Genomic DNA, 71,240 nt, shown 5'->3' with positions numbered 1-71,240 from the left:
CATATTAAACTCATTCTTAAAATGTGTGCATAACTCTAGAACGATAATTAAATAGAAATGGAGGGAGTATGTCAAAAGCAAACATGGATGGTAAGTGAATGTAGCTAATATGCAGCTAAATAAATGCAATGAAAGATTAAAGAAAACCGCTCATCAGTCGACAAAGAAATCTAAATTGGTTAACCTTAGAAGAGTAAACAGACTGGACAACACAAATCAGCTCAAACACTGAAAATTGACTCAAAATAATTAATCGACCTACTTTAATGTAATCTCAAGTCCAAACTCTAATATCAATTAGATTAATAAGTCTAAACAAGAGTATTAAATCATTAAAATAATAGTTGATTTATTTCAACACATTGGCTTCTATACATCTGTATTGAGATCCAAATCATAATTCATTACATTTCATTATTATGAAGGAAACCATTTTAATACATAAAAATACAGTAAACTTTCTAACGATTATGTTTTTATTGCAGTTCATGTTGTATGAGAATCATTCAAGCAGAAACTTGAATATTTAAGAACACACATCCTCAACCTTAAGCTTGTATAACTAGCTCAAAGGCACAATCTTGCATAACTCACACTTGACATTAACAAAAAATATGAAATTGCTACAACAATAGAAGTGAATCAGTGGACTGACAAAGAGCAGATCAATTACAGCTCGAAGCAGAGCAGCAAATTGAGCTCATATCCAGCTCGACTCGGCCAAATTAAATTTCCAGTAAAACATAATGGTATTAGCACGAGGCATGCACAACTATAAAATTGCTTAAAGATTCAACAAGCAATGACACCACCGCCACTCATCCAAACAAGTAGAAGAGAACATCAAAGCAAAAGCAGTGAAACAGAGTCGGAACAACAAATTGAACTCAATTCCAAAAATTAACAGTTAAACGATGAAATTCTTTAAATTAATTATAAAGTTCAATTCCAGACAAAAATACTCAGCTTGTAATAATTTCAACTAACAAAGACTAAGTAGAAAGAAAAAAAGATACAATCCAAGACCAGACTTAATCAAAGAGGCTGAAACCCATATCCTGCAGCAAAATGAAATTCAAGTAAGCAATCAAAACACCAAACCAATAATAAGACTTAACTAATTATAAATCGGAAAGAAACGCTTACATCGTCAGACTCTTCCTTCTCCTCAACCTTCTCCTCCTTTTTGGCCTCAGCAGCAGGGGCTGCAGCGCCACCTCCAGCAGCAGGGGCTGCGGATGTAGCCATAGCAACACCACCGCCAGACGGCACTGAAGCTAGTTTCTCCCTTCCAGAAGCAATCAACTCGGTTACGTCCTTTCCCTTGACTTGAGACAGCAACAACTCCATTCTGTCCTCATCAGCATCAATGCCAACTGCAGATCAAACACACTTAATTGACATAAAAAACAAACTTTCAAATATAAACAAAATGGCCCATCATCAGAATGCTCTTAAGCAAATCAAACACCCCCAACTATTTAATTTCCAGAATCGAAAAAAGCAAAACATTGAAATCTCAGAATGCTCGTAAGAAAAACAATAGCAAGTATTTCATTTATTTCAGAAATCTAAATGAAAATCTAAACCTAAAAACCTAATTAGATTTATCAATTAGGTAAACTGATAAAACAGTAGAAAAAAACAAAGTACCGGATCCTAGAATTTTCTTCAAATCATCGGCGGTGGGGCTGGTGTTGCCTCCCAAAACGGCAAGCAAAAAAGCGGCGACGATCTTCATCTTCTGCTGCAACAATTCCGATCAATATCATCAGCACATACAAAAATCAGAATCATGAAAAGTCAGTGAGAAATTAACCTACTTTTTTAATTTCTGGCTGCTGCTGCGTTGATTAGGGTTTTTTTAACAAGAATGGCAATTGGAACTGCTAAGTTGGGAATATATAGAGCTAGGGTTTTTGGTGAAAGATGGAACTTTGAGTCCAAAGTTATGGATCTAATGGGCTTTTTAGTTAGGCCTTTGTCAATCATCTGAACCAAAAATGGATCTCTAAAACATTGGTGGGCCAAAAACAAATCTAATTTCTCAATACTACAAATTTCAAGATTGGCAACAAGTTCATTCAGCTATCTATATTTCTGTAGTTACAGTCCAGATAATATATCATTTATTTGCTTTTGACGTCTAACTCCGAAATCTGCGAAATCTTTTAGCTTATTTTGACTTGAGATTATGGTTGATGTACTAATTTCTCTAGTGTTCCTCATATTAAAATAGTGCCGGGGAAGACGGAAAACTTCAATGTTAGTTGTTAGTTACCGAGGCGTGGTTCGAACCCACAATCTCTCGATGCAATGTTTTGTACTACTTAAATTACATTTCTAATATAGCTAACTCCATGAATATCACGCACTAACCATTGAATAAAACTATCTGGTGGCCTGTCGTGTAAAGTAAATCCAACACAATGGTCGTTACTGATAGCTGCAAGGTGATTGGGCCGCATGATTTTAATTTTACTAAGAGATTTTAGTTTTAAAATTCGCATGAATGATCTTCGTGTGTCGCACTATGTAATTCATCTCAATTTTAATGTGATGAACACAAAGATACAGTTTTCATTCTTACGAAAACTTTATAAATTATAGCTTAATATTTATAATTTTATTGTGTATGCCATAAAATATTTTACATTGACTTAATATATATTAAAATATTGTTATATTAGAGGTCCTCTAAATAGTGGCTATATATTATGGAGTAACTTATTTCCGTATAAATAATATAAAATGGTAATTTTTTATATAACTGATTAGATCATTTGATATTTTAAAATTAATTTTTTCATAAATTTGTTTAAGGCCCCTTTGGAATGAATGAATTCCTTAAAATTATGTGGAATTCATTTGTAATTCTAACTTTTTGTGTTTGGAATAAATGAACCTAATAAATACAAATCTTGGAATTAAAATTCTGGAATTGGTTTTAGTTATAATTTGAGGAATTGCAAATCCAATTAAAATAGGTGGAATTTGCAAATGCATTCCAAAAATTTAAAAGAACAATTTTATTTGACTAATTTGTCTTTACTTTATAAAGCTAATTTTTTTATTTCTCTCACTTTTTATTTTTATTACTATTTTTTTTCTTTCTATATTTTCTTCTAATTTTCATCTCCATCTTTTTTTATGTAGTATATTTTTATTTTCAATTTTCAAAAGTCATTATTAATTATTTTATACATTTTAAGCATAATACTAATGACTTTAATATTATTAATTTTAAATATGTATATATATACTCCCTCCGTCCCAAAACAATAGTACACTTTCCTCTTTTCACACAGTTTAAGAAATATAATTAATGATCTAACTTTTCACAAAATTATCTTTATTTTTCCTATCATCCCTTATTAAATGTTATGACTATGTCTAATAGCAATAAATGATACACTTTAAATAAGGGTAATATGAAAAATAAACACTCTAAATTATGATTTATAAGGAAAGTGTACTATTGTTTTGCGACAAAAAAATAAGAAAAGTGGACTATTGTCTTGGGGCGGAGGGAGTAATATTTAACAAGATAACATTATAAAAAAAATTAATGATTATTTCTATTTTTAAGATATTTTTAATAAAATGTTTATAAGGTTAATATGGAAACAAGATTACAAAAAATTTAACTTTAGAATTCATTTTAAATATAAATATATTGAATTCATTTTAATTTAATATTTTGTACTCTTTCATTCTAACTTAGATCAATTTTGGAATGTCCAAAAACGTTTTGTTAAAAGAAAAAGGAGATAAGAAACCTTGACATAATAATTAAGGCATTAAGCTACTCATTTTAAAGCAACCTTTTTGAAAATTTGTACTATATGAAATTGGGTCCTCCTTACATAATTTAATGTAAAGTGGAAATTTAATTGATGCAAAGATCTTCCAATTTAATGTAATTATTGTCAATTGATTAATCTATCTTGGTTATATGCCTTAAGTGAGCACCATGTAAAGGTGCTTCATATTTTTGTCTCATTGATTAGTTTGAATGTGTAATTGATTCTCAATTATTGATATGAAACAGTGAAAATAGTAATGGATTGTCTATAGATATGTTTTGTTTTATCAAAGATAGATCCATCCATGAAAATTTAAATATAAAAAATAAAAAATATATAATAAAAAGCAATTACCGAGCTTATTTGTGAGCTTGTCCGTTAAATCGTTTGTGAACTTGTTTGTTTTAATATTGCTATATAATATACAAAAACTATATAGTTTTAATAACAAACTAATATAGTTTTGTGCTCGCAAATTATATATTTTAGCTGTTAAACATACGGACTCGCGAATGGACTTGCAAAATTCGTTTGGTATTTATCGAACTTATTCGTGAGCTTGTATGCTAAATCGTTCATGAAATTGTTCGTTTAGTAGCTAAACAAACGAACACAGCCGAACACGAGCCGAATGTAAATACTATAGGATCTAAACAAAACAAACATGAACATCCGTTCAAAACTCAAACGAATATAAACCGAATATGAATACTTTATTTGCTAAACAATCTAACCATGAACATTGTAAAGCTCGGTTCGACTCAGTTCATTTACATCCTACTTCTAATGTTGTTTGTTTAGTCAAACTTTTTGTTCGATAAATTTTTGTTTGGTCAAATTATTAGTACATAGCCCACACGCCATTGAAAGTGTTTTTTATCTTCTGTAATCAATAAAATTCAATTGCATTTAGATTATTAATTTTTTTCCTATATAGAAAGATAATTGATTTCCACACTAAACTTTTGTATACCTTCTTCATTTAAAAATAAGTGAATTCTGTCTAAATATTATAAATAGGATTGAAATATCCTTTTAAATATTGTGTAATTTGTGAGAACTTTTTTATTTTATTATGTCTATATAATACTCGCTCAATTTCAAAATAATAATTTCATTAGTTATTTTCACTTATCCCAACATAATAGGTTTATTTTTTTTATTATTCTTATTCATGATATTATTACTGTTTGGATATTGTTAAATGAACTATTTAAAAGATTTATTTAATTAAATAAAATACTTGAAAACCTCGCCGATTTTTCGAATCATGAAAATGGCATCAAATTAATTAGGTTCGGTAATAATAAATATAATTTGTACTTTTCATTTTTATACATATATACATATTTATATATAAAAATAAATATAAAATTAATATCGGTAGCGAATTTTAAAAAACTAAATTTATATTGGTCACCTTTGAAAAAATAATAGATGTCACTAATTTGATAATCTGAAATATCATAGAGAGAATTAATTAGAAAATATATGAGAAAATTGTACAATTAATACCAATTAGGTCACTATTTTAAATATATCTCAAATTATATAAAAACGTTATATACACTAATAATCTGAAATATTTTATCCTTATTATCAAACAGTAAATGATTTGTATTTATTAAGTAGTAAATTTTCTTAATGTGATTATCCTTCTAAAAATAAAATTATCTGTAATTTTAATTATTATTATTATTGTTATTGAAATCTGTAATTTTAATTATTAATATAACATTCAAAATAATAATAAATAAATTAAAGTAAAATATTAATAGAAATATTCGTAATTTCACTAAAATCATAAAACTAACTATTTTAAAGAAAATAGTTAATTTTATTAAAAAGATATATTTTTAGACGCATAATATATCTCATATCTAAGAATTGATTTACAATAATTTTTAATGATAAGTTAATATCTCTAAAAACTCAATCTGTTAAGAGGGTTTTAGTAGAGAGTACAGACATGAAGACATTGTGCATAAAAAAAGAATATATTGAAAATAACAGTACGTATTATGTTGGTCCATTGGCCTGAAGACGACAACGCTAGTGGAGGCAATGTCCTTACTTTCTGCAAACAAATATTCTCATGCAATTTTATTATTATTTCTTGTGCAAAAGTTCTTCAAGTTGACGTTTTCTATAGTTCATAAAAATTAAAATTTCTGCGTCCATCCAAAAAAAGTAAAAACTAAATTCTTTTCGCAGAAAATAAAAAACTTCACTCTACGATTCCCTCAAGTTAAATGAACTTGAGAAGATCATGTTCACGATCTACACCGTTCATTATAAAATGAATGTTGTAGATTAATTTGATTAAAAATGTACTATTTTTATCTACACCATTCATTTTATAATGAACGGCGTAAATTGTGAATATATGACCCCCTCAAATTCATTTTTTTTTTTTTGAGAATAATGAAAATTTTATTAATAGAGAAATAAAAATACAACTTGATCAAATATTGAATATATATCAATACATTCAAGAGGTACAATAATAGAACATCAGTAAAATAACAGAAAATCATATCTAATTTCTTCAATCGCATTGACGGAGCTCTTTTAATGTGCAACTCGGCGATCCGTCCGCTCCACTCGAAGGTTATTTTAAACCACAAATCGACTCTTTGGTCTTTGAATGAGTCCGATTGGGAGAATATTAGAAATAAGATTTCTACTGATAGCACTTCAGATCTACGTTCCGTAGATAATTCCATCAAGGAAATAGCAAAACCCATAAAGGGTAAGAGACAGAACTCTACTAAGGAAGACAAAACATCCATAAAGAAAGAAAGAAAAAACCAACAGATCTCAGATCTGTGATTATTGACGTAAAATAAAATAAGTACGAGATTTCAAGAGAAAACGAGAAGGTAGGGAGGTGATTTTGAACCAAACAATGGCCAAAATCACCTCCCTCTTATTGCGGCTAGGGTTTCTACCGGTTTATTTTTTAAAATATTGTTTAAAACCAGCAAGAGTAATTCGGGAATTGTGTTAACCCCCTCAAGTTCAAAATGAACTTGAGGGAATCTCAATCCTAATTTATATGGAAGGTTGATTAGTGCAATTTAATATAGTAACTTTTAACTTGTAACATTTTAAAACAATTACTGTATAACCAATTAATTCTTCATTCATATTGGGGTAATTCTTTTAAGAGATGGAGGGAATATTAATTATATGAAAATTTTGAAAAATAAAGTGAGACAATTAGACAAAAGGTCATCCCCTTGACCCAATTTTTAATGATGTTAAAGGGTTTAGGAATCTGTATGTCATTAAAATATAATGACCTAGTTGATTAGATTTATTATAAAATTAATTTTCACAATTAAATTATATCAAAATGATGTCAAAAAACCGTCATTAACTAAAATTAATAATTGATGGTTATAAGGACAAGTGACTGTCTATGTTACTCTTAATACTTCTTTTACTTATACTTAGTGTTACTTTACGTGTTTCGCACGTGACTCGTAGTGTGACTCGTCAAATTATTAAATAAAATTAAAATAATAATTAATTTGAAATAATTTATCTTATTAAATATTTTAAATGATTGTTTTAATTCTTTAAAAAAATTAATTGGTACTCAAATTTTATAATAATAGAAAACTTTAATAGAAAATATAAAATTAAAAATTAAAATAGTAGTTCATTGGAATAGTTTACCTTATTTAGAATTCTATACGATTAAAAAAATAATTAAAATAGTAATCATTAAATAGTCAAAGTAGTATATTTTAATTAATACTCTAAACAATTATTTCAATATAGTAGTTTATTTTAGTTAGTATCTAACTTATCTTAACATAATAGTTTATTTTAAGTAGTACTCAAATTTTAATGATTATCTTAATACTTTTTAATTAATAATTAAATTTTATAAGTGAAAAGGACAATAACGTAAAAGTGCATGCCCCCCCATCCGTGCTTTTATATATAGTGTAGATAAAGCTTGTCGGTTACAAGATTATAAAAATTCAGTTAAACCGAATTACAATAACTAGTCAATCTATTTTTATCAATTTGATTAAAAGTTGATGGTTAATTTAGTTAGTTCGGCTAGTTTGTGTAATGCCTTAAAAAATTTAATTTTTAATTAAGTCATGCGTCCCGGTTTGGACAACCAAAATTATGAACAATTTTTTTAAAAATTTAAAATACGAGTTTAAATACATGGAGAAGCGAATAAAAATATGGAAAGTTTAAAAATATTATTTTTAATTTTTTTTGATATTTAGAGCGATTTTTAAAAAATTTCTTTATGGAAATTTTTTTATGAAAAAGGGTGTGCGGCAAGGTGATCCTCTTTCCTCGATACTTTTTGTTATTGCAGTAGAGGGGTTCAAAGTTATCATTGATAAGGCAAAAAATTTGGAGCTGATTGAAGGGATTTTAATTGAAGGCTGTCGTGAATCTCTATCCTTGCTGCAGTTTGCAGACGACACTCGCATGTTTCTTTCTAATAACTTGTCTATGGTTAGTAATCTTCTTCGTACCCTTCGATGCTTTGAGATTGTTTTTGGTTTGCGGATTAACTTCCAAAAAGCACTATTATAGGATTGAACATGTCTGATCAGGATATCGAATCTGCAGCTTTTATTGTTAATTGCAAGATTGAGAAATTACCCATTATTTATCTTGATTTACCTCTTTCTTGGAGAAATTTGGCTAAATTTTAGCTCAATCCTTCAAAACTTCTCTTTGCATTTGGCTCTTTGGAAGAGTAACTTTTTGTCCTCGGCCAGAAGATTAGTGTTGATAAAGTCAGTTCTTTGCAATCTGCCTGTCCACTCTACGTGTTGCTTTGTCATTGCTTTAGGAAACTTAGCATTAATGGATAGATATATGAGAAATTTTCTTTGGTCGGGTTCGGATTCTTCGAGAGGAATTTGTAAAGTCGCTTGGGAGGATATTTGTTTACCGTTATGTTCTGGCGGTCTTAATGTTCCCTCTTTACGGCTTAGGAATTAAAGTTTACTCCTGAAATGGGTTTGGAAGCTTTTATCTTGCGACAGGGGTTTGCTTTGGTTTATGGTCACTCGGTCATTGTTTGGTTTGATACATCCTAACAATAGACATTTGTCGCCTCTTTGAAAGGGTGTTCGAAAGCTTTATTTTGCTAACAATGAAATTTGAAATTTATTTACATCTAATGTCAGTTTCAAGGTGGGGAATCGCTCAGATATTATTTTTTGGAGAGACTTATGGCTTACTAATCAAGTTAATCCTCTGTCCATGGATTTCCAAATTTTATTTAAGCTTGCTACTCAACATACTGCCTCCGTTTTGAAGCTCTCTCTGTCGAGAAGTTCTTTCCTGCACATCTGGAATTTCAGCTGGAAAAGACGCCTGAGACTGGGGAAACAGTGTCCCTGCATTTCCTCACTCGGCAGCTGCAATCGATGGTTTTTTCTAGTAACCCTGATGCAGTTTTCTAGTGCGCAAATAACCTTACACAACAACGTCCTTCTATAAACTGCTCACTGATGTTGGCACTCGACAAGACTGGTTTTTATGGAGGTTTGGAAGCATAAAATCTCGCATAAACTGCATTTTTTTACTTGGCTTTTGCATCGAGGGCGTATATCATCGAAGAAATTTATGGTCCTGCGTAGAATCCTTGCACAGGACCGATAGTTTTGTTCGAATTGCTCAGAGATAGAAACAGCGATTCATGTCGCTAATTTATGTCCTTTAGCTTGGGATTTTGGTCGAATCTTTTATCCAAAATTGGTATTATCGCTTGGACGATATCGGGAGATATAGCAAGCTTTTATTCTCAATGGATGGGTTTGGCGAACTCAAAATATAAAGATATTTGGTCAACAATTTGGTTTTATGTTAATAGGGAGATATAAAAGGCAAGAAATGGGATGGTTTTTTGCAATGAAGCTTCGAGCTACGATGATTTGATTTTTTTGTATCAATAAGGGTGTGATTCATTATATATATACAACCTGCATTTTTTGTTTGGTGATAATAATGTATTCCGATGTCTAGACTTCTTCACAAGGATCTAGTGCTCATTTTATTTTTTGCCAATCACATGTGTTGGAGCTAATATAATCACCATTTATCTAAAAAAGTTTAAAACCGCTAAAATAATTAAAATAAACTAAAATAAAAAAACTCGGAATGTTAAATTTGAGTTTCATATTCATAAATTAATATTGAGAATCTTTTGGAAAAATTAGAAATTGAAAGTGGTAAAAAGTCAATTTTGGCCTAAATTTTTGTTTATAAACAAAATTGCTAGTCCTCTTCTTCAAGTTATTTTTTCCATTTTTGGTTGTCATTTCTGCAACTCCCAATTAAGCCTAAACTATAGGATTTCAAACGTTTTCATTAAACTTTCTTAACAAAAAATGATGATTGTATCAATAAGGAGGTGATTCATTACATATATCACAACCTGCATTTTTTGTTTGGGGGTAATAATGTATTCTGATGCCTAGATTTCTTCACAAAACTCTAGTGTTCGTTTTATTTTTAGCCTATCACATCTTGTGGTAGAGCTAATATAATCACCATTTGTTTAAAAAAAGTTTAAACCGCTAAAATAATTAAAATTAATTAAAATAAAAAAACCCGGAATGTTAAATTTGAATTTCATATTCATAAATTAATATTTGGAATTTTTTGGAAAAATTTAAAATCGAAAGCGGTAAAAAGTCAATTTTGGCCTAAACTTTTGTTTATTTACAAAATTGTCATTCATCTTCTTCAAGTAATTTTCTCCATTTTTGGTTATCCTTTCCAAAGCTCCCAAATAAGCCTAAAGTATAGGATTTTCAAACTTCTTTGTTAAACTTTCTTAACAAAAAATGCAACTAAATATTGTAGATTATTAATATATCATTTAATTTACGATCAAAGGTGTTTAAGGGATATTTGGAGGTGGTTTATGGGCTAGAATTTTTGAAGTTCAAAATAACTGTGATTTTGGTTGATTTTAGTAAACATACAATATAAATGTTAGTAATCATTATTTTGACGTTTATTATGAGTTTTGAAAAGTTTATCGACATGTTTGGGGTGGTTTACGGGCTAGAAAATTTTATTACTTAAAATAGCGTTATTTTGGTTAATTATATATAAAATCACCACCTTTACACAAAATCTCAAAAATAACACGACCTTTAAAATATGTCAATTGCACTAACCTATAAATTTTTAAGGTATTAGATCGTGTCACCTGTCCTAAATTACGAGATTTAGGTCAAGTAGGTCTGAAATGGAAATTGAGTTGAGAAGTATGGTCAGAATAAGTTTACTAAGTTAATCGCAGAATAATAATATTATTTGGTAATTATTATTCGTTAAAACGGGTATTAGCGGGACTAGAAAAAGCTAAGAAAATTAAAATAAATAAAGTGTAGGTCCCGAGCTAATAATTTTCATATAACAAGAAGTATATGAAAATTCGAGGACGAATTTTTATAAGGAGGGAAGAATGTAATACCACGTACGTTTGACGATTCCGGAATTGGCAACTTGACCTTTTTCCGATAACCCGATCTAGTAGGACAAAGAATATCAAAGTAATTGAATAGACAAGACCCGAGTAGGCCAGTCTTAAGAATTCTAATACGGAAAGTTTAAAATTAGAATTCAGTTAAAGGAAAAAAATTGGACAAAAAGGATGGTAAGAAACGTTATTAAAATAAAGTTTATTGGTCCCATATTATAAATTATTGGAAATAATTAATAATATAATTGATATTAATTGATAAAGATTATCGGTGAAAAATATTAGATCGGAAAGTCGTATTATTTATTTGGGTATAAATAATACGTAAGTATCGAAATTGAAAGCATTTAATTAATCGTTAGGAAAGATTGGTTGAGTTAAAGAGTTGAGGGAACAAAGAAGTACAATAGCCAACATATATAAGGTTAAGAAGATGATGAAAAATGAAGAACAGAAGAGAAAACATGTATCAGCTAAGGGTTAGGAACGATCAAACTCGCGATCGTCGCAGTTTCTTTGTTTCTCGACGGAATCGAGTGATTCTCGCGCCATTGGATCAAGAAATCAATTCTATATCATCTACATGGTTCAGATCAAGATAATATTACTTTTTTGGTTGCTTAAATTGAGAGTTATAGGGCTGTTAGTATGCGTTCGAATCGTATCAACCGTAATCACGTCGTTTTTGACGTTTTTGATGATTATTGAGTTGGATTTTGTGTTATATTGATGTAGAAGCATGTCAGAATGAATTTGGGGTGTCGGAAACAAGTCGAGACAATATTTGGAGCAGTTTGGGTGTGTTTCACGACGTGAGACATAGTCTCGCGACGCGAGCGAACTTGTAATCGGCATAATTTCTTCGTTCGGACTCGGAATTGAGCGATTCTCGTTGCATTGGAAAGAGTAAAGGATTTTATATTATCCCAGGGTATCATATTAATGTAAGAATCAATTTTTGGTTACTGTAAATAAGATTTTAGTTGCTGCCTAGTTTTTGAATCGAGCGGTTTTATTGAATTCGCGTATTCGATTCGTTTTAAGCATTTTTATCACGTTTTTGATTGTTTGGAGTATTGTTATGATGCTGGATATGTGTTTGGAGGTCGGAAACATGTCGAGAACACGTCGGTATCGCATGTGGAGTCGTAAAACACGTCCTCACGACGTGAGGAGCTCTCTCACGGCGTGAGGGCAAGCCTCACAACATGAGGAGACCCCTCACGACGTGAGAAAAGTTTGGCAAGGTATGCAAACCTGTTTTGAAGCGGGAATAGTGTCCCGAGGTCCAATGCAAAGTGTTTTAAGTTGATTTTGACCTACGGATTCCGAAAATGTGAAATTTGGACATAAAACACAAAGAATATGATTAGGATTTTGATATACGAAGTTAGACGTTTAGGTTTTAGAGTTAATTCGTGAACCTAAAGCCATATAGCGTAAGTATCGAAGATCGATAAGTTAAGATGGATCGATATGAGATTAGACGCGGTTAGAACTAGACGAGTTACGTTTAAGTTTATATCTCGAGTCTAGAACGTCTTTAGAATTAGATTCTTACTCGAGTTATGTTTGCTTGTTTCCTAAATCCGGCAAGGTAACTAGCTACCGGATCAAAACACGAGGACGTTTGAAAGATCTACTTATTTGGATCTTACGTATAGGAATATGGAAATAGCGGTCGCTGTGAGTTACACTTTACATTTGTGTATTATTACGCAATAACTAGTTTTGATATTATAAGTATGATATTAAACTATATCGCATGTAGTAGTATTTTATCAATTATATAGACTGTGAAAACCGGGGGAACGAGCTACCTATTGGGCGTCAATAGGCTGGGTGATCACCAGCTTTCGGGTAAGTCTTAACAAGTAGAATTAGACTAACTTATTGTGATTGTGATACGAGGTCAGCTTGGTTGAATTATCCCGCGAAGTGAGTCGCCATGGTTGAATTATCTCGGGACTCCGCTGTATTGTTGGAGTTGAGATGGTATGAGGCATAATGGTTGAACTATCTCGATGCCCGACCAGATGGTGGTTGACATGGTTGAACTATTCCGTAACCTCCATCCAAATTAAAAGGTTGTATTCATTATGAATACTAGAAATTGTCCAGTTTAATATTGTTTACGAGATTAGGTTTTCGACCAGATCAAGTACTCGAACTATAATATATGTTTTATTATGAATGCGATGTTAATTTATATAATATTTTAATAATGTGTAAACTCACTCAGTATATTTCCGTATACTGACCCCTTACAGTTTTCCCTCTCAGGTGAATAATCTTTTGACGTGACAAAATTCTACCCTTGCTTCAGAAGTCTGTGTAGAAGTATGTACAAGGGATGTTTTTATCGATAGAGCTCTAGTCCTGGATGTTTATGTGATTTTGTCAAACGGTTTTATGTATGGCTTGTGCTCTAATGTTTTAAAACTTGTATATATTTATCTGCTCTTAAACTGTTTGCTTTTGATGTGCGAAACAGGGCAATGCTTGATGCGGCATCGCAATGTACGACCCTAGTTTCTATAAATCGTTTTCAGAAGGTGAACAGATGTTTGTATGTGAATCGTTTTAAAATCTTTTCTGAAAACGCTGGCATGATTGCTATTTGATTTGTATCGCGAAGAGTTTATAATGGTTTTAGACTTGTTATAGGCTTCGGAGCTACCTCCCATTTTCTAGCGCCGGTCGCGGCTCGATATTTCGGGTCGTGACAGTTACCAACTAAGCCAACGCTCACTTGATATATATATATATATATATGAATAAACTGTTTGGGTTTCAAAAATTTAACAAAAATCATTAAGTATCCTTCAAACAAATAAGTGGAACTTTAAAATAAAAGGAGTTAATTGCTACATTGAGAAGTGAATCAATTTCTCACAATAAGTGATGGAGTCAAAATTTTAAAACTAAGAGGGGTAATTAAATTTATATTCCACGAAGATGGCAACTCTAAAAAGAAGAGAGGTTCAATCATAAAAATTAAAACATGTAAATACTAATTTTGCCACTTCTAGAATATTATGGCCAATTGCCCCCCCCCCCCCCCCCCCCCCACCCTCTCTCCTCCTCCTCCTCCTTAATTGCTCACAATATAGCAAAAACACTTCATATAAGATTAACCTGTTTTTTTTTCAATTTATGGGTATAATTTAGATACTAATTTTGCCATTTTTAGAATGCCCCTTCCTCCTTAATTGCTCACAATATAGCAAAAAACTTTATATAAGTTATTTTAACTTGTATCATATATTTTTTTGAATTTATGGGCATAATTTTCTTTTAAAAAATTAGTGTTCTAATTAATTTTTAGTGGTCAGTAATAACTATCGATCAATTTTAAAAATACTTTTTTAAAACAAAATCAACATTTTTTTGAAATCAAAATTATTTTTTTAGATTATTTATAGTGGGTTGTGGAAGCATTAACTGTATAGAAAAAGGACAAAGAAATAATCAAATGTGATATGAAATATTATTTCATGAGATAATGATACTTGAACGATCGCTATCTCCATTTAATTTGTAAAATTTGGTATAACAACTTGACTATCACTTAGACCATACTTCTTAAATATAATGTGATCTATGCCGTTAAATGCTCTTTTCACTTATTAATTTTCAAGCTTAAATGGCAATGAATCACAATAGAGTAAAGGACATGAATTGTTTAGTACTATTGCCTATATTGGATTGGCGCAACAACTATAATAATAATATTTTGTCGAGAATATCATATTCTTATATTTTCATTAACAAAATGAAAATAGGATCATTTTTTTTACAAAAAAAGGCTGAAAGACTTTTGGATTTTATTAGGATTAGAGATGTGTATTCGGTAATTTAGATCGATTTTATAATAATAATATAAATTGATATAATTTTAAATATAAATAAAATTAAATTGATTTCAATGAATAAATTTTAGTTCGCTTTTAATTTTGCACTTTTTTCAAAAATACTTCCTTTTCAAAAAATTTGTAAGAATACCCCTTTTGTAGTTTATTGGTAGATTATTGATAACTCATTGGTAGATTAGAGGTAAAAGGTGTATTTTTAAAAAATGAGATGTAGAGGATAATCTTCCTTTAATTTTACTAAAAATAACGTTTTAAAGATAAATAATAAAAATAAAATAAAATAATTAAAAGATATAAATATATGAATCAAAATATTAAGTCAAATTATATGAACTATATAATTAGCATTTAAACGCAAAAAAATAAACTATATTATGTATATTTTGATTTTTTGAGTTATTAAAATAGAATTTGAATTAAAGTAAAAGGTTTAAAATTTTATAAAAAATAAATCAAATAGACAGTTTTTGATTTATTTTGACTTAATTTGATATTTTGCTCTGTCGGTCACATGGATAGCTTAATTAGGGCCCATTGTAATAAGAGATAATTACTATTTACCACTTTACATTAGGTCATAATTATTATTTTTAGGACTTTTCAAAAGTCAATTGTTTATCTTTTGACATTTAATTAACTATTACCCCTTTCTGTTAGTTAAATGATTTTTTTAGTAATATCAAAATTCAATTTGGTCCATGAACTTATTTTTTTTTTAAAAAATTCATAAATTTTGAAAGTCATAAAAAATTCAAATCGATTTTTAATTTTTTTATCAATCGATTTGATAAAGCATCAAATATTTATTTAATTATTTTAAAGTATGTTCAATGAAAGTTCAAAATCAAATTTAATTAATTGTTAAAAAATAAATGAGACATAATGTATTTTGTTTTATTTCTTTTTATAAATTCTATAGTACAACATGTTATTAATATGACTTAATTTGGATCATACGAGTTTTAAATTTTAAACTAAATAAATTAAATTAAATTATAAACTTCTCAATGGATTAAATCACATTGCATTAATTATTTTTAATATTTTTAATTTATCTTGATAATATATGTAGGGGTGAGCAACGGTCGGTTCGGTCATCGAACCGCCCAAAAATTCAAAACCGTTCGGTTTTTTAAAAATTTCGGTCACCGAACCGTATTAACCAAATTATATCAAAACCGTATTAACCAAACCGAAATATTACGGTTCGGTTCGGTTCGGTTCGGTCGAAAACCGTAATATTTTTTGTATGGTTTTTAGAAAGAAAAAAACACAGTTTTTTGAAAAATAAATAAAAAAAATGGAAAAATTTAACCTAGAGAGTACATGTACTTTAAATTAAATCTATATTTATCGTTTTTTATTATAAAACTATAAAATTAGACAAGTTTAATATATAAATGTGAGTATATGAAAGTTTAAAACAACGTAATTTTTAAATACGGTCGGTTCGGTTATTACGGTTATTTTTTTGTAAAAACCGTAAACCGAACCGAATAGTCAAAATTTTAAAAATTCGGACCGTAACCGAACCATATTTTCAAATTATATTTCGGTTTGATTAATTCGGTTCGGTTCGGTTCGGTTATTCGGTTTTGACCGTTTAATGCTCACCCCTAAATATATGTGTGTGTGTATATATATATATATATATATATATATATATATATATTCAATTTTATGTTTAATTAATTAAAGTATTTATAAGAAATATATTAGTTTGATAAGTAATTTAAAATAATTTGAAATTTTGGTAATTTTATGGATTTTTTTAAGAAAAAAATCATTTTAAAAATTAAATTAAATTTTATTTTTAACCATCGAATTTTCTGAATGACATAAAATAAGGAAAGATAGTGGTAGCTAATTTTATCAAATGTTAGAAAAGCACCAGTCGATTTTTTAAAAATTTCGGAAGAAATAATATGAGGAGAGAATTAGTAATTGTCCTTTATAATAATGAGGAAATAGTGCAAAGGGATAAGTGATCCGGATCTTGGTAGAAAGAACAAATAGTATGAGAAAATTCCAAAAGTATTTATATGTACATGTCTTTTTCTTAAACAAATTTGGCTTAATACATCTGCGTGTCCCTGCACTTTTCTGTTTTTGTACATAAGGTCTCTGCACTAAAATATCCATCATTAAATCCATGCACTTTAACTTCCATCATCCCCAGGTCCCTCTATTAAGGCGAGTGTTGACGACGTTAACGCACTTTCAGTTTTCTTAATTTTAGATCCCTGCACTTTTAATTTTTTAATGTTACGTCCCTGCACTTTTAAATATTGAGATTATATATAAATATGCATTAATTGTTAGTTTAATAAAATTAAATTTAAGTATAAAATATTAAAACCAATAGGGTACGAATTTAACATATTTAAATAATAATAATGTCAAAAATTATATATTTTAGCTATTATTTTATTGAAAATTTCATTCATTCTTACTGAATGTTTAATGTATTATTATTCATCTATAAATAAAAAAAATATAATTTATTTATTTATTTTATTATGTTGAAAATAAAAGTGAATTTAATTTTTTTTAACAAATAAACATTAACTTAGAGAAATGAAACGAATTTTAATATTTTTTATTAATAATTAAAATAATATTCTATACCGATAAATTTTATTTTTTAAATAATATGATAACATCGCACTTAGAGGTGTAAACGGACGTTGATCTTGATATATGTCAATTTCGAAGTTGAGTATGTTATATAAACTTACAAGTTCGAGTTATCTACTTCCATTTTTAAAGGAGACATATCAAGCGGAAGTCTGAATGAATTTCTAATTTCTTAATAATTTTTATGTTACTTTTAATTTTTTTTTTTAAACTAATGTTGAATATTTCTTGAGTAAGGGCCTCATTCACGAAATGTACTCTAATACTTAAATCATATTTATTTTGATAAAATGATTGTTAATATAATTTTATTAAATTTTTAAATTATAAATTACTTAATTTTAAATAAAAAATAAAATTAATAAATTCTTTAATTATATTAAAAAATAAAAGTGAACTAGATTTTTTATTTTTTAAAAGTAAATATTAACTAACCTAAATAAAACTAATTTTAATAGTATTTATTAATTATTAAAATGATATTTTATACCAATGATTTTTTTTAAATAATATATAACAACGTCGCACTTACATAAGTAAACAGACGTATTCTCAAAAAAAAAGTAAACAGACGTCGATCCTCATATATGTCAATTTTAAATTTGAGTGTGTTATATAATCTTATAAAACAAAGCTGACTACTTCCATTTATAATAAAAAATAAAAAAAAATATTTTTATTGTTAATTTAAACATTATAAAAAGTTAATTAAATTGCATTATTATCTTATATTATTAATTAAAAATTATATATTTTTTAAAATAGATTTTTTAAAATAGATTTTTTAAAATAGATTTTTTAAAATAGATTTTTTAAAATAGATTTTTTAAAATAGATTTTTATATGAAAACAATTACAAGGACTTTGTTTACATAAATTAAAGTGTAGGGACTTTATTTATATAAATTAAAAATGTAGGGACCTTATTTGTATATATCAAACTACAATATTGAATACTAGTCTCATTAACGGCGCGTGTACTGCATGCGCTAACAGAACCTTAACAGAGGGACCTTGGGATGATGGAAGTTCAAGTGCAGGGATTTAATAATGGAGTACTTTAGTGCAGGGACCTTATGTGCAGAAATAGAAAAGTGCAGGGACACGCAGATGTATTAAGCCAACAAATTTATATGTACATGTTGGGTAATTAATTCTAAACATCATTGAACTTTTGAATTTTTTTATTTTAATCACTAAACTATTTTTTTTTTCATTTTGATCACTGAACTTTCATTTTTTTCATTTTGAAATTTCAGGCCAAAAATATTTAGGTGGCTGCCGAAGTTGACATGTGACAACCGAATTTACAAGTTTTACTTTGAAAATTTATCACACACATACTTTCAATTGAAAAATGAGTTTTTAGATCAAATAATACATATATGGCAAATTTTCAGGTTAAAAAAAATTAATTCTGGCTGCCACTTAAGCATTTTTGGCCGGAAAATACTAAAATGAAAAAAAAAATGAAAGTTCAAGGATCAAAATGAAAAAAAATAGTTTAGTGATTGAAATAAAAAAATTCGAAAGTTCAATGATCCGCGGATTCAATTATCCGTATATGTTTTTTTCCAAATACTAAAATGAAAAAAAAAAGAAGTTAAATGATCAAAATGAAAAAAAAATAGTTTAGTGATTGAAATAAAAAAATTTGAAAGTTCAATGATCCGCGGATTCAATTATCCGTACATGTTTTTTTTCTTTAATTTATATGTACATGTTTGTATGACTTGAAGAGAAGAATAAAAGTTCAAAAAGTGATGATTTGCTATTTTGTTTTGCTTTTTATATCATTCTCAATACTTTTAATTTATGACCCTCAAGTAACTATTAACATTTTTTTGAACAAGCCTCAATCAAATCCACGCACTTTAAGCAACATTTAGTGTGCATTGGACATCCACTTTTATATAAGATCCTTAAAATCTAAATATATATATAAAAAATACGTTTCCCATCTTTTTAGTAAATCAACCCCCCACCCCGCCATGTTTCTGATGTATCTTTGAATAATAGATATTAGAATTATCCAAACTATCGCTATATTTTATTTTAATTATTTAATTGTGATTACTAAATTTTAAAATTATTTCAACTGAGATTTTAGACAAAAATTGAATTGGATACTTAATTTTGTAACTAAACTGAAAGAAATGAAAGTTTGGTAATCAAATTGAAAGTAGATTAAACTTTGTAACTAAATTGAAAAATAAAATAGAATCTAGTAATAAAAATGAAAAAAAAATAAAGTTTAGCAATAAAAATGAAAAAAAATCAAAGTTTAGTAATCAAAATGAAATATAGTAGAAGTGTGAATATTTTCAATATTTTCAGTATCTATTGAAAATAAATTTATAAAAGGGATTAAAGCACAAAATAAAAATCAAGAACAAAGATAAAAAGATTATTTAAAAAAAAAATACAATAGTCGGGTTATTGATTTATTATTTAATTGGTCAAATTGGTTCAATAGATCTATTAACTCGGTTAATATAGGGAGTATTTTTGAAATATCTCATTTTAAAATATATTTACAATAAATTTATCCATTTTTTCATAATTTGTATTCTGCACTAATAATAAACATGTTTATAATTATCTCATTTTAAGTTAATTTTTTTTTTTATAATCATACTCGCTTTTCTCTCTAGATATAATCGACCTCTAATTTTAACTTCTTTTCAGTCAAATTAGTTAAGAGTTTTATATCAATACTGATGGACTAATCAATCCGTTTAATTTTTAAAACATCCTCCTATACCATCTGGTGCAAAAGCAAAAGAATTTGCTTTCTCTTACTTTTGGCAATATAAAGAAAGTAATACTAAAAAGAGACAAGGAAAATTACAAGTGTGCATGGTAGGTAGACCTGGCAATTTTAGACACGACACGATTAAATGATACGACACGACACGAAGTTAAACGGGTTTGGGTTTGATGTAAATGGGTTTGGGTCATAAACGGGTCAACCCGTTTATGACACGATTAATTTCGTGTCTAAATGGGTTATACACGCCTAACCCGTTTAAACACGTTTAAACACGGTTAACTAGTTTTAGTTAAAAAATATTTGTTTTTATAATTTAAATGTTATTGAATTCTTAATTTTTATTAATTTTTTATTTTAAATAAAATTATATTAGAATTTATCTCAAAATATAGTAATAATTCTTTTAGTATTATATTAAATAAATTTAAAAAGTATTTAAATAATTAAATGGGTTTAAACGTGTCACTTTAAACGGGTTGATTCGTTAACACTATTAGATAAACGTATTTATACGGGTCGTGTCGTGTAACCCGCGTAATAATCGTGTCGTGTTTGGGTTTTGCATATTAAACCCGTTTAATAATCGTGTCGTGTTCGTGTTTAGGCTAATCGTGTTCGTGTCTAAACGGGTCTGACCCGTTTCTGACCCGCAGACACGAATTGCCAGGTCTAATGGTAGGTACTAGTTTAAAATCTGGAATCTAAATATATTCTAACAAAAAGTTTGGATTCTAAAAGTGTACATGTGAAAAAGAACCATGCTCAATCTCATAAACAGCTTAGTTGATAGTCTAATTACTACTAACATTTTATTGGTTATTGATGAAATTGTGTTTAAATTTAAAAATTAAAATAAGAAGGGACCAGCTTTAATTAAATGGAAAAAAATAAATGAATAAAGAATTAATGCGGCTTTCGAACGTGTATTTCCAGATCAAATAAATTTATTTTAATGTTTTGAGTCAATTATATTCAAACTTGTGTTTTCGTAATACATAAGTCTATTTTAACTTTTTAGTTCAATGAGACTCTCTCTCTCTTAATTTAGTCAAATAAAAAATTGTACACCTCAAATATGGATTTATTTGATCTCGAAATGCAAATTTAAATATCGAATTAAATCAAGTGTTTTATTTGACCATAAAAATATAAATTTTAAATCTAATTGATCTATAAATTAAAATTGATTTATTTATCCCAAAACTTTAAACAACTTTAAAGTTAGATTTGAATTATGAAAGCCGCGCCAAATCATTTTTGTCATTTTTTATTATTAGGTAAATAACAATTTGAAAAAAATAAAAAAAAATAGAATTAATTATTATTAAAAAATTATTTTTTATGAAGTTTAAAAATGACTACTTTCTCTTTTAGTTTTATGTTTCAACTAACTAAAGAAAATAAAAAAAATAAAAAAGAGGATGGTCGGTAGTATTTTGAAATAAATCTCATAGAATAATAGTAGTAATTTTCCCTAAAAAAAGGCCAAATGTCGTAAAAAGACCAAACATTTCATAAAAGTTTCACAAAAGTCCTGACCTTTCAATTTTGTAGATTTTGGCCAAAAACAAATTATTTGGTTTTAATTGTGGCCAACTCTCAATTTGATTTCAATTTACCTATGTGACACCTATGTGGTGCCTATGTGGCATGCCAAATATTGTAAGGTCAGGATTTTTAAATAATTCATTTTTGGCCAAAATCGACAAAATTAAAAGTTCAGGATTTTTGTGAAACTCTTATAAAAGATTTGGCCTTTTTACAACATTCGGCCAAAAAAAAATAACTGAACCATATAATTTCACTAAGTAAAATTGGAACTCCTTATATACAATATCCAGCACCGCGTTAGAAGAATACTTTTGTGGTGAGCAAGCAATTGTGCGACTCTGACTGACTGGAGACGGTGAAGCGTGAGGCACGCGCCTCTAGAAATTGCGCGATTCACGAGTTTACTATTATTGTGTCATTCTCTCGTCCTCGCCTTTTTGTCCAAATTTTGACTCCAGCTGGTTTTTTACCGACGATTATACTGAGTTTTATCTGTTCAACAAAAAATATATAACCCGCTGAATTTCGGCTTTTTATTTGTGAATACTTTTGTATATTATTTTTTAATTTTATAAAAGTAATAGTATTATTTATTTTTAATCAATAAAGTATTTGTTTATCATTATAGTACAATTTTATTTTTAAAATTTAGAGAATATTAAAATTAAGTGATCAAAATAGCTGATAATGGATTGTTTATATAGTCAACAGTCGTATTGACCCTTTACTTGTAAATCAACAATCAATCTAACCTGGATCGCTCTGGGTTTGAAACTGTAACTAGAGCTACCTTTTAATTTACTCTTTCCGTTTTATTTAAAAAGTTTTATTATTATTTTTCACACATATCAGAAAAATATTTAACATTTTTTTCCCTTTTTAATCCTTTTTTTATTATTTGGAGAGGGAGGATTTGAAATTATGCATGTCATTAATGACTGATGGAGTCTGCCTTCTGAACCGGTGAGTGAACCTGCAAAACAGGGTAGAAGCTAACCGGACGGTGGTTGTCCGATTAACTCTCCGATGCTAAAGTCAGTTTAGAGCTTTGAGCAGCGTTTTGAGTATATGAATGTAATTGTGATTCTAGGCATACCTCGTGCTCCTTTTATAGTAGACGAATATACCTAGTAGAGTTGTATTAGGTAGGTGAATCCTACTTTGTAGGGATTCGGCCGTATCTTAAGGATTCTCCTGATTTGTCGAGATCTACCTTAATCTGATAAGAGTCCTATTTAGGAACGTCTTCCTAAATAGTCTTATCTTCCTAAAGTAGAGCTTATCCTTCCATATGTAGTGTTTGTGTCCAAATAGGACAAGGTTTCCATATTTAGTCGTTTATCCGAATCCCGGACCTGACGCGCTCTTGGCGGATCATGTGGGATTCGGTCTTTATTAGTGTATTACCGAATCTTAGAGATTCGGTATATCCTTCCGTCTTCAGGGGGAGTCCGGTGTCGCCTGAGAGTGGATCTCCTGCAACTCGGCTCCATTATACTTACAGTAGGATTCGGTATCCATCATTAGCCCCCCCGCAAGTGAGCTGAAGTAGTTTGGCATTTATGCCTTAGTGGATTTTAGCTCTTTTGGAGCTGAGTTCTTTTATGCGGGCGAGTCGCTTTGCATTCCGGGCGAGTCGTTTCATATGTTTGTGGGTGACGTTTCTTCTTTAGTAAGATTCTGTGTTGCCACGTGTCGGCATTTAATGATTTAAACGGTTAATGATTCAAAAGCGTTTTGTATTTAATCTCTTCGCATTTCTTCTTTTCCCTCTTACTTTGCTTTTCGAATTTACTCTCATTTCTTGTAGCTATTTCCTTTTCGTTCTTCGTTTGATTGTTTGATTCTTCGTGACTTGTTTTCTCCAGATTTTTCAGGTATGTTTTCTTTCGTCGTTTGGATGTTAATATGGCTTTCTTCTTTGTATATTCTCCATGCTTTATATTCTGGAAATTTCTTCTGTACTTGTTGTTCTTTGATGTGTTCTTCAACGTGTTCTTCAATATATTTTTTGTTTGATCCTTATTTTGTGTTTATGTTTGTGATTCCCTGTTCTAGGATGCCTCTTAGTCGAGTGGAAGATGCTTGCGCTGCTATGGCTTTTACCCGATCGAAGCTTCGTAGGGATGAAGTCTTAGATATCTATTTTAAGTATAGTTTTCCTTTTGATTATAGGGTAATATTACCCGGTGCCGATATGGCTGCGTCTGACTCTCCCGGATCTTCTTGTAGGGCGGTTCTTTTTGAAGAGCAATTTGCTGCTGGTCTTAGGTTTCCTTTGGACCCCTTTTTAGTAGAAGTGTGTAGGGATTTAAAGGTTGCTCTAGGGCAACTTTACCCTGGTACGATTAGAGTAGTGCTCGCCTTTTCGGAGGCATGTAGGCTCCGGGGCTGTGCCCCTTCTCTCAAAGTGTTATATCATTTTGTAGACTTTAGGAAGTGTGATGGCTGCTTCGTTTTCGCCCTTGGTAGAGAAGGGCGATCTCGTATTTATCTTCCTTGCCTAACCAGTCGCTGGCGAAGGCGCTTCTTTATTGTCTATCATAAATTTGCTTTTCTTCATTTTTCGGATGGTTTTTCTTCTCATCCAGTTCGGAGCTATTCTTCTCCTTTAAGTTTATCCGAGTCAAAGCTTGCTTTTGACATATCTTCCTGTAGTATTGTGTCGCGTCCCCTTTTAGATGTCTTGGTTAATAGTCATCTTCGGAGTCGATGGTTTCCTTTGGAGGATCCTCCTCGAGGCTTGGCGGATCTTTGCTACTCTTTTGTTCAAGGTATATTAATTTGCTTAAGTTCTTTTTAATGTTTCTTTTGTAGGATGTCTTCTTCTTCTGACGATTTCCTTTCCGGATTTCAAGTAGATTTGGACGTTCCGATGGGTGGTCCTGACGTTCCTATCGCCGACGTTATTCCTGGCGACATTGTCGTGGATGGGGCTCCTGTTGATATCCCCCTAGCTCCCGCCGAGGTAGCGTTGCCTGAGGTTATTGTTATAAATGATGATGATGGTGATGACTCGGCCGTTCCAGTCGGCGACGAGGCGATTCCGTCACTACTCCCCCCTCTAGCATCATCTATCGTTTCGGGGGGAGTTGGGGGTGTGGCCTCAGAGGGGCCTGTTGCTGCTGATTCGGGGGAGATTTCTCTAGGTCGAGACCCGGATTCTCCGTCTAGAAAAAGACGTCGAGTTGTCGATGATTCTCCTACGAGGGAGAGTTTTCCTGGAAGCTCTTCCTCTGCTCCAGACTTGGTTCAATGGGTCGAAGGTCAGGATCCTGCCAGTTTGCTGAATCCGAGAGTGCTAGCGGAATATATCCGGACTTTGGCGATTCCTGATGATGTCACGTGGTTCTGTGGTAGGCCGGGTCAGGAGCTTTCCGATCTGGCTTGTTTTCATGGTTTCTCTGTAAGTGCTTTCTTTCTTGAGTATAATATGTTTTTTGTATTCAGTTGCTTTCTTATTTGTTTATTTCTGGTGTGTAGGCCCTTCAATCTGTTCTGGTATTGAACGACCGCCGACAGTGTGCCGAGGAGGAGGTTGAGCGTCTGTCTGCTCTTTTGGCGACTTCCGAGTCTGAAAGGGCGAAATTGAAGGCCTCTTTGGAAGAGCATGATTCCCTTCTGGCGCAGCTCAAGGCGCAGGATGCGATTAATGATCGCCAAGTGAAAGTGATTGAGAAAAAGACCGATGACTTGACTCAAGAGATCGAGGAGCTCATTCGGATCAATTCCCTTGTTGGTGGGGAGAGGGATAGTCTTAGAACGGAGGTTGAAGGTCTTCACATCCGTCTGCTAGATACGAAGGCTTTTTACTCTGCTCTGATAAGCGAGTATCGCCTTGCGATTGGGAAGAAGCTTCTGGAGCAGAATCCCAATATTGATCTTTCTGGGGTTAACGGGTTGGATCCCCAGGCCATCGCCCGTGATCTCCTCGTCAAGATTTCTAAAGACCGTGTTTAGTAGTTTTCTTTTGATTGTATTTGCTGATGTATTAATTTTGCTTTTTGTAATTCGCAATTTATGAATATATTTTCTTCGTTTTTCTTCGAAATGTGCTTTTGCCTTATCTTTATGTACTTGTCTTGCCTCGAGGGTTACTCTAAACCCTGTTCTTGGCGTTTGCTTTTTGTAGAGTTAATCTAAACTCTTTTTATTTTTGTTTTTGTTTCGAGTTAATCTAAACTCTTTTTTGGCGATTCGCCTTTTCTGAGTTAATCTAAACTCATTTTTAGCCTTTCGTGGCGATCTGCCTGGTTCGGCTATTTTGCTTTGAGTTAATTTAAACTCGTTTTCTTGGTTTTTAGCCTTTCATGGCGATTTGCCTGGTTCGGCGATTTTGCTTTGAGTTAATTTAAACTCATTTTCTTGGCTTTTAGCTTTTCTTGAGTTTGATCTTTGATTTATTTTTTCTTCTTTCGTCTTTGATTTAATCATTCGTGGCTGTTCTTGATTTTTATTTCTTTATTGGTTCGTCTGGCTAATCAGATGGTAGCGAAATTGAATTTTTATTGATAAAAAGATGGCATACAAAGCATTAAAGATAGATTTGACGCCATCTGGTAAGACGGAGGGTCGTTACCGATGATGGGTCGTTTTTCATTCCTATTCTTCCTTCTTTTCGGTCTTGTTTTCTTGGAGATCCACCACTGATTCATCATAGCACTTCTTGGCTATTCCTTGGTCTCCTCTCAGCGTCACTACTCCCTTTTCAGTCGGTACCTTCATTGCCAGTGCTCTGATGCTGGTTACCGCTGCCGAGTCATGGAGGAAAGGTCTTCCTAGGATGGCATTATATGTCAATTCCATGTCCACTATGTTAAATAGTGACATGATTTTCTTGTTCATTCCTCTTTCTGGGCCGATTATTACTTCCAAGGTGACTGCTCCCAGCGGGGTGATGGAGGGTCCACCGAGTCCTGATAGCGGAATTGGGACTCGGCGTAACCTTGACGCTGTTCCTCCCAACATTTTGTATGCTGCATTCGTCATGAGGTTTACTGCACTTCCTTCGTCGATAAGGATCCGTTCCATGTTCCAATTTTCAATGATAGTAGTCACTACCAAAGCATCGTTGTGAGGTGCTTTGACGTGTTCATAGTCTTCTACATCGAAGATCACTGGCGGCATGTGAGTTTCTCGTATGTTCATTACTTCCTTCCTTTGCTTCCTCCTGATCGTGGAGCTACTATGCCCTCCACCATTAATCATGTGTATGGTTCCCAGAATTTTGGATGGGCGCTCGTCTTCCTTTTCTTTTGGCTTGTCTTCTCTGTTTCTTTTTTCTCCCTTGTCATTGCTCTTCTCTTTTCGGGCCACAAATTTCCTCAGTTCGCCTGTGTCGATCATTCTTTCGATCTCGACCTTTAAGTCTCTGCAGCTATCCGTTTCGTGTCCGTAATCGTCGTGAAATTTGCAGTACTTTCTGGTGTCTCTTGCTTCTGCTTTCATTTTGGGTGGCCATACCACGTTTTTGATGTTTTCTTTGATCCACATGAGGACATTAGTTCGGCTGGTGTTTAATGGAGTGAAGTTATTCTCGTCATCTCTGGGATCGTATCTCGATTCATATCTTGTCTGGGGGGCGAATCGTCTGCTTTCTTCGGGTCTTCCTCTTCTGTCATCAGGTTTGGACTTGGTTTTTTCTCTGGATCTCTCTTTTGATTCTTTTCCTTTTGCTTCCTTTCCGCGAATCGCCCTTCGCCCTTCGTCTAACTCGAAGTATTTCTGAGCTATGCCCATTAAGTTTGAGAAAGTTGTGGGTTTATTGACTAGCAGCTTGTCCACCAGCTTTCCGAATCGCGTCCCATCTCGCAATGCTTCTGTCGCCATGTCGACGTTCAGGTTGTCTATCTTCATAGCTTGCTTGTTGAATCGTTCGATGTAGCTTCGCAGGGTTTCTCCTTCTTCTTGGATACAGGCTCTTAGGATACTGGTAGTGGTTTTAGCTGGGATGTTTGTGAGATATCTGTTGAGGAATTCTGTTGAAAGCGAAGCGAAGCTTTTGATCGAGCCTGGTTTTAATTTGTTATACCATCTCTGGGCTGTGCCCGTGAGCGTGGTAGGGAAAACCCTGCAGAGGATGGCGTCTGATACGCTGAGTAGCCCCATGGTCGCTGTGAACCTAGAGGTATGGTCTCGGGGGTCTCCTTCCCCATTGAAAATTGGCAAAGTCGGCAGCTTCATGCTGTACGGGATGGTTTCCTCCATGATCTCGGGCGAGAGGGGTGATCCTTTCAGCCTGAGGTCCTCTATATCCAATTCTTCAGATTTTAGTTTTTTGAGCGCTTTGGCGATCTTCTCTTCTAGATCTTCTTCCACCACATATGTGGCTTTGCTTTTTTGGGGTGTCTCTGACGATTCGCCCTCTCCTTCTTGGTGTTTTTTCTTATTTTGTTCTTTCCCTGCATCTCTTTCTTGTCGCTTACTCCTTGGTGGGGCATCTTCTTTTTCCTTCTCCCTTCGTTCGTCTCGTTTCGTATTCAGACCGCTTCGGGCGTCCTCCTGGTTGTGCTCATTTCTGGGTGCCTCTGGTGATTCCCCGTTAGATTTTTCTCTGTCAGGACTTTCCTCTTTGCTGGTTTCCTTTTCTCGTTGGTTTCGTGCTTCGTTCCTCTCTTCGTTTCCTCTGGTCCGAGGTTCCTTGCTTTTGTTGTTTTCTGCCCTTGTCTCCCGTCGGCCTGGGTTTGCATCTCTTGTTCTTTCTCTTCTTCTGGGAGCTGTAGGGCTGAAGTTTTCCCTTAGCATTCTCATAGTTTCTTCGTGCCTGTCGTTTGTTCTTTTGGCCTCATTAGCCAATCTGTCAAGATTTGCCTGCACAGATTCTAGTATGTTTTTCAGCATTTCGCTGTGTGGATCTTGTGTCGCTGCATTTGGTGCTTGTTCTTCAGTGCTTAGGTTGAAAGCAATTGGGATGCTTCCTCTTATTGGATTAGTTTGGTACTGGGGTGTTGAGAAAGAGAGCCCTCCGGTGTTGCTTTTTTCCCCGGAGTTGAGAAGCCCATCTTCCGTCACGTTGATTATCTCCGGAGTGCTTTTTGGGTCCATTGGTTGTTTGTCTTTCAGGTTTACTCTTTCAGAAGTCATCTTCTTCAATGAGATTTGTTTTTGAGTTCAGAAAAGCTCCTTCTTTTGAAGTTTAGTTAAGCTTTTCCCACAGACGGCGCCAATTGATGGAGTCTGCCTTCTGAACCGGTGAGTGAACCTGCAAAACAGGGTAGAAGCTAACCGGACGGTGGTTGTCCGATTAACTCTCCGATGCTAAAGTCAGTTTAGAGCTTTGAGCAGCGTTTTGAGTATATGAATGTAATTGTGATTCTAGGCATACCTCGTGCTCCTTTTATAGTAGACGAATATACCTAGTAGAGTTGTATTAGGTAGGTGAATCCTACTTTGTAGGGATTCGGCCGTATCTTAAGGATTCTCCTGATTTGTCGAGATCTACCTTAATCTGATAAGAGTCCTATTTAGGAACGTCTTCCTAAATAGTCTTATCTTCCTAAAGTAGAGCTTATCCTTCCATATGTAGTGTTTGTGTCCAAATAGGACAAGGTTTCCATATTTAGTCGTTTATCCGAATCCCGGACCTGACGCGCTCTTGGCGGATCATGTGGGATTCGGTCTTTATTAGTGTATTACCGAATCTTAGAGATTCGGTATATCCTTCCGTCTTCAGGGGGAGTCCGGTGTCGCCTGAGAGTGGATCTCCTGCAACTCGGCTCCATTATACTTACAGTAGGATTCGGTATCCATCAATGACTTTATAAATGAGTTTTGTTATTAATATAAAAGATAAAATATGAAATTATATTACAAAAATATAATAAATTTTTTTAAGTGGAATATAAAAATAATAATAATTTTTTTAAAATAGAACAAATGGAATATCTATTTGGTTAAAAGGTAACATGAACTCTAAATGTTTTCTTATTTGTGATTAATGGTTGGAGTCTTGGAAAAACAATTGAATTGATTGGAAATGTTTGGATTGATATCATTTTCATTAATTTGCTTTGAGACCAAACCAACAACCCGCATCTATCTTTAAAATCGTTATGGGGGTTTAATCGCACAGCCATCATCTCACAATTGCATGTTGACTCTTTAGTCATCTTTGCACTTGCTTCTATTACCACATGTCCAATTATGAATACTAGACCTGGCGATTTATGTCTGCGAGTTATAAATAGGTCAAACCTGTTTAAACACGAACACGATTAAAATAAATAAGAACACGATACGATTATTAATTGGATTTGATTTACAAAACTCAAACACGACATAAATATTACACGGGTTATATGACACAACACGTATAAAAATATTTATCTAAACGTGTTAATGAATCAATCCGTTTAAAGTGACACGTTTGAATCCGTTAATTATTTAATTACTTTTTTGATTTATTTAATATAATACTAAAAAAATTAATACTATATTTTGAAATAAATACTATTTTAATTATATATAGTATAAAAAAATTAAAATTAAAAAATTAATAACATTTAAATTATAAAAATAACAATATTTAATTAAAACTAGTTAATCGTGTTTAAACGTATTAGGCGTATATAACTCATTTATAAACGAAATTAATCGTGTCATAAACGGGTTGACCCGTTTATGACTAAAACCCATTTACATTGAACCTAAACCTTTTTAACTTTGTGTCGCGTCGTATCATTTAATTGTGTCGTGTCTAAAATTGCTAGGTCTAATGACTACTTCATACTAAAGTCTAACTAATTGATAAGATTATATTTGATGTTTTACTGTTTACTCAATATTGACCAATAATCGATTATGAATTTTTTTTACTTTTTAATCAGTGATTAAAAAGTCGGCCGGTTTTGAAAATGGGTCAACTGTCCGGTCTAGTTAACTTCACCGATAATTTAGTCAAATTAAGATGGATAGACCGAAACTAGTTGATTCAGAGTGAGTCAATGACTAACTGATGATTGATCCGGTTAAATCAAACTGATGGTTCAATCAGCTACCATCAACCATTTCCAAAGTTTGTTGTTATGTATAATTTATTCATTTAACTCGGTTGAATTAAAAACTAATGACCTCAATTTATCTATCAGTTTATTTATTAAAATAATTAATTTAAAAATAACTAAACACTCCAGCATTTTCACCAATTTTTGGATATTAAATCATCCTTATAAATTACTGGTTATTTGAATGCCGAGAAATACTTGTGTGAACCAAATTCCCCATGTAAGATTATAAACCATGCACTCATCGTATGACACGGGCAATATTTAGAGTGATAACCAATCATTAAATACTACATTATGATTATAAAATTAATTTGAGAACCAATTATTAAATACTCCCTCCGTCCAAATAGAGTTGTCCACTTTGAGAATTTTTTTTGTCCCAAAACTCTTGTCCACTTTCAAAAAGTAACTAACTTTACACTTAATTTTCCTACATTACTCCTATTTAAAGTCCACTAATAAAAGTAAATTGCAAGTGGACCCTACATTAAATAGGGGTATGACAAGAAAAGTAAGGAAAATTTTACAAAAACTATAAACAATGATTGCTTTTCTTAAACTATGTGATAAAGGCAAAGTGAACAACTCTATTGGGACGAAGGGAATACTATATTAATTAATCATATTTTAATTATAATTGGTGTGATATCACACGTATGCCAATTTTGATTGGTTTTCTGATTACAGTTGAGTTAATAATGGAGTTGTAGTGATGCAACAGTCAATACATGCAAAATTTTAGATATTAGTTTACTTAAGGGTAAGATGCATAATGAAACAGTTAGAACTATAATATATGTTTAACATTTTTCTAAATGCACATGTCTGACATCTCAGTATATAAAATTACGAGTTTTATGGCTTATTTGGCGATGAAGTGAGATTGAATACTCCACTTATGATGTATGCTCATTGAATTGGTCGACTTATGAAAATTAATGGATATGCTACGACTTCAACATTTGTTATTTGATTTAATCATTATAAGTTGCTAATGACATTTGTTTCTATTATCAGTTTTAAGACCAACGAAATTCAAAATTTTGTGAATGGTGCATCCGAAGATAGTAAATCTTGAAGTCATTTCGGTTTCAGCAAATTCAAGACATTTTTGAAGCTTGTATGATCCTCCTCAAAGACCTCTTTTGAAATAAGTTTAGTTTAGAGTTAAAATGGAGAAGATGTAGCACAATAATAATTACAATTTATTAAAGAATTCAAGTTAAGATGAAAATTGTTGGAATATGTCTAAAATTTCTATTTGTATTAGAACTTTATTAGTGAAGTATTTGGGACAAAGATAATTTTATTATCATTGATTTTTAAAAAGTATAATCCAATTGGAATTAATACTTCCATATAAATTATTTGTTCTCTATAAATACACTAACTCATTCATCTTTTAGAATATCAAATACGACAAGAACCGAATATATAATGTAGATATTAATGTGAATAAGGAGAGAATGAGGTTGTGTGTGATGCGAGAAATATAAGTTAATCCTAACCTTTTTGGGTTAGTTCTTATAGAAAGTTAAACATTTTGTGCGTTTTTCTTTTAAGAGCATTATTTACTAGAGTTGTTCTCTATTTAGTGAATTTCCACTAATTTTATACTCTTTTTTATGATTAGTGGATAGATCGATTTTTTCGCATGTGAATGTACGTTTTAATATCGAAACATATAATTCTCTCGTGTTATTTATTAGTTTTGCTATATTATTATTTGTTGATCAAAATCCATAATTAAATATTTACTAAATAATTTTAATTCCTCTACACATACCAATCCGGTCGCGATAATTGGTACTAAAGATTTAATAATTGTACCAATATTATAACAATTACTATATCTTAAAAATTCTCGAGTTTTGTTACAATTTAAAAATTTGTGGATTTTTAAATTTGTTCAAACCGTGCAGATCCCTAATTAAAAAGTTTAAAACACATTCAAATACTTGATTCTTCACCATTTAATAGTGTAAACCAGTCCATAATTTTAATTCCTGTGCAGCATGAAGTAAAAATGTTTTGATCCATAGAAATAAAAAAAAGAATATCAAATCCCAATGATGAAATACAATTTTTGAGAAAGTGTCAGACATTTTTAACCTCTTGCTCCTCTTTATCTTCCACAACATCTCCTGTCCTCTTTGACCCTTTTCTTCTCCTAATCCTTCACTCCTATTCACACTCTCTACTCTACTTGTAATAACCTATGAATATCAACTTTTCTTTTTCTTTCATTTTCTTACTAACATTTTCTCGGGAAACAAACATCAGTTTTAATCATAACTCAAAGATACAAACTTTTTAGAGATAGAGAGAGTTTAAATGACGACCACCATTCTCCTCCTCTTTTTCTTGCTTACTGCTGTTTCCTCCTCCACTGTCTACCGCCACCGCCACCGCCACCTCCTCCACCAGCCTTTCTTTCCGCTTACCAACACTCTCCCGCCGAGCCAGCCACCGTCTTTTTCCCCACAACCACAGCCGCAAACTCAGCTACCTAAATATCCATTCTCAGCAACACCAAACATTCCTCAAAAACCATTCTTTCCCACGCTTCCATCTCCACCTCCGCCACCAACTGTAACCACATTAGCCACTTTTCCGGCCAACATTTCTTCTCTTCTCCTCCCACACCCCGCTTCCACCGCCACCTCCCACCGCCACCTCATCATCACCATTTCCGTTTCCCTCTCTCTTCTCTTCATCGCCATTCTCTCTGCCATCTCCGCCTTCTACCTCTACCACTCCCGCCGCCACAACACCACCACAACCACCGAAAAAACCCCTCGTTCCGACAGCCTCCGCCTCTTTCCTCCCAACACCGTTCATTCCGACGGCTCCCCAAAGCCGCCAAAGCTTCCCCCACGCCCGGATGTTCCTAACACCAGCTCAGAGTTTCTTTATCTGGGCACCTTAGTAAACTCAACAACCACCGGAATCAATGAGTATCACCGTCAAAAGGGTCCGAATTTGAGTAATCCCGGCGTGTCATCTTCACCTTATATAAAACTTGGTTCACCAGAGCTGAAACCATTGCCACCATTGCCTAAGCTTAACTATACACCACCTTATAGAAGTGGTGAAGTACTTATTCAAAATGTTGTTAATATTAATGAAGATGATGATGAAGAAGATGAGTTCTTTTCTCCGAGAAGCTCATCCGGCCGGAGAGAGACTGTTAATATTGTTCAAGAAAATATTAGTAGTCCGGTGCGTGTTGAGTCTAGTTCAAGAAATAATTTTGGTTCCACGAGTTTTAATTCAAGAACTGCTTCGTATCCTTATTCTAATTCTTGCTCTCCCAAAACTTCCACTAATGCTAGTCCTGAGAGTACAAAATCCAAGTCTCCGGTGGCCGGGGATCGGCCCGTTAAGCGATCACGGCTTTCCATGTCTTTATCTTCATCACCATCAGGAGGAGATTCAGGAAATACCCGGAACTCGCCGGAGCAAAATTTGGGCTTTCTTGGGCAGGATATGGCTTTTATGACAGGATTTGAGAGTGTTAACAGAGAATTTTTGGCTGAAAAGGTTCCACCACCTCCTCCTCCGCCTCCACCGCCGGGGTTTTGGGAGTTTCCTGAGGGAGTGGCTAGAGATGTGAATTTTGAGAGTTCGGGTCCTCCTGTTCATGTTACTCCCTCAAGGACAGTTTTGGTTACAAGTTCATTGCCAGGTTTGGTTAATGAGCAGTCTCAGATTAACTCAAGTATTGAGAGGAGTGAAGAGACTGTAAAACCAAAGTTGAAGGCTTTACATTGGGATAAAGTTAGAGCTAGCTCGGATCGCGCAATGGTGTGGGATCAGATTAAGACCAGCTCTTTTCAGTGAGATTCTGATATTCATATTTAGCTTATACTCCCTCCGTCCCATTTAAGAAGGGACATATCCCATTTTTATTTGTCCCACTTAAGAAGGCCATATCGTGTTTTTTGTGCCAATTTATATGAATATTCCTTTTCTACCCCCATTTCTCTTTCCATAATTAATGACTATTAGCCAATACACAAAATACAACACTATCATAAATAGGGGTAAAATAAGAAAACACTATAATAATTAATGCTTTCTTAATATATGTGAAAAAGTCATTTGTCCCTTCTTAAACAGGACGGAGGGAGTAGTTATTGTTGTTTCGGTCAAGTTTGTTTTGTACTTTTTGATTTGGGATTAATATTTCTTGATTGGAGTACTTTTGTGATGGTTTATGAGATTGTAGAATGTTGGTGTTGTTGCAGGTTAAATGAGGAAATGATCGAGACTTTGTTTATGGTAAACCATTCGAATTTGAATGGTAAGGATTACGATGGACGGCGGCAGTCTCTTACATTGCAGAACCAAGAGAATCGTGTGCTTGACCCGAAGAAATCTCAGAATATTGCAATATTATTGAGGGCACTTAATGTGACCATTGATGAAGTATGCGAGGGCCTCTTGGAAGGTAATGGGTGACCTTTATCTGATCTTTCTTTGAATATTTTTATTATTTTAGGCTTAAAAGCAAGTCAAATATGGACCACACTGTGTTTTGGCAATTTGAAACATTAACTGAAAATCCGATCAATCGAAGTTATGACTAGATGGATTCCAGCTTCCATGCAGCACCAATTGATCGAATTTTTAGCAAGTGATTTGAATTGTAAGAAGATAGAAGTTTTGTTTTGATTTGTAAAAATGAAAAGTTTGTTGAAAGTATTATGAAACATAAAAGTTTGTTGAAATTACTAAACACATAGTTCATGTATAGCATATGATCTTTAACTTAATGTATAGTAAAAATTTCAGATGCAATGTATATGATCTTAACTTAATGCTCATTCTTCTAGTTGTTTGATCATACGTATTATCTTATCTTGTACCTATGTGATTATGCGGATGACCAAAAGTTTGAAAGCACAAACCTTTTTCATTGTTGATCTTCTTTAGAAGAAAAATAACTGAAGCGGAAATAGTGTACTATGAAAAAAATGTGATCATAAGGGAATTCCTAATTCATGATTGAAAATTGATCTAAACTTGTAGCCTAATACTAGTCTTGGTTGATGGAATGCAAAAAACCTTCTCTGTTTAATCTATGCCACCCAAAATGAAAAAATATTCTTTGTTGCGACAGGCAATTCAGATACACTAGGGACAGAGCTCCTCGAGAGCTTATTGAAGATGGCTCCAACTAAAGAAGAAGAACACAAACTAAAGGAGTTCAAGGACGAATCACCATTTAAGCTAGGTCCTGCTGAGAGGTTTCTCAAGGCGGTGCTTGAAATTCCTTTTGCATTCAAGAGAGTTGATGCAATGCTTTATATTGCTAATTTTGATTCAGAAGTTGAATACCTGAAAAGGTCTTTTGAGCATTTGGAGGTAAATATTAATTGTTCATGCATGCTTTATATTTATCGAGGGAAATCAAATTCCAAATACTCTTGTTTCCGATGGAGCTCGGAACACTCGGTAAATCATGTGTTTGTGCAACCATGTAAGCGCTTCCCGTTCATGTTTCATCACAGTTGGTCCTTATGTGTTACTGTTGCCAAAATATTATACAGATTCATTTTCCATCATAGGCTGTGATTAACAAAAAGCTCAAATGACTCTGTATTAAATAAGATTGTGAAACAGAATCTGTGTCAACAACTTGATATAAATTTTTTGTTGAAGATTAATAGCATTTTCCATCTCAATGTTTTTTCCTGCTTCAGGCTTATCAAAACTTATGATGAATTTGAGTTGGTTACGCCAACTGTTCATTCATATCCTTTGTCCTTTTTCCTTCATACGTTGCTTCAGGTGCAAAATTTGCAAGTAATAGTCTATGTTGCACGGAAACAGAAATGCTATAACTGAAAGCAGCCAAACAGCATATTTTACAAAAAAAGGTTATAAATATAAAATTTTCGGAGTTTTACAAGCATTTCCAGAAATGAAAACAAAACACCAAAAATTAGGACTACAAGTTTCCGAGCAACATACACTCGTTCTCCCTTCTAGTTGTCTAACCTATATTCTGAATGCATTAATCCTCTTTTTTCCGCTGCATTTCTTAGTGTGAGACCTCATATAAATTTTTCATGTCTTAACCTTCTAGCTGCTGCTGAAATTCTCTCATTTATATACAGGCAGCTTGTGAAGAATTAAAAAGCAGCAGAATGTTCATGAAGCTTTTAGAAGCAGTACTCAAGACTGGGAACCGCATGAATGTTGGAACCAACCGTGGCGACGCCCATGCCTTCAAGCTTGACACACTACTTAAGCTGGTTGATGTTAAAGGAACCGATGGGAAAACTACTCTTCTCCATTTTGTTGTGCAGGAAATCATCAAATCTGAAGGTTCTCGTCTATCTGAGCCAAATCAGAATCAAACAGCTGAGAGAACTATCACATTCCAAGATGATGTTGAATTTAGGAAGCTTGGTCTACAAGTTGTCTCGGGTTTGAGTGGAGAGCTCAGCAATGTAAAGAAAGCTGCAGTTATGGATTCTGATGTGCTTGGTAATGAAGTTGCGAAACTTGCCACTGGAGTTATGAAAGTTACGGATGTTCTGAAACTAAATGAAGAAATTGCACTAAAAGAGAGTAGCAGGAAGTTTTCAGAATCAATGTATGCATTTTTGAAGACGGCGGAGGAAGAAATTGTAAGGATTCAAGAACAGGAGGCCCATGCTCTCTCTTCCGTGAAGGAAATAACCCAGTATTTCCATGGAAACTCCGTAATGGAAGAAGCACATCGGTTCCGGATTTTCATGGTGGTAAGGGACTTTCTATCGATTCTCGATCAGGTGTGCAAAGATGTTGGAAAGATCAATGATAGAACTATATACAGTTCAGCACGGCCTATGCCTATAATTTCAAATCTTCCACCAGTTTTCCCTCTTTTTAATGGAAGGCAGCATTATAGCTCGTCTGATGATGAAAGTTCATCATTCTCTTGACTGAAATCTGCAGAGTATCACTAGGATGATGCCTTTCAGAATATCACGATACGTTCTTTTTGTATCTAAACGTATTGGTTTACGAGATTTTGGATCTGTCTACTTCATATGTAATATATTGATCTATGCCAGGACATAATAAGTTACACCCAATGATCGGATAGTCGAACTTATCATGTAAATTTATTAGCTGAATTGATATCTCATTCATCTGAATCTTTTAGAAGTTAAACTGAATGTTTTACAAATGTTGTTAGAAGTAAAACAAGATCAAAATTTTATTTTCTTTTGACAATGTAGCTGTACATTCCAAAGTAACTGATTCTGCGGAGAGTGAATTTGTTTCATGATTCTGCAATCTGGATGTTCTCAGCATCCATACGTTCAAGCACACGACGCCCTTCTTCTTCTGTAGCAGGAACAACATTCCGAATCCTTAATCCATCTTTAACAGCCTCGGGTCGAACAGTGAATGTGAAATAGAACTTGTTAGACACCTGCTCATATTTCATACCACGCAACAGAATAAAACAAGTGATATGTGAGCATTGTGAACCAAAGTTAGGACCGAACATGAAATAAATTAGATTTACAGAAGATCTAGAAGTAATTAACACTCTAATTTTGTCCTATATACAATTTGCAAGAAGTGAAGCATTATGTTATAGAATTAGAGAGCAGCAAATAAGTGATCTGGAGCCTACAAAAGTAGGGGTTTGATTTGACATTACAAAGAAAATTTCATTTTTCAGTTCAATTCGGGGAGTAAAATTTTTTAGTTCACTTTTGATTCAAACCAAACTGAATCGAAGGTAACTGAACAATCAGTTCCGTTTGGTTTGAATATTTAACAGTTTAGTAAATTCAGTCCGATTCTAAAAAGTTCAAAATTTTGGTTCGGTTCGATCCGAACCAAATGCACACCCTAATATATAAAGAAGAATAAAAAATGGTTATTTACCGAAATTACTATGTTACTCATAATCTACTCTCAGTATTCCATATAAAATTTGTCCATTCATGCAGTTGAATGGATAATGGAATCCTTCACTTCTATTATAACTGCTTTGATTGCAAACTACTGAACACGTGAATGCTTACCGCTTTTTATTTTCCATTTGAATTCAGGTGCTTACCTCACTGGACCTTAGTTCAGGCCTTGTAACATGAGCTACAACTTCCACATTTATCAGAGGTTTAGCAGGGTCCTCAAGCTCTGTGTACAAAACGCACGACTTCAATCGAAGAAAATTTCCAACATCCACCTGCATTAATCAGACAGATTTAAATCTTAGCAACACAATTGAGAAATTTAACGAACTCAAAAATACGAAATTCAGATTTTGACTGTCGTCCATAAATTGCTATGTTAGTAAATCTTTTGGGTGATTCTATATCAGCCTAAGAGTCTTCTGTTTGCTTTATGGGCTATTCTTGCAAACTCTGAATTTTTTTAATAGAAAAGGGTTACTACTTACAGGTTTAAAAAAATCAACATGGTCAACTTCAACAAAGCGTGGTGCTGCACCAGCAAATGCATAAGCAGTTGAAAAGGACAGCTCAAAAGCTTTGCGCATAAGAAATCCTCCAAAGATGCGACCATGAATGTTCCTTTGCTGTGGTTGACAGATCAGAGAGTTCTGATGACAAGTATCCTTTATAAGAATGCTGTCTCTGTCTGCCAATGCCGGCATGTCACAGAACACCCTCCCTTCGGCTAGCAATGCTTTAAGCCTTTCCATGTCCCTGTCATAAGTATCTAATTTACTTTCTGCTCTTTTTTGCTTCCTCAATTTGTTTCGTTCTTCTGCTTCTTCCCATAGCGATTTTTCTTGTTCAGTTTCAGGAGAGATCTGGTTAACAGGAGCTGATTTTCCAGTCTTTGAATCACGAGCCACAAACGTGAAGTTTGCTACAAGAGCGAGTGAATCATGTGTATCGGAAGTCCCTGCAAAAATATAAATTCATACTCAAAACATAGGTAATTTTTCTATAGACATAAAAGACATTACCAGTTGATTAAGGTCCAAGGATGTGCGTTGAAGTATAGACATTAAACATCTCAAGAAATGATTACAGTATAAAAAGCTTTTAGGTTTAATCTTCTAAATCCTTTAAAAGTAATGAGGCACAACATAGTCTATGCTAGAGAGAATTCACAACATACCTCAGCTTAATCCATACTGCTTTGAATGAAACTTGTAAACATTCAAGGGATTTACTTTTACTTAAACTAGAAAATGTTACAGCTGTGTCTCCAATTCCATTCTTCCTTCTCTACTTAACAAAAATATTTGCTCATATTAATGAGCGGAGCCCTAGCTTAGAATAATTATTTCAGAATGACCAGTTAACAAATTCAATCCTACAATCCTCAAATAATGTGTCCCCATAAAGTTTCATTCTGTTATCAGCTCAGATAGAATAAACCAAGTCACTAGTTTGATATGCTTACCATGACGGTCTTAGAGTGCCAACTAATAACTTTGATTTAAGCTTTTCTTTTGGTTAACACGAAACTCTTCCTTGCATTCTACTTCATAACTGCTATCTAGATTCATTCTTACTTCTTAACCAACTGGTTGATGTAGAAGATAATCAAATTATGGATTTAACACTAAAATGTTCTAGAAATATCTAAACATGAACTTTATCTCTTCTCTGTTTCATGAACTTTACATTTTTAATAGTACCACACTATAATCATATGACAGCAACAACATATAACTTGGATCGCGGTGCCATGTGAATAAGCCTAATGTCCACCTTAAGTTTTGTAAGAAAATTCTCCCAATACCGTTATATCATGGAGAACAAATAAAGATTGTTCACTTTAGACACCTGAAAATCTTCTATGCTGGCGCCGCTCTTAATTAAGGATGGGGAACCAGATAGATACATAATAAACCAGACAATCAAATAGATGGTTTAAAAAACAAAAAATGAATCCACTAAATCAACCACATTCTAGCTGGCAAAAGAAACAAACAGTTTCTCATTCACCTAGTACCTTCCGTTGACTGAGTCACTTCCAACTGAATCTCCATGGATGACCGCCCAACCCATGTAACAGCCCCAGCTATTTTCAGATCAGTATCAACACGAATTGGTTTATTCAGAACCATCTTATCAACTGAAGCAGTAACCAATAGAATAGGCCTAGTCATACCATCCTCATTGCAGCAGTGCTGGTCAATAAATAAACTACTGATCAAAATGCTGAACATATAAACACTCAAACACATAAATGGCCAACAAAATTCCAGACTATATGATACTGCAATTTAATAACATGGACACAGATTCGAATAATTAGGAATCTGGTATATTATTGTTATATGGCCAAATTTGTCAGGATATACACATAATAATATTTCTATCATAGACTATATTGCTTTAACCTAACACTTCATGCAATCAGCATTTTCCGTTTTAAAAGCATGCAATTTCGAGCGCGAATCTTCATTTTTAACATAGGAAATCTTAAAATAACACCGTTTCGTCGTGTCCATGTGTAATTGCCTAATGAATACTCTCAAAACAAACTTATATGATCCAAGCAATAACAGCAGCCAAATCTAGAGTAAAGGGCCATTATCTATTGAAACAAATAAGTATAGAACTCATTCAATAATCAAAACTAGTGCAACCCAATTCAGAATATACCATAGTGAAAATGCTTTACTATACCTTATAAGAAATGGTACCAGCAAGAGCATCAAGATCTTCAACCAACTTCCCCATTCTAACCTCATTCCAAGGGTTCCTATACTGTTCTCTAAGTACAAAATCAGAAGAAAAGTTATAAAGAATAACAGTCCTGCTCTTAGATGGTGTTTTAGGCACCAATTGAGTGGTGGAATGAGCATCAGATTTCTCAAAAATGGTTGATCTTGCTTCCCATAAAGCATTAGTAACAGGTGAATGGTACATCCCTGGCCATAAACTAATTGGTTTTCTGATAGAAGAGCCTGCATCAATTGCAGCTGAGCTCTCACTGGGTGCATTCAAGGTTGAATCTTTTGGTGGGTCTGGATTTTCACTCGAAGAAAAATATATTCTTTGAGTGAAATTTGTGGGTTTGAATTGTTTCCATGTTGAATTGGAGTAAAGGGTATTGGTTTTGCATATTTTTGAGATGACGGGTTTCATGATTCAGCAAAAAGGTATTGAATTTTGTTAAATTTGAGTGAGATTAGACATTCATGTCACTGATTTTCATGTAGGAATCCATGAATTGAACACACATGAAAACAGAAATCTGAATCTTTTCTTCTGTTGGAAATTAGATTGTTGGTAGGAATAATAATAAGCCCCCTACTAAGCTTTACTGCTCTACCATTAAAATTGGAGCTTGGACTGAGCATAATACAGGAATATTAGTATGTAATAACAAATATAATTTAACTTTTATTAAAAAATTAGGCCTAATTATTTAAAAAAACCCCACCTTGAAACAATATTTCGTTTATACCCTGACCTAGGAAAAAGTTCATTTGTACCATTTTTTTGATTTTTCGTTTTCAACTGTACCCCAAAATTTTATTTTTTGACAATTTAATTACTTAAAGGATGAAAACATTAAAAATAATTAAATAGAAGGGTTATATTATCTTTTTTCTATTCGAAAAAATACAAATAAGTTAAAAAATGAAGGATTATTTTAAACTTTTTCTAAATAAAAAAATAGTTCAATTTAGTGCTTTAGGGTAGAGTTGAAAACGAAAAATCAAAAAAAGGATACAAATGAACTTTTTCCCAGGTCATGGTATAAACGAAAAAATATTATAAGGTGGGTTTTTTTTTAAGTAATTAGGCCAAAAAATTATTATAATTTTGTAATAATTTATAGAAAAAAGGGTCATTCATGCCCCGAAGGTTTAGGGGTCTGGATCAAGTAAGCCCTCAACATTCGAAAAGAAATGAACAATCAGACACCTCAGTTTAACGCCGTTTCATTGCTCCTAAGACTCCGTTAATCTAATCCTACGTGTTAAAGATAAAAGGATCATTCACGCCTTTAAGATTTGAGTTCGGGATCAAATGAGCCCTCAACGTTTGAAAAAGTTCCCTTATGCCCCCAACGTTTAAAAAATGAACAGTTAGGCCCTCCGTTTGATATTGTCTCATTGCTTCCCAGACTCTGTTACTATGATCCTACGTGAGTAATTTTTATATTTTTTCGTTTAATCGAACCATAGGCGACTGCCGTCGAACAATTAATCGGTAATAATTGCCAGCTATCATTAAAAGCAATTAAATGTAATTAATAATGAAACATAAATTATATATAAAAAATCAGTTTATTCATTTTTTTTATGTGTTCCGATTTGACAATTACATTCCTCCAAAAATTAGAAACCTAACAATTATATAAAAATTTCAACTAAAAGGATAAACATTGTATTCATTTTTATTTGGCGTTCCATCTCAGCACTGCCGCCTTCCATCTCATTAAACACTTCTTTTCCTTCGTCTCAGGTATTGCAGTTCATCAAATAAGATACCGATTAATGAAAATAATTCCTTATTCGATTGTTGGAGAAGGACAGTCTATTGGTATAACTCGGTCTTATAATAAATTGCAATGACAGACTATTGTTATTGAGAGAAAGACCGTCAACATATATAAAATATTTGACGGTAAAAATTAGCCACGTAGGATCACACTAACGGAGTCTAGAAAGCAATGAGACGGCGTTAAACTGGGAGACCTAACTGTTCTTTGTTTTCAAACGTTGGGGCATAAGTGAATCTTTTTAAACGTTGGGGACATAAGTGATCATTATCAAACGTTGAGGGGTCATTTGATTCCGGACTCAAATCTTAAGGGCGTTAATGATCTTTTTACCTTTACCACGTAGGATGAGTAATGAAACGACGTTAAACTGAGGGGTCTGATTGTTCATTTTTACAAACGTTGGGGGCATAAATGAACCTTTCCGGACGTTGATGGCTTACTTGATCCAGACTCCAAACCTTAAAGGCACGATTGACCCTTTCATTCTAATTTTCCGGAATCTTATTTTGGGTGGCCTATTCGGTGGCTAATAGGGTTTTTGACGAATTTGTGCCTTCAAAATTTAAAAAATTCCAATTTAATGCCTCTTTTTAAAATAATTCCGATTTAGTGCCTGTGTCCCACCAATCCGCGATTTTGAATCGCGGATTGCACTTAATTACTTCAAAGAGTAATTAAGATGCATTAATACACATTAAAGGCAATTGCCTTTGACCTTTCCCACGCAAGGAATTATTATGGGGATTCTAATCATTACTCCAATGAATGGGATTCCCAATTATGGCCAAAATATATTATTAAGATTATTATATTATATCTTAGTTATTAATTTGTAAATTTTATTAATTTATACATTATGGATAATATTTTTTCTTTCTAAATATAATTTGTAACTTGTTTTTTTTTTGCCAAATAATATGTAACTTGTTAACATAGTGTTTATGGTTTTTATTGTAAACATATTAATAGTTTATAGTATTTTATATATTAATAATAAAATGTATTTTATATATTTTAAACATGTAACTTGGAAATACAGTAATATAGTATTTTATATATTAATAATAAAAAAAAATAGACTAATAAATAAAATAATAACATAAAATTAATGATGCACGTATATAATAATTGCTACTAATGTTAATTTGGTATATACCCTAATTCATATGGTTTGATTAAGACTAATTTGGTATATAAAATAATTAATATATTTGCCATAATAGGGGATCCCATTCATTGGAGTAATGACTGGGATTCCCATAACATGCAGGAATGTCAAAATGCATATTAATGCATCTTAATTACTCTCTGGAGTAATTAAGTGCAATCCGCGATCTTGAATCGCGGATTGCCACGCAATCCGCGATTCAAGATCGCGGATTGGTGGGACACAGGCACTAAACCGGAATTATTTTTAAAAGAGGCATTAAATTGGAATTTTTTTAAGTTTATGAGGCACAAATCCGTCAAAAATCCGTGGCTAATAAGCTCTTTTGGATGACTGTTTGACAGTATTATCATTTGACCTTGAATAACACGTTCTTTTATGAATATCATTCATGTTTGTATTGTTACTTTTCACACTTCATTGTTTGAAGTTTAATTTACATGAAATTCCTGAAGAATAAATTCCGGAAAGGTAGAATAGAAATAAATATGAAAAAATAGGATATAAAATATGATATGCTTATCATATGATCGAGTAAAGTGGTCAAATTGAGCAAAAACATTCAATAAAAAAAATTTCTTCTTTTCCAATTCGTTTTTTCTTACGACACGTAACTCAAATTTTTATTTTTGTATTTTTTGAACAAAACATTAATTTAGGGTTCAATTTGAATTTTGATTCAATTGAGCAGTAACCCTATTTTTAGCCTATGATAAAAAAAAATAAGTTAATAATCTTTTCTATGTTAACATAAAATAAAATGGACTAACTAATTTATTTACTATAAAACATATCAATAAAAATAATTATTAATATATCATTTATATACCTAAAAACTTAAAAGTAGTGATTAATTTTTAATTTTTTTTATATATACCCACTGGTTGGCTTAGCTCCTTTTAGAGGTTGTGGGTTCAGGCTTCTGCAGCAGCAGGCTGATTTAAAAATAAATTTCAAAAACTAGTATACTAATAATATAACTAATTTCTGTTAATCATATCTCAATAAAAAAACCAGTATTGTTGTAATTTAGATTGTAATTTAATATTATTTTGAATTTTTCATAAAATATTTCCCTAAAAAAAGTAAAAATAATAATAATAATAATTAAATATTGGAAAAAGCTAGTCACAAGTCATAACTCCAGTTTTAAAATTTCTAAGCTCATACAGTTCCCTCTTTCTCTCATTCGTCGTTCAAAATCAAACCTAGAAAATCCTCTGAAAGGTAAGACAAGCCAACTAAACCCTCTCTGTAATAATTTATGCTCTTTATTTGCTGATTAGGGCTCCGCTATAAATTTATTGTTAATTTTTTTGAACAATCCAGCAGAGTAGTCGGTTTTAATTGGAAAATTAGGGAGCTTAGTTTTTCTTTGAAGGAAAATTAAGCTTGCAGTAGTAATATTGATTTGTTTTATCTGTAGATTTTTGAAAGTTTAGAGAAATATGAGTGGAGGCGGAGAGAAAGGGTCAGCACACCAGAAAAACCCTTCTGATTTTCTCAAATCCATTCGCGGCCGTCCCGTTGTTGTCAAATTGAATTCCGGTGTCGATTATCGAGGTTAAAAGCTTGTCTTTCTGCTTTTTATTTATGTTTATGTATTCATCAATATCTTTAAATTTTTATGCTTTTCAATAATGTTTATGCTATAATTTCTTCAATATCTTTAAGTTTTAGGTGTTGTTTGGTATCATTGAGGATATCCTATTAGAATTTGCTGTCCGCACTTCGATTATTAGCATTGGCATTTATTTATCTGTAAATAAAAGAATCTGCCTCCTATATTTCGTGCTCTTTTTTGTCCTTTGGAAGCACGGTCTTAGTAGGTTACAAGGTCCCAAGCAAATGAAGCTCGTTAACTATTTTCGTAGCTTATTATAGTAGAGCATGGTTGATAAGTAGGATATTACTTTGAGTTGAGACTTTCTCCTGATTCTTAGATGATGAAGTGTTTTCTTGTTGGGGTAGAAGCTTTCATCCTGTTTATTTTATTGGTCCAATCTAAATAACTGAAGCTGCATCAGTATTGAATTTAGACTACCAGACATGATACAACACTTTGTAAATTACCCTAACACAGGAACCCACTAAAACTGTTGTTTCATTTGTCTTACGATTGATGGAAACTAGAGCTATACATACACACTGGTCTTTTTTTCTTTTGAATCAAGTGATATTTAAGGAGAAATTCAAACCTTCCCAACGGGACAGACGAATGGACAGACTCATGTTTCTGGTGTGCTGTAAGCATTAAAAAAATATGAATCGCTTTGCCCTGTGGGATGTGAAAACTGGAAAATAGTTGACAATTCCTAACCTTGGATATCATGCCATGTATTTCAAAATAGTTGTCATCATGTAACCTGCACATTGGCATCTCATCATGATAAGAAGGATCTTTTAGTTAAATCTTTTGTTGTTTCTTTTCCACTGTTTTTCTTCATCTCAATTGAATTATGTCCATATCTAAAGAAATGATGATTTTCTTCTCTTTCTTTTTTAATAAACTCCCCCCTGGGTGTTTGTATGTGGGATGTCGGCGAGGGAGGAGGTTATGATTTGTTTTAATTTGTTGATGGTTGGTTAACATGCTCACCTTTGTGACAAGGATTTTCTAATACTTGCATTCTTGTGCAGGTATATTAGCTTGTTTAGATGGATATATGAATATAGCAATGGAGCAGACTGAAGAATACGTTAATGGGCAATTGAAAAACAAGTACGGCGATGCTTTTATTCGAGGAAATAACGGTTAGTAATTTGTTTAAAGTGTCTTGTTATTTGACTAATGTGGCATTTATTGACATTCTTTCAACTTCTAAATGCAGTTCTGTACATTAGTACAACAAAGAGGACATTAGCAGATGGAGCTTAGCAATGAAATATCATACAAGAGATGATTTTGAGTAAAATGTTCTTTTTTTTTGTTAAATTTTCATGTACTAGCATGACACTCTTGAATTTGAGGATCAAGTAACATTTATTTTGAACTAAACTGTAGAGCTACTGGAGTCAGTTGAATATCTCGTGACATGTTCTTGTTCACAGCTATGGAAACAAATATCGCAATTCCTTTTTCATTACAAGGGAAGGGATCATTGGAGTTTGACAATTTTGTTTTGTCAATTTCCCGTCTTTTCCTTTTCAGTTCCACATGCGTGTCAATTTTGCAGATCCGATAATCTTTTGCTGCATGGTGTGTTGTTAAATTGCATCTCCAATACGTAAATCACCTTGGTGCTGCAATGCTTCCTTCTTTCAGGTACCATCACTAGTAGAAATTAGAAATCAACGGCATAATAATATATTTTTGAGTCAGGAATTTTTAAGTTCATCTCAATCATATAATGCCTGCAGAGACTATATTTGTCAAATTTCTTTCTGTTTCAATTGATTAAAACCAGTATTTTAAAAAATCGATCCGGATTTTTTTTTTCAAAGATTCAGTCATTTTAAATTTAGGTTGAATTCAACTATGGTTAGATTGGAATTTGTGTTTCATTTTTCCTTTTTATTGGACCAGCCATCGGTTTTGGTTCAGAATCTGTCGGTTTGATCCCATTTTTAAATTACTTCTAAAACATAGAATTGCTAAATTAATACAGGTACTGGTAGAGATGATTATAAATTTTGATCCAAGCCAAAAAAAATCAGATCTATATAATCTGAAAATTTTAGGAGGTAATTGAGTAAATTTAGATTTTGTTGTAAACTAAACCCAAATTTTAAAAATTATAGTAATTTTATGAAAATAATTTATTTATATTATTAATTAAAAAAATCTGATTCAAACCTTATCCTAGACTAAAAATTAATTAAAACATTAAGATATTTTTTTTTTCAGGAGTTGTTGTTTTTATGCATATTTCTCTTTTGAAAGATAGATAATTTTTCAAAAGAAGTTTGATATAGTCCCATGTAAAATTTCAATGGATGACAAATTCAAAAAAGTTTATTGTTATAATATTATCCAAAATAATCCAAAAAAGTTTTAACTCAGGTGATATGAATCTGAATTACTCCAAATTCAACCTTGATGTTGAAAATTATTATTGAAAATGAGAAGTGTTGCTCATAGTAACAGAAATGTTGTTTTACATTTGAACTGCAAACTTTTGTCCCTGTAATGGTTATTGTAACAAAACTGGCATGCCTAACTGTGAATGGAACTTGGCTGCTACTACTTTGGCTACCAACAGTTTCCATCTAACTTCATCTTTCTTGGTTTGCTGCTGCATTTTATCCTTGAAATGCCTATAACAACATTAAAATGTAAACCACATTTACAATCGAATCGAGACTACTCAAGGCATCGAATCAAATTAATAACCGTATATGCAAGTTTGACGCTTACCTACAAAGGGGAACCTTGCAAGAATCTGGCTCGTTACACAACCGTGAGTGCAGTTCAAGAAGCTGCCACATGCGTTTGCAGTGAACACATCCACCAGGAACTCGAGTCTTACAATTCGAGAAATGACGGACTAGATTCTCTAGCCCTTTGCATGCAGGAAAATTGCATCTTACATGGGTTCCTTTCAGCACTTTGTCCCGAGGACCAATTGTCCTGCACCCGTCCTTGCATATATGAAGAAGTGCCTCCATTGCCTCGTAGAGTTGTGAGTACACTTTCTTCTCTTCCATTTTTCTCGCCCTCTCTGTTTTTCGCTGACATAAACAAGTATTATCATTGATCTCACTTTCTAAGGTTGAATGTAAGATTAATGTAGAGGTTAAGCGCCCAATAACGACTTGTGTTTTACGATAGCAGAAACAAATTTCTTAAAGATCAAGGACCGACTTACCGTGTCTGCTTCAACAACAAACTCCAGGAGCTCTTGTTCAAGGGCAGGATTAGCACGCTTCATAACCTTCCAACCTTCAGTTGATGAAATAGATTTGAAGTCATTCACAACCATACGAACGCAGATAAAGGAAAGCCGTGGCGCATCACAGTTCCTTGCTAACTGAAGTACATCTATCACATTTTCTTTGGACAGCAAGCCCCGCTCCAGGAGACGTTGGGAAATTCTTTTCAGTGACGGAATTGAGTATGCATGCGACAAAACCAACAAGTGGAGAGCAAACTTCTTCATTTTTTCCTCTTCAAAGCTGCAATAAGTTGTACAAAAGCAAAAAGATTATGCATTCATATAATTCCCGACAACATCTTCCACCGAGAAAGAACTGTGAGCTAGTGTAATCAGCTAGGTAATCTGAACAATCAGCTAAGGTAGTGTACACGTAAAACATGTATGGAGGTTGAAAAACTTAGTATATTGTTGACATGCTCCGATAACATTCATGTTCCTCAGATTCGCAGGTGCATAAACAATTATCAAGTTCACGCTAGTGACACATATCGAGTTATATATTAATAGGGCAGTGAACAGAGAGAAAAAGATGATTCAATGTACCAGGATGAGTACAGATATTGAGTGAAAGCATAGACAGCTTCAGAAGGTACACCACGGATTTTGATGTATCTTATTCCGTTCTTAACTTTTGATTGCTCGAGAAGATTCCGAAGAACGGGTGACACACAACTCTGCAAAAGACAATTAAAAATAAACATTTAGACAATGCTTAAGATCCTTTAGCCAAATTCTCATTGATTCGGTAAAAAATGCTTCCGTATTCATATCCACATCCCAAACTTTCTTAATATCTAATTCAGTCACAGTTTACATTAAAGGAAATGTAGGAGGAGACGAATTTACTCACCAAAACATTGAAATGAGCCGGAATATATGAGTTTCCATCTGTAATGATATAAACATCAGCACCATATCCTTCCGTGAAGAGCCTATCCCATGTGTCTCTTATCTCCTTCGGAACAGAGAAACATGCTGAAATCTTTTTGCTGTTATTGGCTCTTAAAAGTGTTTTATCAGGAAAAGGAGGTGGTTTCGGTATTGTATTACTATAAGATACAGAAGCGGTGGTAGATTCTGGCAGACATAAAACATTGCCGGAATTCACTTCCACCATATGTATATTGAAATATCCACCAACTGATTCACTGGCTGCAGATAGCCAGGAGGAATCAAGGTCTGCCGAAGCCATCAAGTACTACAGGTTTTGTTTATTTAATAAAGAAAACTAAACAGTAAAAAATAAACCGTTTCACAGAAGATCTGCATGGACAATGAAACATAAAAAAACATAATTAGTTGTCACGAAACGCAAACAAAATTGATATTTTAGAGAAAAAAAACCATGAAATAGCAAATTCGCAGCTGATCTATAACAAAGAGATATCGTAGAAAGAGAATCATTTTATTATATAATGTGTCTAATACATTGCTGAGAGTCAAAAACAGTTGCTCTAAAACTTTTCGAATCATACATGTTGGTGTTCCATTTTCGTTTTTCGAAAACACTTTTAAAACTCAAACTCGAACAAACCAGTTCAAACAAAAAAACACACGACAATAAGAAATTTAAGGTAACATCAAAAAGGAAAAGCATCATCTGAAAAACTCCTTCCTACTTATTGTAGACAATTCACAAAGTTTCTTCAAAGTTAAAACTCAAAAGTTCCTTGCTTTTAAGTTAAGATAGTTTCTGTTTAATTGAACAAAAAAATGATTTTTTTGTTTCAAAATAAAAAAAATTGATTTTCTATAAATCCAAAAGGAATATCAGCAAGTTTAACAAATTATAATTAATTGCTTAAAAATAACAAAAGCTAGTTGAAATAAAGCAAAACATCAATGAATGAAAAGGATAAAAAAGTGCATATTTTTTGTTGGGTTATTTGCATTATAAATCCTAACCTTTTGCATATGTAGCGAATTAAGCACATTGTTTGAAACATTGTATCACACATCCCATCCTTTTTAAATTCGGCATTTTATAGCACATTCTTGTTTCCGGCATAAAACGACGCGGAAAAACAGAAATGTGTTATAAAATGGCAAATTACTACTCCCTCCATTCTGAAATAGTTGTCGCTTTAGGGGGATTTTTTTGTTCCATAATACTTGTCACTTTAGAAAACCAAGAAAGCATTTATTGCTATTTTTCCACATATAACCCTCATCAATTCATTGAAAGAATACAAAATACAAATAAAGAGTCATACTAATTAATGTTAACAAGTTTCAAGAAGGGTTAATTTAGTAAAGATACTTATAATTTTAGACATATTTATTGATTTCTTAATTTGTGTGAAAATGGCTAAAGCGACAACTATTTCAGAATGGAGGGAGTATAAAACTAAACCAATTAACCAGTTCTCTATAAATCTAGAAACAGAAAATTAAAATACACAAGGAATGTATAAAAAGCAAAATAAATGTTTCAGACATCAAAGTAAGGGAAAATCCAGAATTTTACTTTTGACAGTCAAAAGCTCAACGCACAGTAAAAAATATGGAACTTCATTTAATTACAGTAAGAATTAAAGTAAAACCTTCTTAAATAAAATACATATAGAAAATTACCTTTGAATTAAAAAAAGCTGCAAATCTTCTCAAAAAGAAAGAATTAAATAATGAATTATTCAAGATTTGCTTATCTTCTGGAGAGTTGTATACTCTATGTTTTATATACAAACATAACTGTCTCTGTGTACTGAATTGCAAAGAAACCTGAACCAAAACAGAGAATGATTAAACATAATCAAATCAATTAGTCCTAGCAAAAAAAAAAAAAGAATTTGTAAAGACATAAGGTTTGTTTGTTTCCTGAGAAAATTGTGAACCAGATAGGAAAGTGACAGTGATACTCTCAATGCTTATCTGTTTGATTTTGGTTGAACTAATTATGGTAAAATGTAAGTTTCCAAGAATGGTTAAATCTTTTAAGACAAAGAAAGAAATCTTAAAACAGCTTAACACCATAATCTAATAAGAATTTCTTAAACAAATAACGAACGAGTTATAGCTCAAATGGTATAGGCGCTCAATAGCAAACTGCCAAAGTCGTGAGTTCAATTCCTCCTATAAACGCTTTTTCTCCCCGATTATATAAAAAAAGTAACTTGGATACAAATTCTTCAACTAAAAACTTGAGAAAATTACTAGTTTTGATCAATTAATGCGGAAACACATTAGCCAAAAACATCAAATGATGAATAAAAGTACCTGAGGATTATAATCATAGCTTGAGGAGAATAGTGAGTTGATAAAAGATTAATGAAGAGAAAAAAGAAGAGAGCTTTATGAAAAACGAGAGTGTGTTGGCATGAACGTAGAAAATAAAGAAGACGCGTGTGTCTGAACTGAAAGAGGAGGGAAATAGAGAGAACGCCACTCCTCTATATGTTTTTAATTGGATTAATTCCTAAAAAAATTACGAACTTTATATGAAGTTTTATTTTAATCATGACCTTTAAAAATTGTCATTTAAAGGCACGAACTTTCATTTTATTTCAAATCTATCACAAAAGTAAAATTCGGTGTATTTTATCTGATTAAAAATTATTAATCCTAGATACTCAAAGATAATAAGATTTGATGTTGATTAATAACTTAGATCTTTCATTAATGGTTTAGTAAAGAATTTAGTTAATAAAAATACACTGAAATGATGAATTTGAAACAATATGAAAGTTCGTGCCTTTAAATATCAACTTTTAAAAGTCATGAATAAAATGAAAATTCGTGTAAAGTTCATGATTTTTTTTAGGAATTAACCCTTTTTAATAAGCTTAATTATTTAAAAAAACTCCACCTTATAATATTTTTTCGTTTATACTCTCACATAGGAAAAAGTTTATTTGTACCTTTTTTTTGATTTTTCGTTTTTATCTCTACCCTAAAATTTAATTTTTTGACAAATTAATTAAAGGATGAAAACATTATAAATGATTAGTAATCTCACTTCAACACTCCCCCTCACGCATAACATGTCCGGGCCGAACAACCAATCCCTCACGTATCTTATGTGGGCTGAGCCAAATTCAAATTGTGTGAATGGGCAAGACTCTGATACCATGTTAAATTCCATTTTAAAACCAATTGGTGTTAAGTGCATGTATCCAACCAAATTTAAACACATGTCCATTCACACACAATCAATGTAAAATTTCCCACTTCAAAAAATTAAGCTTTTATATTTGTAATTTGACCCATTGATATGAATGTTGAAACTTAAAACAAGACGATACATAATGAAGTATTTGGAATCTTTCTCAATCCCACATAGGCATGTTTGGATTTATATTCAAGCAGGGTAGGCAAATAGCACTCAATTTGCAAAATACTAAGAAAAAGTTAATTAAATTTGAAAGGACATTTCTATTGCATTAGTAATGACATCAACAATGACCAAACTGCATAGCCAAACTATACAAAACAAAATAAAACAAAGACCGAGACCCTCTTGTTATAAATGAATTTAATATTTAATTTCCATTACTTCATCTTCACAAATATTAATATTGAAAAGAAAAAAAGTATCTTGTCTTTAATATACTACTGGCTGCCCTTTAATTTCCTGATTTTCATTCACTAACAGCATGAGAGAAACATACATATGTATGTATATACATATAAAATAAAAATGAGTATGAAAAATAGAATATAAAATATGATATGCTGATCTCTTATATAGTTTTTCAATTTCTCAATAAAAAGAAATATGACCAACAATAGTTGAAATGAATATACAATTTTTTATATATATCATATATATATATATGTATATGTGCGTATATTATATGTATATATATATATATATGTGTGTGGATGTATGTATGTACATTTATGTATATATATACATAATTGAATAAATTATAATGATGTTGATCTCTCTAAAACAGTCATACCTCAGTCGTATAAAATCCCAAAAAAATATCAAAGAATAAAAATCTAGATCAAAAGTAATCGAATTGAAAAGTATAATAGCTAATAATTTAGAGTTTATGTCTAATCAAACGGTAAGTATTCGAACCCTCTACACGATATAATCGATGGCTATTTATACCATGACACAAATAGGGTACTCTCTGATTTCGAGCTCTGTGTAATGTCTACAATGCCCCGAGACTTTGGTCTTTTAATCGCAAACTCGTAACGTCAGAAAGGTAATTGCAGCCTACATGTCTCTGGTGTGTCGCGACGTGACACCCACTGTCGCGACGCGACTTCCACGTTTTTAGTTGTGTCGTGACGCGACACACTTTGTCGGGACGCGACACTTGATTTTTTCCACACGCATGACGCGAGTCTGATCTCTACTCCGTCGTGCGTTTTCTCCTGCCAAAGGGGACTTCATTTTCTTCATCTGGCGCGACGCGACGCACTCCGTAGTGACGCGACACTTCTTTTTAACTCTGAAATCGCTCTGAAACTGCTTTGAAGCTTCACGACGCTTCTCCGAGGTTCGCTTTTGCTCCATTAAGCTCAGAATTTGCCCATTTCTATGCATAACAAATAAAGGCCAAAACAAGATAAAATTCAACAATAAAAACATGATAAAACTTACGAAAAGTTCTCGGAAATAGGAGTAATTCTACTCCCATCAGTGTGTAGAGATCATTCCGGTGTGGTTATCAAATGGGGAGTTACGTTGCTGCATGGTATAACTGACGTGGAAACTGTCGAGGCCCGCACTGTTTTATTTGAAGCTCAGATGGCTGCTGATCTACCTGGTAATGTTTTGCTATGTGAATCAGATTCGACTAATGTGTTCAATATGTGTCTTAACCCTTCTTGTGACATTGATCTAGTCCAGCTTATTATAGATGATTGTATTGTCATCTTGGAAGCTCGCATGGCCAAATTTCAACACGTTCGAAGCAAAACAATCAAGTAGCACATGCTTTAGCTAAATGGTGTATTTGTATAGGCAAAGATTGTATGTTTAATGGTGAAGTTCCCTTCCTGATCAATGAACTTGTTAATTCGTTTGTTTGATTGATAAAATTTAATCTTTCCTCTAAAAACGTATTTAAACAAGGTTTAGATGGCTCAGCTATCATTTACCGTCATTAAATGCTGCATATATGGCACTCGCGTATCAATTTGTTCGACTTCGTGGTGGATAAACTTGGGACACACTTTTTTTCTTCTATTGCAAAAGATATTATGCAATGATTTCTATGGCTGTCTATTGGTTACCCGTCATTTTGTACTTTTTTTAATGTTTCTCCTTACATGTCAATATTTCATCCGTTTCAATTCTTCTTCAAAAGTGTATATTCTAAAAAACAATTTTAATGTATCCGTCTTTATGATAAGATGGGTTAAAAAAGATAGATTGAAATTTAGAAATATATAGCATTACTTTACTTCATTAAATAGTGTTTTTTATTAATTGAACTATAAAAAATTGAATGTAATTTAATAATATCAAATGTCATGTGTTCATATAGATATCTATAAATTTATGCGACAAATTGTATCTATATAAAAACATTTACTATTATCTATTTGATAACTCAAATTCGTATTTTAAATTTATAGGTGTACATTTAATATTAAATATTATCGCATAGAAAATTCAATTATATTTTTATTACTATAATATTCTTTAAATTCTACTTCAACTCAAGTCAAATATGATATCTTGAAGTCAAATGATGCTAAATATTTTGCATTCACATTAAAATGTATAGTCCCTTCAGGGACATCGGATAAAAAACATGAACATTTATAAATAGCTCAATCATCTCTATACCCTACCAACTTAACATTATCCAACAAAATCTCAATAACAATGGAGAAATCATCATTCAAACCTCATGTTCTGTTACTTCCATATCCAGGCCAAGGTCACATAAACCCTATGCTCCACTTTGCTAGACGCTTAATCTCCAAGGGCATCAAAACCACTTTACTCACTTCTATTTTCATTGCCAATTCCATGAATTTCGGCTCTTCCATCGGTTCTGTTCACCTCGATGTAATATCCGATGGCTACGATGTAGCCGGGTTCGAAAGATCTGGCAGCAGCGACGAGTATCTCGCTCGATTAAAAACCGAGGGTTCGAGAACCCTAGCGGAGCTCATCGAAAAATATAGAAGCTCATCAAACCGTGTCGATGGTATAATTTACGAGCCGTTTTTGCCTTGGGCTTTGGATGTAGCTAAAGAGCATGGTTTATTTGCTGCTGCTTTTTTCACTCAACCTTGTGCTGTTGATTTTATTTACTATAATATCCATCATAAGTTGTTGAACTTACCGGTCGATACTTGGCCGGTGTCGATTTCCGGGTTGCCGGTGCTTGAGAGTAGGGATATGCCTTCTTTTGTTGGTGTTCCTGATTCGTATCCGGCTTACTTTCGGATGCTGCTGGATCAGTTTTCTAATACGGAGAAAGCTGATTTTATTCTTATCAATACATTCTACAAGCTTGAAAATGAGGTAATTAACTGAATTAAAATACTACCATTTTCTAATTTTATTTAGTCATTGAAGAAATTATATGCCGTTATAGCGTTATAGAAGTCTTAGTTGTACAAATTAGTACATACCTCCCTCATAAAGTATTCAAATATTTTAATTATAACCAAATGAAAATTGACAAGGATTGAGCTATATACATATTCTCTTAACAATTAGTACACTAAATTATTACTTTTGGAATTGAATTACAAAAAAATGAGACTTAAATTGATTATTATATTTCAAAATAATTTAAATTAATGTTAAGTTATATCAGTATGATAGAGATCATATAAATATACTTATATTACCATTTAATAATATCTTTCTAAAAAAGTTTATTGTGCTATAATTCAAATGGTATAAGCTTTCGGCTCTATAATAATAATAATAATAATAATAATAATAATAATAATAATGAAAAGAATTCTTCTTATAAAATGTTGCATGCTGTATAAGACTAGTAATTTCGGCTTAGACATAGAATCCTATATGATCAATAGAAATCCCGATTGTATAAATTTTAGACACTCTTTCACCTCTTTGAATTTTTTTAATAAAGCTTCAATTATATTTAAAAAATTATTTGATTAATATTGAAGTTGTTTAAAAATACGTTTAAAGTGATAATTATTTTATTTTTTAAAATAAAAAGTGATAATTGTTTTTCTTTTTATTCTTTCTAATTAATGGGTTAAAGTGCTTGTCTTTTTTTTAATCGATAGACAAAATTTAATTACGTTAGATTATGTTAGCGAAAGTCGGGATCGAACCCTCGACCGGGATGCGTTTGGAAGGACTTGGACATTAGTCCAAGCCTTCACTGGTAAGTGCTTGTCTCTTTCACTTTTGGATTAATACGAAGCTCAAAATTAATAAAATGAGGATATGAATTTTGGCACTTTCTCATACGAAGTAAACACATACAATTATTACTTGGAGTACTCAATTCATGCTGAACAACTTTTGAGCCACTGGTAATGCGTGGACTGTAATGTCTGTATCAAAAATTCTAAATGGTGATAAAATTTTGCTATATTTTTAGTCTAATATAAAAAATTTAATTCATACTGATACTTAAATTTTTATTTATTCCAATTAATTAAACTCTTATAAGATCAAAATTGGTCATTGTAATAATTAGTGACAATATATTTTAAAATTAAATTATCTCATAAGGCCCTATATCATTATTAAAAATAATATTATAGTTAAAATCTAATCTAATGTCCTAAATTTTTTTCGATAAATCGTTTATTTGATAATGTAGCAAAGAATAAAGTGAATATGTGCTTGTTCAAACAAAAAATTAGGTGGACAAGTCCATTTAAAATTAGAACAAAGGGTCAACGCGCCCCCTAAACTTGTGACACGGGGTCATCTAACCCAATTTATACTTTTTTGAGCAACTAACCCCAAAACTCTTCATTTTTGGGTCAAATAACCCATAATTATATTTTTAAAACGCATAAAATACAAATCGAAGGTGAGGGATGCAAAAAAATAATTACATACTTTTCTAATTATTGCGATATAATTATACTAAATTTATTTTTTGAAATAAATTAACTGAATTGGAAGGTGATTAACTGATTTTCAACGTCAGGATAAAATTGAAAAGGGGGATAAAAGGTTGAGTTTTTTTGTAAGACATTAGGCCTATATTATATAATTGATATAGAAACCGACGTGGTAATAATATTTTAAAGCTATTTTTCATTCACTTGCTATACTAAATTGGAAGGTGATAAAATATTGTCGCATGAAATAAAATTAAATTTTTTATATAAATAGTTTACAATGAATTGAAGTTTAAATGTCAAGTTAAAATATAAACTAAAAATTTAGTGCAACTAGACTTTTATCAATTATGTGTAAATAACAAACTTAGTATAAGGGTGGATTAAAAAAGAGCATATATATGGTGGATAATTTTAAAATTTTCCAAAAAATATTAAATAATTTAATTTTACTATCTCTTCACCTTTAAATTCATATTTTGTGAATCTTTATATACATGCAGTTTGGAAGTAACCAATTTGATGAGTAGTTTCTTACATATATAGGTGGTGGATGAAATGTCAAAGGTTTGTCCTGTTCTAACAATTGGTCCAACAGTTCCATCAATATACTTGGACAACAGAATTCAAGATGATGACGATTATGGCCTTGATCTCTTTGCCCTAAATGCATCCATTTCCATCAAATGGATTACCACTAAACCACCAAAATCAGTTGTTTATGTAGCCTTTGGAAGCATTGCAACTTTTACTCAAACCCAAATGGAGGAGCTAGCATGGGGTTTAAAGAACACAAATTTTTACTTTTTATGGGTAGTTAGGGCTTGTGATGAGTCAAAAATGCCCAAAAAGTTTTTGCAAGAATTGGGTGATAAGGGTATAGTAGTAAATTGGAGTCCTCAAATTCAAATCCTAGCAAGTGAAGCTATTGGGTGTTTTTTTACACATAGTGGATGGAACTCAACTATTGAGGCATTGAGCTTAGGTGTGCCAATGGTAGCAATGCCACAGTGGACTGACCAACCACCAAATGCTAAGCTTGTGGAGGATGTTTGGAAGGTGGGAATTAGGGTTAGGGTTAATGAAGAGGGATTTGTGACTAGAGAAGAAGTTGAAGGGTGTATAAGGGTAGTAATGGAAAGTGAAAAAGGAAAAGAGATGAGAAGAAATGGTGTGAAATGGAGAGAGTTGGCTATTGAGGCTATGAGTGAAGGTGGAACATCTGATCAAAATATTGATCAATTTGTGTCAAAGTTGTATGAGCTTCAATGATGGAGCCACAATTTCTATATTTGAAGGGGTAAATTGAAATATAAACTAGAGCAAATTACTCAAAGATTTTTCACGTTTGTCACAATTCACAATTTAATACTCTTTATTTGAAAATTAAACGATTTAGTATTTCAGTTTTAATTTTGTAAACTATAAAGTTCTTCTGTTAGTTCCGTTAATAATTTGAAATTTACTTTCAAACGATTTGATACCTCAATTTCAATTATATACTCCCTCCGTCCCAATAGAGTTGTCCACTTTACCTTTATCACACAGTTTTAGAAAAGCAATTATTGTTTATGAATTTTATAAAATTTTCCTTACTTTTCTTGTCATACCCCTATTTACCATAGAGTCCACTTGCAATTTACTTTTAATTTACTTATTAGTGGATTTTAAATAGGGATATTATAGAAAAACTAAGTGAAAAAGTTTGTTACTTTTTGAAAGTGGACAAGAGTTTTGGGACAAAAATATTTCTTAAAGTGGACAATTTTATTGGGACGGAGGGAGTAAATGATTTGATACCCCAGTTTCAATTAAATAAACGATTTGATACCTCAATTTCAAACGATTTGGTACCTCACATTTTATTATGTTAACGGTTTAGTACCTATATTTAACAGAAGGAGTTTATAGTTTATAAAATCAAACTTGAGGTAACAAATTGTTTGATTTTCAAACAAAGATAACAAACTGTAAATTATAACAAACATGAGGAGTTTTGGAGTAATTTGCTCTATAAACTATTGTTCGCGTGGAAATAATCCGCCACTCGAATCTTTGAATTTATGACTGGGATCTGTTTCGGTTTGATGCTTTAATCGGTCAAGTCGGTCAAGTCTCGCAAAATAGGTCTTGCAAACTTGTCATGATCCGCCGATCGGCCAAATGGCTCGATGAGCTGATCTTCTCCGGTGTTTGCAAACTTGTCTCACAAACAAACGTGTCTCGCAAACGAACGTGTCTCGCAAACGAACGTGTCTCGCAAACGAACGTGTCTCGCAAACGAACGTGTCTCGCAAACGAACGTGTCTCGCAAACGAACGTGTCTCGCAAACGAACGTGTTCCGCGAGGCGAACGTGTTCCGCGAGGCGAACGTGTTCCGCGAACGAAACAAAAGTAACCAGCTAAACTAAATCTAACAGTATCGATCCGGAGGTTAAGAAACCTAAGCGGGATTGATGTCCATCTACTCCTAAGTTAACCAACCGCAGGGGTTGTGGATAAAAAAGCACAGGGCTTTGAGATTGTGTTTTTGTTGATTGATTTTGTGTTGTCTTTATTAATTTGATAAAAATCACTATTTATAGGGACAAATCCCCTAATAATAGGAAAAAGAAGCGAATTAAACCCTAACCTGATAAGACTAAAAGTCTAACTCAGCTAAAAATCTAAAGGCAATAATAAAAATAGCTAATATGGGCCCGGTCCCATTGCAGCCCATTATGCTCTCTTCCTTGACAGCCCATCACTTGATAACCATGTTTTTTGGGCCGATGTCAACAATGCCCCCAACAAGCTTATATTGTTTAAATCATAGGCTTGTTCTGTTTTAAAAAGAGGCCCATCTCCAAGCATTTATTTCCTCTTATGATCCTTCAACATTCTCACTTTGGGACTCTATAAAAGGAAACTCTCCAAAATTTCTTATTAAACCCTAAAGCAAGCCTTCGCCGATCATCACGGGGTTAGTAGCTTCGCCGATCTCCACAACCTGCCGAACAAACCCATCGCCGATCATCACGTACACGACCTATGTTGATCAAATACACCTGCCGATCCTCACGCCCACGACCTCTGTCGATCAAATACACCTGCCGATCCTAAGCTTCGCCGCTTTGTCTCTACCGAGCCAATCCCGTCGCCGATCATCACGCCCTCTCTACGAGCCAACTCATCGCCGATCTTCTCGTAGGTTACATTGAGTTCAAACACCGCCGGTCGTCTCATTAAGCTTCTCGAGCAAGGATTTGGCCGATCATTGCGTTTTATCACAAGTGTGAACAACCAATGATCGGCCGCCGATCGATCAACAAGATTATGCTCACAACAATCTTAATTAAAGTTGTCGATCTTTGCACAAAACACGCTTGTTTGGCTGATCGTTCAACAAGATTATGCTCACAACAATCTTAATTAAAGATGTCGATCTTTGCACAAAATACTCTTATTTGGCCGATCGTTGAGTTTTATCACATGTGTGAACAACCAATGATCGGCCGCCGATCGATCAACAAGATTATGCTCACAACAATCTTAATTAAAGATGTCGATCTTTGCACAAAACACTCTTGTTTGGTCGATCATTGCGTTTTATCACAAGTGTGAACAAACAATGATTGGCCGCCGATCGATCAACAAGATTATGCTTACATTAATCTTAAGTAAAGATGTCGATTGTTGCACAACACACTCTTGTTTGGCCTTGCTCGTAAATGCATTTCGTTGATCGTATCGCACCATTTTCGGGAAGTATGCAAACTTTATCCCTGATCGACTTGTATTTACTAATCATCAGATTTTTGCATTATGGATGATCGGCTCTTGCCCCCGAGTGTGACTGTCACTAGCGGATCAGATTTTGGCTTGAAAGTTTTCGAATGTTGACGGCACACATATTGCTCCGTCTTGAAGCATGTTTTGCACATTGGGCAACGTACTTCATAAATTCTCTCAAACACTGTTCTCCTGTATTTACCATTCTTGACATCCGTGATGGGTAAACCATTGTCGGCGATCATGGTCGTCGTACCATTTTTGAAGATCGCAGTAGGTGTAACCTTGTGTGCGACCATGGCAGGTGTGTTTTTTCTAAGAACCAGAGCTTTCTTAGGCTGATCTTCAACCGGAGTTTTCTTAGGCCAAATCATGTACAGTTAGGAAATCAACACGTGATAGTGTGAGGCGAGTGGGAGGTAGGTTGCAGACATAATCATTTGTCTCCTTCCATGCACTTGGTTCGGATGCTTGACTATGCGGTCGTCGTCCCAGCGGGGGTGCGTCGATCCCCTTTTGCAGCTGAAACTCGACGGTCGTTGTTACAACGGAGGGTACGTCGGTCCCCTTTTGCGGTTGTAACCCTGACTTGTCGCCTTTTGTCATGATCTATTCCAAGTATGTGTTTGAATCGCGTGACGATGTGCAGCCTACTTCGGATTGGACTCAGCTACTTCGGATTGGACTCGACAAAAAGTATATGATCGACAAGAATACCGTCATATTATGATTTTATGAAAAACCATAATCTTGAACACCATGTTTCCGAAATAATCAAATACCTTACTAGCGGAACAAAGTGATCAAGTCTCACTAGCGAACCAAAATGATCATGTCTCACTAGCAGAACGCCGAATGAGCTTACTCCATTCTTCATCTTTTCGATCGGCGATATCAAATTACTTGTTCCTTGACATCCATGTACACCAAGTCGGCCTTGCCCCCCAGCGTCTTGATTCGTTCTTAAAAATGAGTCATATGCCTTATCGCCTTTTTGACAATCTGATCTCACATTAAGGCGCGACAAAATATACTTGATAATCTGATCTCCTTTGTAAAGATAAATATACTTGATAATCTGATCTCCTTTGTAAAGATGATCACCATTATATCGGACCGATCTTCAAGTAGTCGTCCCGCCAATGAACTCGAATGCTGATCTCCTTCTCCGTTTTGGATTAGATCGGCCAAATACCTCGACGAGGTGATCTCCAGTGTTTTGATCACATCGACCAAATGATTCAGAGAGATTATTTCCTCCGGCTTTTTGATCAGATCGACCGAATGATTCGGCGAGGTGATCTCCTCCGACATTTGGATCAGATCGGCCAAATACCTCAACGAGGTGATCTCCAGTGTTTTGATCAGATCGGCCAAATGGCTCGATGAGCTGATCTCTTTCGGTGTCTGGATTTGATCCGCCAAATGATCGGCCACACCATACTTCATGTGTTTTGAAGCATTATTGTGATCAACTGCACCATTATGTATATGGCTTGAAGCATTATTGTGATTGGCCACACAATACTCCATGTATCTCACATCATTTCTGTGATCTGCAGCATCGTACTTCATACTAGATCGATTGATCGGTTGCGTCTGATCGACAGTCCCTCTTTGCGAGCCGATCCGTGTTGGTGTGTAGCCAAGATCAACCATCTTGATGGTAGTCTCGGCGATGTTTTGTCGAGCCATGACTTTTGACATAATACCGTTTATGCTTAATAGGCTTCTTCCTATGTCCGACTTGATCTCTCTTTGAACAGTCATTTTTTTTCGTCAAGTACGGTCTTCATGGCTCTCGCTAATTGGTCTCCTTCATAATATCTTGGCCGATTTTCATGCGTGATCTTATTCCTCATGGTTATAGAATCGGCCATTGATAATGTTGAAGGATTTGGGGATAGGAAACGATTATCGTCACTCGAATCGTTATCTTCGAATTGGTTGAAATTTTTGACTATGAGATCGACCGATTTTCCTTCTGTGGGAGGTATAGTAGTTCCCTCGTGCGACAGTTGGTTCTTGTCTCTCTTGGTCATGATCGCTTCCAAATCAGAGTCTAAATCTCATGGCGTCTCGCTTCCTTCGAATAAGCTTGATCGACTCATTGAGCGTGTATATCTTTTAGCTCTTTAGTACCGATTTTTGTGCTAACCATAAACATGTCCCCAGTGGAGTCGCCAAAAGATGTTCGCGTGGAAATAATCCGCCACTCGAATCTTTGAATTTATGATTGGGATCTGTTTCGGTTTGATGCTTTAATCGGTCAAGTCGGTCAAGTCTCGCAAAATAGGTCTTGCAAACTTGTCATGATCCGCCGATCGGCCAAATGGCTCGATGAGCTGATCTTCTCCGGTGTTTGCAAACTTGTCTCGCAAACGAACGTGTCTCGCAAACGAACGTGTCTCGCAAACGAACGTGTCTCGCAAACGAACGTGTCTCGCAAACGAACGTGTCTCGCAAACGAACGTGTCTCGCAAACGAACGTGTCTCGCAAACGAACGTGTCTCGCAAACGAACGTGTCTCGCAAACGAACGTGTCTCGCAAACGAACGTGTTCCGCGAGGCGAACGTGTTCCGCGAGGCGAACGTGTTCCGCGAACGAAACAAAAGTAACCAGCTAAACTAAATCTAACAGTATCGATCCGGAGGTTAAGAAACCTAAGCGGGATTGATGTCCATCTACTCCTAAGTTAACCAACCGCAGGGGTTGTGGATAAAAAAGCACAGGGCTTTGAGATTGTGTTTTTGTTGATTGATTTTGTGTTGTCTTTATTAATTTGATAAAAATCACTATTTATAGGGACAAATCCCCTAATAATAGGAAAAAGAAGCGAATTAAACCCTAACCTGATAAGACTAAAAGTCTAACTCAGCTAAAAATCTAAAGGCAATAATAAAAATAGCTAATATGGGCCCGGTCCCATTGCAGCCCATTATGCTCTCTTCCTTGACAGCCCATCACTTGATAACCATGTTTTTTGGGCCGATGTCAACAACTATATATTGGGAGTCTTTCAAAAAATTATATATTAGGAGTATGTTCTCTAAATTAATACGTTTTCATGTTGTATTATGGAGTGAATTAACTATAAATGTATAATTCTCAATTTTGTATTTTATATTTGTGTTATCATGTTAGTATTACAATATATATTCTACATTTATTACATATTCGTTATGAGTATTGCTCGTAATACCGTGTATTAAATTTTTAAAGAAGGAAGAAAGTGAAAAACTTCTATTTCCGATCATAGATTGCCTACTGATTTTGAAAAAGAAAGAAGGTCAATCAACTATTCATATGTTACAGTTTTATTATTAATTTTTCATTTATTTTAAATAATGCTTATTTAGAAGAATTTTAGACGGTTAAAATCCGTAAATTTTACAAAATCTATAAATTCAAATAAAAATAATCTATCGGTAGGAAAAAATGATATAAGAACTCTTGATGTGAATTCAAAAAATTGATTTTTTAAATTAAATCATTTGACTCAGTTAATTAAAACTAAAAATAGACTGACATACTAAATTTTAATAGAAACCAATTTAAAAGATCATATTATTTGATTTTCAAATAAAAAAGATATGATCACAATAATACAATATAACTGGAATAGTTGCAAAAGCCCATAACTGAGTCTGAAGCCCATTTCCAAAAGCTCACAACCGAGTCCAAGACCCATCTCAAAAATAGAGAAAATTAGCTCAAATACTACGTTGGGCTAAAATATTTAGATTTTTACTGTGACTAAAATCAAATTTGAAATATACGGTTGGAAACTTTTAATTTTGAATTATATCTTTATACTTTACACAAATAAATTTTTGAATTTGACAAAATACAAAACTGTTAATTTGGTAACACCCACAATTATTAAGCACTTTCCTATTTTTTTTAGATTTCCCCAAGATTCTCGTCGACTTTAATTATCCTCTCATTAACCAAATATTTTCCATTTTTGTTTGAATTTAAATTTGCTTGCCTTTTTTATTTACCATTTTCTTTCATTCTTCTACCTCAACCACATCTGAAGCCACCGCCGCTGGAGCCAAACCAACTCGACGAAACCTCTAAGAAGAGAAAGATGATGCCGCCGTTTTTCGCCGACATGGGTCTTGGACGTTCGTCCTTTTTTCGCTGGTAGTCTTTGTCGTTCGAAACCAAAGAAATTAGAATTTCTTGAGCATTTGGGGGAATTCAAGATTATAACTTAGTTTTATGTAATATGAGGTAAGTTTATTCATATAGAATGTATGATGTCTGAATCTAGAATTTCTTTCTATTTTTAACGATTATAATTTTTCTTAGCAATTTCAATTTCTATGATTTAAATTTCTTTACTTCATCGAATAGTAATCGACAAGCGCGATTTGGTTCAATTTCTTACAAAGAATACAAGTAATAATGAGAAAGTGATTCGAGATGTGTGTGTTATTTGTTTTGTTTGAATTTTTATTCAAAGGATGTGATTTGATTTTCTTAACTAAGATGAAATACTATATAGAACTATATGTAATATACTGGTTAACTTATAGTTGTTGTGTTTTTTTTTTGTATAAATCAATTATATATCAATTAGGTTATTTTGATTGTTTGATGTATATTATATTGTTCAATAATTAACTAATAGTTAACTTGCTTTATTTCAATATTAAGTTCTTTTTTAAATTACTGGTGTATTGTACATTTTAGTATATATTGTTGTTATTTTTATCTAAATTGACTTTATGATGCTAATATCATTTTTTATTAGATGTAGTTAGCCAATAGTTAACTATGTGTAAACTGATAATTAACCAGTGTGTTTCTTTTATTAATAAATGAAGCATACTAGCATACTATCAACATTGACAGCGATGAGGAGGTGGAGGCGAAACCAAAACTGAAGGAGAGGCAGAAGGATTAGATCTGTTGACAGATTGGAAGATTTAAGTTTAATTTTATCTATTAGATGAAAACGGTTATAATTGTTGTTGGTTAACCAATGATTTACTAATGCTATACCAATAATGTTGTTTTAGTACACCGTTAGTCTGCGTTGTTTTAGCCGTTGATAAATTTATAATTTTTTTTGATATATGGTTAGTAACTCGTTAGTAAAATTGAATTGTGTATTTTAAACAAGGTTTAATGTCTTAAAAAACCCCGACCTTTTAGCCCCTTTTCAATCATACCCTGACGTTGAAAGTTTGTCAATTTTACCCTATTTTGAATTTTTGTGTTTCAATTGTACCCTGAAAAATTAAATTAACGTCTTTTTCGTTTGGAAATTTGTTTAAAACATTCTCCATGTCTAGCATATATTAATTGTACGTTTTTAAAATTTATTTAAATTTAGTTAAATTAATTAAGAATTTAAGTTAGTGTTAATATGATTATGGGTTTTAGTTAGTTTTTAAAAATAAAGGACTTATTTCTACTTTTTTGAATAAAAAAGAATTTAATTTCATGTTTAAACTTAGTTAATTGAATGATTTCATCATTTAAGTTAAAAAATTAACAAAAAATTAAAAATTGGGGTACAATTGAAAATGGAAAATTCAAAAGTGGGTAAAATTGACAAATTTTCAACGTCGGGGTGGAATTGAAAAAAAAATTAAAGGTGAGGGTTTTTTGAGTGATTAGGCATTTAAACAAACTATAATTTTAAAAAAAATAACTTTATTTTAAAAATACCGTTAGTGAACCTTGAGTAAACCGTTGGTAAACTTATAGTTAATTGATTTTTAATATATCGTTAATAATTTTTTATTAAATCCGAATTATGCATTTTAAATAAGTTTTTTTTTTTAAATCTACCACTAGTTAACCTTTAGTTAACCATTCGTACACTTCAAAGTTGTCATCTCTGCATTATTAAAAAATAATTCCTGTTAGTCTTGATTTTAGTTAACCTTTAATTAACTATTAGTACACTGCTTAACTTATAACAAAGATTAAAATTTTATGAATATTTTAAAAAAATTAACAGTAGCACTTTATTTCATTGTGAATATTGCCTCATTTTGAAAAATATATGCATGCAATTGCACGAACAATGTATTCTTCTATTATTTTTATCAAATGAGCATATAATACACTAATTATAACCCAATTTTTAAATCGATAGATTATTATTTTGGTTGTTTCGAGTCACTAATGTTTCAAATTATCAGTGTTTCGAATCATTAGTAAACACGTAATTCGACAATTTTAATACATAATTTCAGCCTATAGTAGATGAACTTTTTTGTTTAATTTTCAAAAAAACACTTATATGTCTGCAATGATGAGTTGATGAATTTTTTCTTTGCTGGATTTTTTTGTTCTCAATTGCTTGCTGATTTTATTTTTTCAAATTACTTTAAGTTTTTGTTTCTAATTTCCGTTGTATATAGTATATAATTTAAATAAAGTGTTACTATAATTAAGGATTATTAAAGATTCTTAAATATTAAATGCTATATATTTATACTTTGAAATTTTGTAGGAGATTTGGATTCTTGTAGCCACTTCCTTCCTTTTCTATATTTGACCGTAATTTTCTAATTTTATTAAATTATCTGTGCAATTTGAAAACTCTAAAATTATGTTATCAACTTTTTTTTAGTCAACAGTAAAATTCTAATTAAGTGTAGGCATGTTCGTGCTACATGTTAGGAATAATCCAAAACGGCGTCGCATAAAAAAGGCCATGATGGCGCTGACGAGGCAATCCGGTGAGCCACGTTGGATTCCAATGGCCGGAAATAGGGGATAGGCTAAGAAATAAAAACATTTGAAAGATTGTGCGAATATTTGAGACAAATTGTAGTATGTGCTTAAATTGTAAAAAAGGTTAAAAGTTGTGCTATATAGTAGGAATAACCCTTTGAAAATGACATATTTAAACACCAAATGTATTGTTTTCCAAATTGATACATCCGGTAATAATCTAGTTTAATTTGCTGAAGTGACAGCTGAAAAAGATTTTCCATCTCACTGGAGGATGTCATCTCAACAAATTATGACCCATATATCGATTTGAGAGAAAATAACAGTATGTTTCCAAATATGATACTTTTAAAAAAACGTAATTAAATTGAGGAAACATATGAAATAGGTAAAGTTTTATGACATTAACCTTTAATTTTATTGAGCAAACAACTATCAGGCTCCCATATTTGTCATAATTCATACTTTATTTCCTCCTATCAGAAAATCAAATGATATGGTCTCTCAATTTTATTTCTGCCAATAATTTAGTCATTTTGTTTATTTTTGATAATAGTAAACTAAGTCAAAAAAATATATATATGGTTCCATTTTTATTTCTATCGACAATTTTGTCCCTCGCTTTAATTTTTGTCAACAATTTCGTCCCTCGTATTTAAAAATTAATATATCCTTAAGTTCTTTGACTTCGTTGTCTAACAATAAAATCGGACGTAGGGATTAAACTGTTGAAGGAAACAAAAGTGAGAGATCATATTATTTTATTTGCAAACGGAGGAATTAAGGTGTGAATTATGACAAATGTGGGGGACCTCATAATCAGTATTTTAAAAACCGGACCGGACCGGCCGGTCGGACCGATTAAACCGCGAATCGTTCAGTGGTCCGGTCTGAAACTGCAAAAAACCAAATCTTTTGGTTGAAGCAGGTTGGACCGAGTTGAACTGATTTGGACGAATTGAACTGGTAAAAGACCGGTTGGACCGGATTGAAACGGTAAAAAACCGATGAATCAATTTTTTTTAAATTTTTTTTTAGATTTATCTAACTGGCTGAAACAGTCATTAAACTGATTCAATCAGTCGAACCGGAAACCGGTGGCCTCACCGATTCGGCCACCAGTTTGATTTTTAAAACAATGCTCATAATAATTTACTCAAATTTATTTTTTGTTGAATTATAAATTTAAAAATATTTAAAAATTAAAATTTTATATAAATAATTTTTCTTTTTTAAAAATGGAGACCTGAGAAGTTTACCCACATACCATGATTTGGATGAATAAATAATAATTTGAATAATATTTCCATATGCATTCATATAAAAAATTGTGAAATCAAATAAAAGCTGTTGATTTTGTTCATTAATTTATTTTTGTTAAAAAATTATTAAATTATTAAATTAATATAATTAAAATTAATAAAATATGATAAATTAGTCAAATGAAATCATGTACATTTGAGATTTTCCTTTGTGATTGCTAGCTAGAAGACATAAGACAGAAGCCAGAAATATTTAGATGAATTGAACACATTATTAATGTGATAAAAGACAAAATGTATCTGTTAAGTGTTAATGACATAAAAAATTTTCCTTACTTATTGGGCATAACAAGCCTATATACTAAATTTAATACTACTAATGCAAATGGCTAATGCTCGTCATAGCAATGCCAACCATTGGGAAAGTGACACTTTTCCAATGCCAAATTAAGAGAGCTGAACTGCATGAGGTTCTACAGATTCATGTGGTGCAATGCTGACCATAATTAGTCCCGTGCCTAAATATGATAAGAGAGCTGAGTTGCAGGAGGTTCTACAGATTCACGAGGTGCAATGTCTGTTAGAAGTGGCTATGAGCCGGTTCAACCTATAAACTGCCCAGTCAGTATTAACCGACTCGATACTGTGGAAAGTCGGTCTCGAAACTTTGGAAAGTCGGTTCCGAAGTGATTTTAACTTTTTTTAAATAGAAACTGACAGTTCCGGTTCTAACACACACACATATATCTATATTGTTTAACTGAGTTTAAGAATACTTATAATCTCTAAATTAACAATAATAAAAGTCAAATCTTCTTTTGTAATGTGGAGAAGAGGGATTGAGATTCCCTCAAGTTCATTTGAACTTGAGAGGATCATAC

At 32.7% G+C, this 71,240-nt stretch overlaps 7 protein-coding genes across 8 annotated transcripts; 4 read left to right on the top strand and 3 right to left on the bottom strand.

The window, feature by feature from the left end:
* Positions 1–900: 900 nt before the first annotated feature.
* On the bottom strand, positions 901–1,931 carry LOC126654039 (60S acidic ribosomal protein P2A-like). 2 transcript variants are annotated; one of them, XM_050348074.2, is made up of 4 exons: positions 1,824–1,931; positions 1,654–1,747; positions 1,147–1,376; positions 901–1,058 (listed from the first exon to the last, which is right to left on the bottom strand). In XM_050348074.2, the coding sequence occupies exons 2-4, from the start codon at positions 1,739–1,741 to the stop codon at positions 1,032–1,034; spliced, it is 345 nt and encodes a 114-aa protein (XP_050204031.1). In that variant the 5' UTR covers positions 1,742–1,747; positions 1,824–1,931; the 3' UTR covers positions 901–1,031. The 2 variants fall into 2 exon arrangements, with proteins under 2 accessions (XP_050204031.1, XP_050204032.1); XM_050348075.2 differs by having other exon boundaries at positions 1,654–1,744; positions 1,824–1,929.
* A 22,491-nt stretch (positions 1,932–24,422) lies between these two features.
* Positions 24,423–26,182, top strand: LOC126653997 (uncharacterized). The gene is made up of 3 exons (XM_050348002.2): positions 24,423–24,905; positions 24,993–25,537; positions 25,615–26,182. The coding sequence occupies exons 2-3, from the start codon at positions 25,007–25,009 to the stop codon at positions 26,089–26,091; spliced, it is 1,008 nt and encodes a 335-aa protein (XP_050203959.1). The 5' UTR covers positions 24,423–24,905; positions 24,993–25,006; the 3' UTR covers positions 26,092–26,182.
* A 7,049-nt stretch (positions 26,183–33,231) lies between these two features.
* Positions 33,232–38,306, top strand: LOC126653995 (formin-like protein 2). Its single transcript, XM_050348000.2, has 4 exons — positions 33,232–34,975; positions 35,387–35,589; positions 36,262–36,506; positions 37,262–38,306. The coding sequence occupies exons 1-4, from the start codon at positions 33,471–33,473 to the stop codon at positions 38,072–38,074; spliced, it is 2,766 nt and encodes a 921-aa protein (XP_050203957.1). The 5' UTR covers positions 33,232–33,470; the 3' UTR covers positions 38,075–38,306.
* Positions 38,236–42,432, bottom strand: LOC126653996 (acyl-coenzyme A thioesterase 2, chloroplastic-like). Its single transcript, XM_050348001.2, has 5 exons — positions 41,765–42,432; positions 41,085–41,262; positions 39,553–40,022; positions 39,211–39,339; positions 38,236–38,571 (listed from the first exon to the last, which is right to left on the bottom strand). The coding sequence occupies exons 1-5, from the start codon at positions 42,224–42,226 to the stop codon at positions 38,419–38,421; spliced, it is 1,392 nt and encodes a 463-aa protein (XP_050203958.1). The 5' UTR covers positions 42,227–42,432; the 3' UTR covers positions 38,236–38,418.
* A 3,450-nt stretch (positions 42,433–45,882) lies between these two features.
* Positions 45,883–47,878, top strand: LOC126687396 (sm-like protein LSM36B). Its single transcript, XM_050381947.2, has 4 exons — positions 45,883–45,990; positions 46,190–46,326; positions 47,404–47,517; positions 47,595–47,878. The coding sequence occupies exons 2-4, from the start codon at positions 46,212–46,214 to the stop codon at positions 47,639–47,641; spliced, it is 276 nt and encodes a 91-aa protein (XP_050237904.1). The 5' UTR covers positions 45,883–45,990; positions 46,190–46,211; the 3' UTR covers positions 47,642–47,878.
* A 906-nt stretch (positions 47,879–48,784) lies between these two features.
* LOC126687394 (BTB/POZ and TAZ domain-containing protein 3) lies at positions 48,785–53,030 on the bottom strand. Its single transcript, XM_050381946.2, has 7 exons — positions 52,857–53,030; positions 52,215–52,361; positions 50,491–50,903; positions 50,184–50,314; positions 49,572–49,878; positions 49,121–49,434; positions 48,785–49,020 (listed from the first exon to the last, which is right to left on the bottom strand). The coding sequence occupies exons 3-7, from the start codon at positions 50,830–50,832 to the stop codon at positions 48,897–48,899; spliced, it is 1,218 nt and encodes a 405-aa protein (XP_050237903.1). The 5' UTR covers positions 50,833–50,903; positions 52,215–52,361; positions 52,857–53,030; the 3' UTR covers positions 48,785–48,896.
* A 3,314-nt stretch (positions 53,031–56,344) lies between these two features.
* LOC126685988 (UDP-glycosyltransferase 74F2-like) lies at positions 56,345–60,686 on the top strand. Its single transcript, XM_050379993.2, has 2 exons — positions 56,345–57,081; positions 59,169–60,686. Exons 1-2 carry the CDS (start codon positions 56,434–56,436, stop codon positions 59,892–59,894), a joined length of 1,374 nt encoding a protein of 457 aa, XP_050235950.1. The 5' UTR covers positions 56,345–56,433; the 3' UTR covers positions 59,895–60,686.
* The last annotated feature ends 10,554 nt before the right edge of the window (positions 60,687–71,240 follow it).

The sequence above is a fragment of the Mercurialis annua genome, linkage group LG6 (assembly GCF_937616625.2).
Source record: "Mercurialis annua linkage group LG6, ddMerAnnu1.2, whole genome shotgun sequence".
NCBI lineage: Eukaryota > Viridiplantae > Streptophyta > Magnoliopsida > Malpighiales > Euphorbiaceae > Mercurialis > Mercurialis annua.
This window is presented reverse-complemented; position numbering and strand designations above follow the sequence as displayed.

Excerpts from the sequence above, each read along its gene's own strand:
- LOC126653995 (XM_050348000.2), top strand. The coding sequence starts at position 33,471 with ATGACGACCACCATTCTCCTCCTCTTTTTCTTGCTTACTGCTGTTTCC. Across the intron at positions 35,590-36,261 it reads ATGCGAGGGCCTCTTGGAAG|GCAATTCAGATACACTAGGG; the intron begins GTAATGGGTGAC and ends TTGTTGCGACAG. Across the intron at positions 36,507-37,261 it reads GGTCTTTTGAGCATTTGGAG|GCAGCTTGTGAAGAATTAAA; the intron begins GTAAATATTAAT and ends ATTTATATACAG.
- LOC126687396 (XM_050381947.2), top strand. The coding sequence starts at position 46,212 with ATGAGTGGAGGCGGAGAGAAAGGGTCAGCACACCAGAAAAACCCTTCT. Across the intron at positions 46,327-47,403 it reads TTCCGGTGTCGATTATCGAG|GTATATTAGCTTGTTTAGAT; the intron begins GTTAAAAGCTTG and ends ATTCTTGTGCAG. Across the intron at positions 47,518-47,594 it reads TTTTATTCGAGGAAATAACG|TTCTGTACATTAGTACAACA; the intron begins GTTAGTAATTTG and ends TTCTAAATGCAG.
- LOC126653996 (XM_050348001.2), bottom strand. The coding sequence starts at position 42,226 with ATGAAACCCGTCATCTCAAAAATATGCAAAACCAATACCCTTTACTCC. Across the intron at positions 41,263-41,764 it reads CTGGTACCATTTCTTATAAG|CACTGCTGCAATGAGGATGG; the intron begins GTATAGTAAAGC and ends TTTATTGACCAG. Across the intron at positions 39,340-39,552 it reads ATGTTGATTTTTTTAAACCT|GTGGATGTTGGAAATTTTCT; the intron begins GTAAGTAGTAAC and ends TGATTAATGCAG.
- LOC126654039 (XM_050348074.2), bottom strand. The coding sequence starts at position 1,741 with ATGAAGATCGTCGCCGCTTTTTTGCTTGCCGTTTTGGGAGGCAACACC. Across the intron at positions 1,377-1,653 it reads GAAGAAAATTCTAGGATCCG|TTGGCATTGATGCTGATGAG; the intron begins GTACTTTGTTTT and ends TTTGATCTGCAG. Across the intron at positions 1,059-1,146 it reads AGAAGGAAGAGTCTGACGAT|GATATGGGTTTCAGCCTCTT; the intron begins GTAAGCGTTTCT and ends ATTTTGCTGCAG.
- LOC126687394 (XM_050381946.2), bottom strand. The coding sequence starts at position 50,832 with ATGGCTTCGGCAGACCTTGATTCCTCCTGGCTATCTGCAGCCAGTGAA. Across the intron at positions 49,879-50,183 it reads CAATATCTGTACTCATCCTG|CTTTGAAGAGGAAAAAATGA; the intron begins GTACATTGAATC and ends AACTTATTGCAG. Across the intron at positions 49,435-49,571 it reads TTGTTGTTGAAGCAGACACG|CGAAAAACAGAGAGGGCGAG; the intron begins GTAAGTCGGTCC and ends TGTTTATGTCAG.
- LOC126685988 (XM_050379993.2), top strand. The coding sequence starts at position 56,434 with ATGGAGAAATCATCATTCAAACCTCATGTTCTGTTACTTCCATATCCA. Across the intron at positions 57,082-59,168 it reads TCTACAAGCTTGAAAATGAG|GTGGTGGATGAAATGTCAAA; the intron begins GTAATTAACTGA and ends TTACATATATAG.
- LOC126653997 (XM_050348002.2), top strand. The coding sequence starts at position 25,007 with ATGGGTGGTCCTGACGTTCCTATCGCCGACGTTATTCCTGGCGACATT. Across the intron at positions 25,538-25,614 it reads CTTGTTTTCATGGTTTCTCT|GCCCTTCAATCTGTTCTGGT; the intron begins GTAAGTGCTTTC and ends TCTGGTGTGTAG.